This window comes from Rhinoderma darwinii, chromosome 11 (assembly GCF_050947455.1).
Source record: "Rhinoderma darwinii isolate aRhiDar2 chromosome 11, aRhiDar2.hap1, whole genome shotgun sequence".
NCBI classification, from domain to species: domain Eukaryota; kingdom Metazoa; phylum Chordata; class Amphibia; order Anura; family Rhinodermatidae; genus Rhinoderma; species Rhinoderma darwinii.
Window position 1 is genome coordinate 82431171 of NC_134697.1, and position 72089 is coordinate 82503259.

A 72089-nucleotide genomic window follows, 5' to 3' on the forward strand; every position below is an offset into this window, starting at 1 on the left:
GCCTCACTTTAGTTGGGGGCCTCTATAAATGAACTGCTCCATACAATAAGAACCCTTTATTTGGCCCTGGGCAACACAGAAGTTTGCACCAATCTGCTTTTAGATTCATTAAAGTTTATTAAAGGAGTTCTCCACTTTGAACAATCCTTACTTGTTGGAAGGCTCCCTTGACAATAAGCTGATCACACATTGTCTCACTGCTGGGACCCCCAGCAATCAGCTGTAGTTTATGGGGAAACCTAAAAGTAAGTGTTCAATTTCCCTGCAGCGCCACCACAGGGGAAATTAAGTGTTACACACTGCCCATTTAAATCAATGGGTTGTCTGTGTATTCAAGGACAGGACAAATCCTCCAGAGTGAGAGACACTCTTTGTAAAAATGGGTTTTCTACTGGATATCCCCTTTAAACTAAATCATCAGATACACGATTAAATTACAAAGTGAACACAAGAGCTTAGTGCACGTAAGCTTTACCTCTCAACGCCGGTAGACCACCTTTAAAGCATTGAGGCAAACAAAAGTATGCTATGTATAAAATAAAACAATGAACCTTTTATTACATTCTTGTGCTTATGCTTCCTTTATTAATGCTGTTTATTTTATTTAATTTTTATCTGTTTTATGTTCTCATTCACCTCCACTCAGTAACATCTCCTTGGCTATGGAGTTTGGAGAAACAAGGTTGTTTGAGAAAGGGTTTCTCATTGCAAAAGCCATAACATTTTTCAGCTTGTTTAGTTTACTCTTATCCATCTGGTGCTTTGCCAGACAAGGACTACACAGATCCTTCTCATTTACAAGATAAAGGGATTTAACTCGTTGGATGGTTTCCTGCTGCTCTTCCTCTGTTTTCTCTTCTGGACTCTCGATAGGGTTTCTCTTGGTATTAAGCTTCTTCAGTTTAGGCAGCTTTAGTATGCTGGGGGGCACCGACGTAAATTGATTATCAAATAGGCTCACTTCCTTAAGCTCTTTTAGATTCCCTATTGTAGTTGGCAGCACGTGAATGCTGTTAAGTCCTAAGTTGAGTTGACGCAAGTTCTTGAGGTGGCTCAATTCCATGGGGACACCATTTGCTGTCAATTTGTTGTTGCAAACATTTAGATGTAGGAGGTTTTGTAACTGGCCTATGGACTCTGGAAGTTTTTCTATCTGATTGCTGTGTAGGTCAAGCCATCGTAGATTCTGAAAACGCTGTATCCAATCAGGGATCTTGTGTATAAAATTTCTACTAAGGTCCAACTCTTCTATATCGCATAGTTTCAACAAGCATTTGGGCATAGCAGCAATTCCCATCTTAGAAAGATCCAGTCTTCGTTTCCCATCAAAAGTGATGCGGATGGAATTCTTGGCTGCTTTTAGGGTTAGTTTCTTACCCTTTTGATTTCCTTTGCGCTTTGGCATTTTTCTGAAATTATAGTTAAAAACGAAGTTAGAAAATCAACATCACATATAATGCAAAAGTACAATCATTCGATTTTTTAATGGAGTTATATGGAGAGCTAAAAAAATCCCCCAAAAATATTGAAATGTATGAAAGAGGAACTAAACTTTCAAAAAAAACTTCTCACATGTTATAGTGACAATGTCAGAAGTTTTAGTCCGTGGGGGTCCGAGCACTGAGACCCCCACCAATCACTAAAACATAGCTGCAGAATTGCTTGGGTGAGCACGGAGCTGCATCGTTTCTGATCGACTTTTCTCGAAAAGCCGAGCAGTTGGTGCACGGACCCATAGACTTTCTATTGAGAACGTACAACCATTGCTTGGGTTTCTGAAAAAAGCCGATTGGAAACCAAGCGGCTCAGAGCTCACCCGAACACTTCTGCGGCTTTGTTTTAGGGATCGGTGGGGGTTTCATAAGTTTTGATCGGTGGGGGTTCGAGCACTGACATGTCAGATTTTTTTTTAAAGTTTAGTTACCCTTTAATGTGATCCAGGGGAAGAAGATTTTGGTGTCTTGTCTGTAATACAGGTGATGTAGACTGTAGTGTAGTGTTGTGTAGTGGGGCCATGCATTGGCAATGTCAATCTCCGTGTCCAGGACAGCACAAACTGTAAGTACAACTCAGGCTGTATTGAAGATTTTCTGACAAAAACAATCATTTGCGAAATTAAAATAAATATATAAATATGTGTGTGTGTATATATATATATTACAGTCATGAAATGGCTATAATAATAATAATAGAGACTATATGATCAATAGATCTAATGCCTATGACGGTGTTCAAGCTGAAACAAAGCTGTGGGGCATTCTCAGAGGGAAAGGAGATGGCAACAACCCAGGCTAGTGCACCCTTCTGTACTAGATTGATAGCACCTACAGTCACAATGGTTACTTCTATGCCTTATAGAGGCTCTGTCACCAGATTTTGCAACCCCTATCTGCTATTGCAGCAGATCGGCGCTGCAATGTAGATTACAGTAACGTTTTTATTTTTTTTAAAACGAGCATTTTTGGCCAAGTTATGACCATTTTTGTAGTTATGCAAATGAGGCTTGCAAAAGTCCAAGTGGGTGTGTTTAAAGTAAAAGTACAACTGGGCGTGTATTATGTGCGTACATCTGGGCGTTTTTAATACTTTTACTAGCTGGGCGCTCTGACGAGAAGTATCATCCACTTCTCTTCAGAACGCCCAGCTTCTGCCAGATCACGCTGTGACGTCACTCACAGGTCCTGCATCATGTCAGATGAGCGAGGACACATCGGCACCAGAGGCTTCACTTGATTCTGCAGCAGCATCGGCGTTAGCAGGTAAGTCGATGTAGCTACTTACCTGCAAACGCTGATGCTGCTGCAGAATCAACTGTAGCCTCTGGTGCCGATGTGTCCTCGCTCGTCTGACACGATGCAGGACCTGTGAGTGACGTCACAGCGTGATCTGGCAGAAGATGGGCGTTCTGAAGAGAAGTGGATGATACTTCTCATCAGAACGCCCAGCTAGTAAAAGTATTAAAAACGCCCCGATGTACGCACATAATACACGCCCACTTGGACTTTTACTTTTAAACACACCCACTTGGACTTTTGCAAGCCTCATTTGCATAACTACAAAAATGGTCATAACTTGGCTAAAAATGCTCGTTTTTTAAAAATAAAAACGTTACTGTAATCTACATTGCAGCGCCTATCTGCTGCAATAGCAGATAGGGGTTGCAAAATCTGGTGACAGAGCCTCTTTAATGCCTAAAATTAGTATTGTATGTGAAATCATTTAGTAATTTTACTGCTCGAGAATACTGCCCTCAAACTACAGTAACTTTTGTAAAAATTGTTTCTCCTGCATAAAAATGGCAAACAAAATAAAGGGATATTGCTATAGAAACCAATCAGAATTAGAAATAATAATTTATTTTTCCAATCTACTCTATAAAAATTTGAATTATAATTAAATTACTCACTTTGCGCCTAAGCACTGTTTTTACTGAAAGAGTATATATACTTTTTGCAACCAATTATCTTTTTATTATCATTACTCTAATGCATCTAAAATAAAAAGCAAAGTGATTTTGCAAATAGTTTTGATTAAAAAAAAATCTATCATTTGTGTCTATAGCTCTTGTAGAAACAAACCTATTTGTCTCCATGGTTACAGACTACAAACAAACCCTGTGTAGTCATACTCCCATCAGATCCCTATTTCTTGTTGACACACATTCAGTCATGTTAATTTTTTTTCAAGTTGATCATGGTTGTGCAAAGGCAAATTAGTTAGGTGTGCTCCAGGGTAGAAGGGTTGATGCTTTTCAGCCAGTGCAGTACAACACAGCAAATCATTTAGGGTATGTGCACACACAAAATAAAAAACGCCCCGTCAAAACAGAACGCCGTTTTTCCCATTGAAATCAATGGGCAGATGTTTGGAGGCGTTCTGCTTCCGATTCTTCAGCCGTTTTTCGGAACGTTTACGGCCCGAAAAACGGCTGAAAACACTCTGTGTGGACATACCCTTAGCCCTTAACCCTTAGCCTCATCCCCTGAATATATGGATAAAGCATGTAGGCAACAGAACCGAGTCTAGTGCATAGATATGGTAATAGATGAAAGACTTATCTATAGACACGAAAGAAGTACCAAGCTTACTGCAAAGGTATGATAAAGGAACCAAAGTTACCATATTTGTGCAGTAAAAGGACCAAGCTTAGGGACCTCCGCTGCAGATCTAGCCGAGATTGCCGGAGAAAATAGCGCAGCATACTGCACTATTGCTGCACTCCAGTAAAACAACAAACATCCCGACAGAAAGCCGACGGAACCCATTAAAGTCAATCGGTTTCGTCGGCCGCCGGTGGTGTCCATCGTGCAATGGAACTGTTGCTTCTGTTATTCTCTTGTTCTGCTCCTCTGTCAGAGCAGAACAACGGTACACGCCAACGCTGGTGTGAACATAGACTTAGATGCAGAAAGAATACAGTAAATACACAACAAAGCCCACTGCAACAAAACTAAACCTGTGTCTTCACTGTGGCAGCTAGGGAAGCTATTATCTAGTTAAGGGGTAAGCAAACTTTTTTATACGTGTGCCAATTTAAAAAGAAATAAAAAATCAAAGATGAAGTACTCAGTGTGCCATGTAGTACATGAAAGTCATATAACACAAGCTGATTACTTTAGTAAAATCTCACACAAGCGCTGTGCGTTCCCTGGCTCTGAAGAACCAGTAACAGCGCACGCTAGAGTCGGGCTAGGTTTAGGATGAAGAGCACTTGTGGGGCTTAGGACTCAGCATGCCAAGCAAACACGTCCCGCAAGCCGGCTGTGGCACACAAGCCATCGGTTGCTGACCCCTGGTCTAGTTAGTACCTAGACAACTAGGATTTTTTGTTTTATTATTTTGTTGGACCTGTAGCGGCAGAACGGGCTTCTCCATCATCACATGTTGCGTGATATTCCCATTTTGTGCATCTCCACACTCTCCATAATCATGAAGTGGATGCTTTAGGTTTCGCCAGCATTTCTACCATGATATTACAAGAACAGTACTAACCTTATATTACTTAGAATACAGTAGCGGTAACACTAGTAGATCCCATACAATTGTGCCAGTCTTATATCAAAGCTCTATTAAATGTGGCAACCCTTGCAATGCCATAAAAAATATGACAACAATATTCTTGTGCAGGTCTGGACAAATCCCACTCTTCCCAGTTTGAAAAAGTTAGGAGCCAGCAAGCAAATGATCAGCTGCAGATTGTTTGGGGTCGTTCACATCTGTGTTGGAGGATCTGTTAGGGGCTTCCGTCGCAGATCCGACAGAAATTACCGGAAATAATAGCGCAGCATGCTGTGCTATTGTTTCTGTTAAAACCACGGACACCTCAACCTCAACCCCATTGAACACATTTGGGATGAACTAGACCGGAGATTGCGAGCCAGGCCTCTCATCCAACATCAGTGTCTGACCTTACAAACGCTCTTCCAGATGAATAGCAAAAATTCCCACAGACACACTCCAAAATCTTGTAGAAAGTCTTCCCAGAGGAGTAGAAGCTGTTTTAGCTGCAAAGAGGGGGTGACCAACTCCATATTAATGACAATGGATTTAGAATGGGGTGTCATAAAAGCTCCTGTAGGTGTAATGTGTAGGTGTCCCAATACTTTTGTCCATATAGTGTGTGGGTGTGTATACTGTATGTAGATAAATAGATAGATAGATAGATAGACAGACAGACAGACAGACAGACAGACAGACAGATAGATGATAGATAGATAGATAGATAGATAGATAGATAGATAGATAGATAGATAGATAGATAGATAGATAGATAGATAGATAGATAGATAGATAGATAGATAGATAGATAGATAGATAGATACTATATGGCCTAAAGTATTGGGACCTGCTGGGCTTCGTACGTAGCCCCCATCGGACAATTAAATAAATATGAAACAAAAAAAGAATGCTCCCCTCACCGGTCAGCCCCTCACCGCTCATCTTCTCCCCTCTGGCTCCCTCAGCATGCTGTGACTCATAAAAAGCACTCACACAATGCACTGATGACATTGAGTGCTGCTTCGCATATAGGGCTCTGTTGCTGCTTGGCGTCAGGACTTTGTATGAGCCGGGGGGACCCGGAAAGGAGAAGAGGAGCGGTGAGTATACTTATTTTTTATTTTATGGCCGATGGGAACAGGGGGAATTTGTTACCTCTTAGCGTATGTTCACACGCAAACGCAAAATACGTCTGAAATTACGGAGCTGTTTTCAGGCGAGAACAGCTCCTGAATTTCAGACGTAATTGCAAGTACTCGCGTTTTTCGCGGTGTCCATTACGGATGTTTTTGGAGCTGTTTTTCAATAGAGTCAATGAAAAACGGCTCCAAAAACGTCCAAAGTAGTGACATGCACTTCTTTGACGCGGGCGTATTTTTACGTGCCATCTTTTGACAGCGACGCGTAAAATTACACCTCGTCTGAACAGAACATTGTAAGACCCATTGCAAGCAATGGGCAGATGTTTGCGTAAAACGCCTGAATTACGTCTGATACGTCTGAAAATAGGTCGTGTGAACATACCCTTACTCCAACTTTCTTTCTATTAAGACTAGCGGATGACATGCCAATCTTAATAAATTCCCCCATCATGTACAACACAGGTGGCACCTGTCCTGCCTGATCAGTGACAGTACTAGTGACAGCAAAGTATCCCCATATGAGAACCACCGACCCGCCAAGCTGTGACTGCTAGAGTCTCCATAACAGGGACAGCCAAGTGCAAGCGTGCCTGAAAACCCTGACAACCACAGACCGGCATAACAGTAATAGCCAGTGTACATTATAACAGGGACCCCATAAAAGTGACAGTGTCAGAGTGCTGCCATAACAAGCAGTCATTCACAAGTCACTTATTCTTTCAGTGCTGATCTCTGGTGCAATGACATCCGCAGGTGACAAGTTGGACAGTTATATTCTGATTATATCATGCGCATTATTTCCCAAATATCTGTGTCCATGCGAAAACACAGATACCACGTTCCATGAGTCCATAAAGCCCACCTTGTTGTTATGCTTCTGAATGGAAAAACACTAGGGTTCCTTTCTACTTGTGTTGTCATACGTCTGATGCAACTGTCCACTTTGCCGTCATCCATAGCAACAGATTATTGATTGTTACTCAGCGTTTGGTGATGTACAGTATGAAAACTGCGCAATTCTTCAAAATATTATAGCAGAAAATTATGCTGTTTTATTCTGCAGGACAACTGGCAAAGCCGCAATATCTGGTCAGGTCAGAAAATTTTAGAAACAGGATTGGAAGAATAACAAATGATTTTTACAAATCAATTGTCATTTACGACTCCTTCACACAGGTTATTACATACCGATAAAAAAAACCACCAAAAAGTACTGAAAAAAAGGAAAAATTAAAAATTTAAGCAAAAACTACAAAAGCAACAGTTATTTTATTAATTCCATTATGGGCAAAATGGGGAAGGGGGTGTAAAAAAATAAATAAATACCTAGAACATATTGGGGCAGATTTAGTTATGTGTCTGCAGCTCGAAAATGTTGTAAATTGTGCCACAAATTGACATTGTTTATTTCTTCTTAAACCAGACGTTTGCGCCTGACTGACACTTTATAAAAGTGTTCCGGAAAAGGGGGCATGGCTTTAAGATGCGCAATCGGGCACCAAAAAAACTGGCACCAAATTCTGTCGTAAACAAGGTGAAATTAAAAGTGGTATAAGAAAGAGAAAAAGGTCTATCAGGTCAAGTAAGATGCGGCAAAATTTATCATACAGCATTCTCCTCTGTGATGAATTTGATGCGTCTTCTGTCTGCCTTCTCTACGTTTACACTGTCTTAATCTTAGACTGCATTAGTACATCTACAACATAGTGATTTGGGGGGAAAAACACCACCAGGATCAAAACTGCATGAGAAATGGCGCAAGCAAATTGGGGAAAAAACATTTTTTTTCCTAATTCGTCAGCAAATATTGGTCTCTGTATTAAAAAAGCCACAAAAATGTAACAAAAATGGTGTGAAAATATTTAGGGTATGTTCACATGTGGCAAAATTGTTGCGGAAACTTCTTGATTGAGAAATACACTCCATACATCTGCATGAGGTTGTTTCTTCAAGCCCCATGTTTCTTCAAGCCCCATGTAATGACGGGGTAGGGAGACAGACAGATGAGCCCTAATCTACCCGCCACTCAGTCCCTGCCTACTTGCACGGCCCGTCCTAGGCGACGGCGTACAACTGGGCGATGGTCCCTACGCTCAATAAGTGCAACACCGTGAGCAACAAGAGTACTGAACGAGCCAAGTCAAACCAGGAGTGTACGAGGTACCAAACGCAGAGCAGGAGAGTAGTCAGTAAAGCCAGGGTCAATTTGAAGCAGAGGTCAATAGTATTTGCAGGAGCAGCAGAGCCAGGAAACCAGACAGAATCACAGGCAAAGGAGGAGCAGGAATTGAAGGTATAAATAGACAGAGGGCGGGAGCTAGCACCGTCTGGCCAGGCTGTGATAGGTTCTCCCACTCCTCAGCCTCCCAGCCTGAGTGGTAGCAGATCGAGTCACTCTAACAGACCTAGGCACAGATGCAGGCTGATTAACCACGGGCGTCGACAAAGAAGCTGTGTCAGGCAAATCCATTACAGTACCCCCCCTTTTATGAGGGGCCACTGGACCCTTCCTAGGTGGACCTGGCTTGTTGGGGAACCGAAGATGGAACTTCCGGAGCAATAACCCGGCGTGAACATCCCGGGCGGGTACCCAAGTCCTCTCCTCAGGCCCGTAACCTCTCCAATGGACCAGGTACTGGAGGGAGTCCTGGACCATCCTGCTGTCCACAATCTTGGCCACCTCGAATTCTACCCCTTCAGGAGTGAGAACATGGACCGGAGGTTTCCTCGGGGTAGCCAAGGACGGGGAGCATCTTTTCAGGAGGGAGGCATGGAACACGTTGTGTATCTGAAAGGACGGGGTAACTCCAGCCGGAAGGAGACAGGGTTAAGGACCTCAATGATCTTGTACGGCCCTATATACCGGGGAGCAAATTTTTGGGACGGGACTTTAAGGCGCAAATTTTTTGAGGACAGCCACACCAGATCCCCGACCACAAACAAGGGGTTAGTGGAACGTCTCTTATCTGCCTCAGTTTTTTGGATGCTCTGGAACGCCTCAAGGTTCTTCTGAACCTGGGCCCAGACTGTGCACAGTTCCCAATGAACGAAATCTACCTCGGGATTGTTGGAACCACCAGGTGAAACGGAGGAGAACCGTGGATTAAACCCAAAATTACAGAAAAAGGGGGAGACCCCCGACGAGTTACTGACCCGGTTATTAAGGGAAAATTCGGATTTTCTGATTCTGATTAGTCCTCTCAGTTTGGCCATTAGTTTCAGGATGGAAGGCCGAGGAGAAGGACAGATCAATCTCCAACTTCTTACAGAAGGCTCTCCAAAACAATGAAACAAATTGTACCCCTCTGTCAGAAACAATATTGACAGGAACCCCATGGAGACACAGGATGTGTTTGACAAACAAGGTAGCTAACGTCTTGGCATTGGGTAGTTTGTTGAGGGGTACAAAGTGGGACATCTTGCTGAAGCGGTCTACTACAACCCACACCATCGACTTGCCTTGGGATGGAGGCAGATCGGTGATAAAATCCATGGAGATATGGGTCCAAGGTCTCTGGGGAATGGGCAAAGAAAATAGTAAGCCCGCTGGTCGGGACCTGGGAGTCTTGGACCTAGCACAAGTTTCACAATAAACGATGTAGGCCTTAACGTCTTTAGGCAACCCAGGCCACCAATAGGTTCTAGAAATGAAGTGTTTGGTACCCAGGATGCCTGGATGGCCAGATAGTGCAGAGTCATGATTCTCCCTGAGTACCCTTAGCCGGAATGGCAGGGGAAAAAACAACTTGTTCTCAGGAAGGTTCTCGGGAGCTGAACCTTGATCAGCCGCAATTTCGAGGGCTAAGTCAGAATCAACAGAGGATATGATTATACCTGGGGGCAAAACACAAGCAGGATCCTCCTCAGGAGGCGGGCTGGCCATGAAGCTACGCAACAGTGCATCAGCTTTAATATTTTTAGACCCAGCCCTATGACCACACAGTTGAATCTAGTAAAAAACAACGCCCATCGAGCTTGTCTTGGGTTTAGCCTCCGGGCAGATTCTAGGAAAACCAGATTCTTGTGGTCGGTAAGGACCGTTACCTGGTGCCTAGCCCCATCCAGGAAGTGGCGCCACTCTTCAAATGCCCATTTAATGGCTAAGAGTTCGCGGTTGCCAACGTCATAGTTACTCTCAGTGGGGGAGAATTCCTGGAGAAGTAGGCACAGGGACGGAGATGGGTAAGACCCCTGGTACCCTGGGACAAGACAGCACCCACTCCCACCTCGGAGGCGTCAACCTCCACGATGAAAGGCTCCATTTGGTTAGGCTGAATCAGCACTGGGGCAGAGACAAAGCACCTCTTAACCCCTTAAGGACGCAGCCTAGTTTGGGCCTTAAGGCTCAGAGCCCATTTTTCAAATCTGACATATTTCACTTTATGTGGAAATAACGTCGGAATGCTTAAACCTATCCAAGCGATTCTGAGATTGTTTTCTCGTGACACTCTGGGCTTCATGTTCGTGGTAAAATTTGGTCGATATATTCAGTCTTTATTTGTGAAAAATTGCAAAATTTAGAGAAAATTTACAAAAAATAGCATTTTTCAGAATTTAAATGTATCTGCTTGAAAAACAGACGGTTATACCACCCAAAATAGTTACTAGTTCATATTTCCCATATGTCTACTTTAGATTGGCATCGTTTTTTGAACATTATTTTATTTTTCTTGGACGTTGCAAGGCTTAGAACATAAACAGCAATTTCTCATATTCTTAAGAAAATGTCAAAAGCCTTTTTTTGAAGGTACCAGTTCAGTTCTGAAGTGGATTTGAGGGGCCTATGTATTAGAAACCCCCATAAAACACCCTATTTTAAAAACTAGACCCCTCAAAGTATTCAAAACAGCATATAGAAAGTTTTTTAACCCTTCAGGCATTTCAAAGGAATTAAAGCAAAGTGGAAATGAAATTTGCAAATTTCATTTTTTCTGCTGAATTTCAATTTTATTAAAAATTTTTGTGTAACAGAGAAGGTTTTACCAGAGAAATACTACTAAATATGTATTGTCCAGATTCTGCAGTTTTTAGAAATGTCCCACATGTGGCTCTACTGCGCTCGTGGACTAAAACACAAGCCCCAGAAGCAAAGAAGCACCTAGTGCATTTTGAGGCCTCTTTTTTATTAGAATATATTTTAGGCAGCATGCCAGGTTTGAAGAGGTGTTGAGGTATCAAAACAATGGAAACCCACCAGAAGTGACCCCATTTTGGAAATTACACCCCTCAAGGAATTCATTTATGGTTTTTGTTATCATTTTGACCGCACAGTTTTTTCACAGCACCTATTTGAATTGGGCTGTGAAATGAAAAAAATGATATTTTTTCCAATAAGATGTCATTTTTGATCAAAATTTCTTATTTTCACAGGGAAAACAACATACCCCATTTTGTTGCCCAATTTGTCCTTAGTGCGGCAATACCCCATTTGTGGTGATAAACTGCCGTTTGAGCCCATTGGAGGGCTCAGAAGGAAAGGAGCGCTATGTGTTTGTTGGAGTCCAGATTATGCTGGATTGGTTTTCGGTGCCATGTCGCATTTGCAGAGCCCCAGAGGTATCAAAGCAATGGAAACCCACCAGAAGTGACCCCATTTTGGAAACTACACCCCTCAAGGAATTCATTTATGGTTTTTGTTATCATTTTGACCACACAGTTTTTTCACAGCACCTATTTGAATTGGGCTGTGAAATGAAACAAATTATATTTTTTCCAATAAGATGTCATTTTTGATCAAAATTTCTTATTTTCACAAGGAACAACATACCCCATTTTGTTGCCCGATTTGTCCTTTGTGCGGCAATACCCCATTTGTGGTGATAAACTGCCGTTTGGGCCCATGGGAGGGCTCAGAAGGAAAGGACCACCATTTGGCCTACTGGAGCTTTTCTGGTGCTAAGTCATGTATGCAGAAGCCCCTGAGGTACCAGTAGAGTTGAAACCCCCGAGAAGTGACCCCATTTTAAAAACTACACCCCTTAAGACATTCATCTAGAGGTGTAGTGAGCATTTTGACCCCACAGGTACTGTGTAAAAAATAATGCGCAGCAGATGGTGCAGAGTGAGATTTGCAATTTTATATATATATATGGCATGTCAGTGTCCGATGTAGTGTGCCCAGCATGCGCCACCGGAGATATACACCCCTTAAATTGTAATGTGCGTTCTCCTGGGTACGGCAATACCCTACATGTGGCTGTTATCAGCTGCCTGGGCATACGGCAGGGCTCAGAAGGGAAAGATGAGGGGGGTAAGCTGTGCGGAGTGCATCAGGGTAAATTAAAAATCAAGGAATGTATGATACATTTTAAAACAATCTTTTATACAGAGCCCTGTTTTTTTGGGACACGTGTCACATTGGTATATTGTGTCCTTCCTTATCCCCCTCTTATAGCAGACTCTGCACCTCTTTTGACTCTTTCCCTTTCCACCGGTTTGGGGAACTTCTCCTGGAAAGTGTTGCCCTGGTACGATGCGTGTGGCCTCGCTTCCAGAAGTACTGGGTGCCCCCCCTTCCTGGTCCCTAAAGATTAGATCTTGAAATTCCAGGAAAGTTCCCCTCTGGCCTGCACATCGACGTAGCATGTACGCATTGTACAAAGCCATCTGTATGATGTGCCCGGCCAGCTTCTTATACCACACCGCATGGCGCTGTAGGGCTTCAGGACTTGATTTGACAAGTCCACCCCTCCCATGTACCTATTGTAGTCCAGGATGCAGTCTGGTTTGGGGGTGGCCTTTCCTTCATATATCCTAAATCTGTAGGTATACCCTGATGCACTCTCGCACAGCTTATACATCTTAACGCCATACCTTGCCCTCTTACCCGGCAGGTACTGGCGGAATTGAACCCTCCCTTTAAAATGTACCAGGGACTCATCAATAGAAATACACTTCTCGGGGGTGAATGCTTGGGAAAACCGGGCACTGAAACGGTCTAATAGGGGTCTCCGTTTATACAAACGGTCAAAACTTGGGTCATCTCGGGGTGGGCACGGCTCATTATCAGTATAATGTGAGAAGCGAAGTATTGCCTCATTTATTTCTTTTTTTAGGTTCCAGTTACATAGTTACATAGTTACATAGTTAGTACGGCTGAAAAAAGACACATGTCCATCAAGTTCAACCAAGGGAAGGGAAAAGGGAAGGAAAAATTTCTACACATAGGAGCTAATAATTTTTTGTTCTAGGAAATTATCTAACCCTTTTTTAAAGCCATCTACTGTCCCTGCTGTGACCAGCTCCTGCGGTAGGCTATTCCATAAATTCACAGTTCTCACTGTAAAGAAGCCTTGTCGCCTCTGCAGCTTGAACCTTTTTTTCTCCAGACGGAGGGAGTGCCCCCTTGTTTTTTGAGGGGGTTTTACAAGGAACAGGATTTCACCATATTTTTTGTATGTGCCATTAATATATTTATATAAGTTAATCATGTCCCCCCTTAGTCTTCTTTTTTCAAGGCTAAATAGGTTTAATTCTTTCAATCTTTCCTCATAACTTAAATTCTCCATGCCCCTTATTAGCTTTGTTGCTCTTCTTTGTATTTTTTCCAACTCCAGGGCATCCTTTCTATGAACTGGAGCCCAGAACTGAACTGCATATTCTAGATGAGGCCTCACTAATGCTTTGTAAAGTGGCATTATTACATCCCTGTCCCGCGAGTCCATGCCTCTTTTAATACACGACAATATCCTGCTGGCCTTTGAAGCAGCTGATTGACACTGCATGCTGTTATTGAGTTTATGATTTACAAGTACACCCAGATCCTTCTCAACAAGTGAATCCGCCAGTGTAGCGCCCCCTAGGACATATGATGCATGCAGGTTGTTGGTACCAAGATGCATAACTTTACATTTATCTACATTAAACTTCATTTGCCAAGTGGACGCCCAAACACTTAGTTTGTTTAAATCTGCCTGTAATTCATGAACATCTTCCATAGTCTGAACTATATTACATAGCTTGGTGTCATCTGCAAAAATAGAAATAGTGCTATTAATCCCTTCCTCTATATCATTAATAAATAAGTTGAATAATAGTGGTCCCAGCACTGAACCCTGGGGTACACCACTTATAACCGGGGACCATTCAGAGAAGGAATCATTGACCACAACCCTCTGGATACGGTCCTTGAGCCAATTCTCAATCCAATTACAAACTATATTTTCTAAACCTATAGTCCTTAATTTACCCATTAGGCGTCTATGGGGGACAGTGTCAAATGCCTTTGCAAAGTCCAAAAACACTAAATCCACAGCGGCCCCTCTGTCTAGACTTCTGCTCACCTCTTCATAAAAACAGATTAGGTTAGTTTGACAACTTCTGTCCTTAGTAAAACCGTGCTGGCTGTCACTTATAATGCTATTTATTGTCACATAATCCTGTATATAGTCCCTCAATAGCCCCTCAAACATTTTCCCCACGATGGATGTTAAGCTTACTGGTCTATAATTACCCGGGGAAGACCTAGAGCCCTTTTTGAAAATAGGCACCACATTTGCCCTGCGCCAGTCCCTTGGCACTATACCAGTCACTAGAGATTCTCTGAATATTATGAAAAGGGGGACAGAAATAACTGAACTAAGCTCTTTAAGAATTCTAGGGTGTAACCCATCTGGTCCCGGAGCCTTGTGCACATTTATTTTATTTTATTTAGCTTGGACCATCTCTACATTCATCCAATTCAGTATATCAACTGATATATTAACAGCACTGGCACCGGCTACATCAGCTGCTCTTTCTTCTGTTGTATATACAGAACTAAAGAACCCATTTAGTAACTCTGCCTTCTCTTGATCCCCTGTGATCAACTCCCCATTACCATTATCTAGGGGTCCTACATGTTCAGACCTTGGCTTTTTTGCATTTATATGCTTGAAGAATTTTTTAGGATTTGTTTTACTATCCTTGGCCACCTGCCTTTCATTTTGTATTTTTGCTAATTTTATTACATTTTTACAGATTTTATTAAGCTCTTTATATTTTACAAAGGCTACAGCTGTACCCTCAGATTTGTATTTTTTAAATGCCCTTTTTTTGTCATGTATTGCCCCTTTCACAGAAGGTGTAAGCCATGTGGGGTTTAATTTGAGTCGTATATACTTATTACCTGTAGGAATAAATTTTGCACTATAATAACTCAAAGTAGATTTGAAAATCTCCCATTTATCATTTGTTCCATTATTTGACATTAGTTCTTCCCAGTCTATATCCTGAATTGCAGCCCTCATCCTGGGGAAATTGGCTTTCTTAAAATTAAATGTTTTTGCCCTCCCAGCCTGCGTTTGTTTTTTACAGTATAGGTAAAATTTAACTATATTATGATCACTGTTACCGAGGTTTTCACGAACATTGACATTCCCAACAAGATCTGCATTATTAGAAATGACCAGATCCAACAGAGCTTCACCTCTAGTCGGGTCTTCCACAAACTGGCCCATAAAATTTTCCTGCAACAGGTTGAGGAAATGTCTCCCCTTTGCAGTTGAAGCCGAACCATGACACCAATTAATATCCCGGAAATTAAAATCTCCCATTATCACTACAGTACCCGCCTGTGCAGCCCGCTCCATCTGTTTATATATCTGACCTTCCATCTCCTCAGTTATATTGGGGGGTCTATAGATTACACCAAAAGTAATTTTTTCAGTGTTTACCTCCCTTTCTAGTTCCACCCACAAGGTTTCAACCTCCTCACAGTCTTCACCCACTATTGTCTCTTTCACACTCGCCTTCATATCACTTCTCACATACAGACATACACCACCACCTTTCCTATTTGTCCTGTCTTTACGAAAAAGTGTAAAACCCTGTAGATTTACAGCCCAGTCATGTGAAGAGTCCAGCCATGTTTCAGCAACACCAACTATATCTATATTTTCTTCCAGTATCAAGGCCTCCAGCTCCCCCATTTTGCTTGCTAGACTTCTGGCATTTGTGAACATACACTTTAACTTGCCTGTCAGTTTTTCACTTTTATTATCAGAAATGTGATTTGACATTAATCGGGCCTTTTTATTTACACTCATGTTTTGTAACGAAAGGATCTCCTTATCTTGTTGTCTAGTCCTCTCCCCACATTCTGTTTCTCCCCCCACCAATATAGTCTGACCCCTCTCTAACCTGGCTACCCCTTTTTTTTCTACATTGACCTCCCTCCTCAGCCCTAGTTTAAATACTCTGCCACCCCAGCTAGAATTCTCTCCCCCAGCACAGCGGACCCCCTTCCATTTAGGTGCAAATCATCTGCAGAATACAGTTTGTACCCCAATGAAAAGTCAGCCCAGTGCTCTAGGAACCCAAATCCTTCTCCTCAACACCAAGACTTCAGCCATGCATTTAACTCCCTAAGATCCCCAGCTGTCTTTCCTGTGATGCGCATGGCACAGGCAGTATTCCTGAGAATACAACCTTGGAGGTCCTTCCCTTCAGCTTGTAGCCTAGTTCTTTAAAATTATTCTTAAGGCTCATCTAGTTCAGTTCTGAAGTTGCTTTAAGGGGCCCATATATTAGAAACGCCTATCAAACACCCCATTTTAGAAACTAGACCCCTCAAAGTATTCACAACAGCATTTAGAAAGTTTTTGAAGCCTTTAGGTGTTTCACAGAAATTTAGAGCAAAGTAGAGGTGAAATGTACATTTTTTTTTTTGTCAGAAAATCCTCTTTATACCATTTTTTTTATAACACAAAAGGATTTATCAGAGAAACGCAACTCAATACGTATTGCCCAGATTCTGCAGTTTTGAGAAATATCCCACATGTGGCCCTAGTGCGGTAATGGACTGAAGCGCCGGCCTCCGAAGCAAAGGAGCACCTAGTGGATTTTGAGGCCTCTTTTTTATTAGGCACCATGTCCGGTTTGAAGAGGTCTTGTGGTGCCAAAACATTGGAAACCCCCCAAAAGTGACCCCAATTTGGAAACTAGACCCCTTGAGGAATCCATTGCAGTTTTCATGGGGTGCATGCGGCTGTTTGATCAGTTTTTATTCTATTTTTAGGTGGCGCGGTGACTAAAAAACAGCAATTCTACTATTGTTTTTTTATTCTATTTTTTTTACAGCGTTCACCGTGCGCTATAAATGACATATTCACTTTATTCTGCGGGGCGATACGATTACGGCGATACCAGATGTTTATAGTTTTTTTTTATGTCTTATGGCGTTTGCACAATAAAATACGTTTTGTAAACAATCATTCACTTTTTGTGTTACCTTATTCTAAGAGCCAGAACGTTTTTATTTTTCAATCAATAAAGCCGTGCGAGGACTTATTTTTTGCGTAACGAACTGTAGTTTCCATCAGTACCATTTTTAGGTACATGCGACTTTTTGATCTCTTTTTATTCCATTTTTTGGGAGGTGAAGTGACCAAACAATTGTTATTGTGGTACGGTTTATTATTATTTTTTTTTACGGCGTTCACCGTGCGGGATAAATAACAAAATAATTTTGTAGTTCAGGCCGTTACGGACGCGGCGATACCAATTATGTATAGTTTATTTGTTTGTTTATATATTTTTATTAATAATAAATGACTGATAAGGGAAAAAGGGGGATTTTTACTTTTAATACTTTTAAAACTTTTATTTTCTTATTTTTACACAACTTTTTTTAACTTTTTTTTAACTTTATTACTTTGTCCCACTAGGGGATTGAGGGCAGGAGGCCCTGATCGCTATTCTAATACACTGAACTACATGCGTAGTGCAGTGTATTAGAACTGTCAGCTACTCACTGACAGCAAGCATAGTGGGTCCTGACGTTGTCAGGACCCACTAGGTTTCCGTCTATGGCATAGCCGGACGCCATTGTTTGGTGTCCGGTTGCCATAGTCACCATCGCCGGCCGCTATCGTGTAGCAGGCCGGCGATGGCGGATTAACCCCTAAGAAGCAGCGATCGCTATTGAACGCGGCTTCTGAGGGGTTAATCGGCGGGGGAGCTCCGCGATCGGTCCCGGCACATTGAGCAGTGATAGTCTGCTGTCGGAAACAGCAGCTATCACAGCTCATGAACGCGCGCCGCGCGAACGGCGCCGTGTTTACTCCATGACATACTATTATGTCATGGAGCGCGAACGATGCACTTACCATGACATAATAGTATGTCCTGGAGCGTTAAGGGGTTAAGGACCTCAAAAGCCTGAACCACCTCCGGAAGCCAGTGGAGGAGATCAGCACCTTTGCGAGTAAGGTCCGTAAGAGGCTTAGCGATGACCGAGAAGTTAGCAATAAATCTCCTGTAATAATTAGCAAACCCCAGGAAGCACTGTAAAGCCTTCAGGGAGGCAGGTTGGACCCATTCCGCCACAGCCTGGACCTTGGCAGGGTCCATGCGGAATTCATGAGGAGTGAGGATTTGACCCAAAAATGGTATCTCCTGTACCCCAAACACACACACACATTTTTCAGTTTTAGCAAAAAGTTTGTTTTCCCTAAGGGTTTGGAGCACCTTCCTGACATGCTCAATGTGGGAGGACCAGTCCTTGGAAAACACAAGTATATCATCAAGGTACACTACAAGAAATACCCCCAGGTAGTCTCTTAAAACCTCATTTATGAAATTCTGGAAGACCGCGGGAGCATTACACAACCCAAAGGGCATGACGAGGTATTCTAAAGGACCTTCGGGCATGTTAAACGCAGTCTTCCACTCATCCCCTTCCCTGATTCGGATAAGGTTATAAGCCCCCCGAAGATCAAACTTAGAGAACCATTGGGCTCAGGGGGAACCTCATTGAAGAGATCAGGAATCAAAGGAAGGGGATATTGGTTCCTTACAGTGACCTTATTCAAGTTCTGGCAATCGATGCATGGCCTAAGACCACCATCCTTATTCCCTACGAAGAAGAAGCCAGCACCTACCGGAGATGTAGAGGGGCGGATGTAACCCTTGGCCAGGTTTTCCTGGATATATTCTCTCATGGCTTCACATTCAGGACAAGAGAGAATAAATATCCTACCTTTAGGGAGCTTAGCTCCTGGTACCAAATCGATTGTGCAATTGTACTCTCTATGAGGAGGTAACTCTTCGAAGGCTTTTTTAGAAAAAACATCAGCGAAGTCCTGAATAAACTCAGGTAGAGTGTTCACCTCCTCAGCGAGAGAAACCAAATTAATAGAAAAACAGGAAGTCATGCATTCATTAACCCATTTAGTAAGATCCCCAGTATTCCAGTTAAATGTGGGATTATGCATCTGCAACCAAGGGAGGCCTAAAACAAAATCGGACGATAATCCCTGCATCACCAACACAGGACACTGCTCCAAATGCATGGAGCCAACCATGAGTTCAAATACAGGGGTATGCTGCGTAAAATAACCATTTAACAAGTGGAGTGGAGTTGATACCCACTACTGGGGCAGGTTTAGGCAAATCAATCAAAGGCATAGCTAGAGACATAGCAAATTCCACAGAAATAATATTAGCAGAAGACCCTGAGTCCACGAAGGCACTGCCGGTGGCAGATCTACCACCGAGACCTGAAAGGGAAGCAAGATTTTATTAGGCTTCATATTTACAGGAAATACCTGTGCACCCAAGCGACCTCCCCGATGGTCACTTAGGCGCGGAAGTTTTACGGCTGCTTATTCTTTCGCCTAGGACAGTCGTTCACTTGATGCTTGTCATCCCCACAGTAGAAGCAGAGACCATTCTTCCTGCGGAACTCTCTACGTTATTGGGGAGACACGGAGGCCCCGAGTTGCATAGGTTCATCCGAGTTTTGCGTGGAAGAACGAAGTAACGGAACCTCTGGAGCCATCAGAGGAAAAGGCACATAAACGTTTGAGTCGTCGTTCCCTGAGACGTCGGTCAAGACGTACCGCTAAAGCCATAACCTGATCTAAAGAGTCCGAAGAGGGATAACTAACTAACAGGTCTTTCAGGGCGTTCGACAGACACAATCTAAACTGACACCTCAGGGCAGGGTCATTCCACCGAGAAGCTACACACCACTTCCTAAAGTCAGAATAGTACTCCTCAACGGGTCTCTTACCCTGACGTAAGGTCACCAGCTGACTCTCGGCAAAGGCAGTCTTGTCAGTCCCGTCATAGATGCCCGAGAGCGGAAAAAAAAATCAACAGACGAAAGTTCAGGGGCGTCAGGAGCCAAGTACAAGGCCCATTCCTGGGGGCCCTTCCTGGAGACGGGACATAATTATACCCACTCGCTGGTTCTCAGAACCTGAGGAGTGGGGCCTTAAACGGAAATAGAGCCTACAACTCTCCCGGAAGGAGAAAAAAGTCTTCCGGTCCCCTGAGAACCGGTCAGGCAACTTGAGGTGGGTTTCTAGAGGTGAGGTGAGGGGCACTACCAGGGTAGCATCACGCTGGTTGCACCTCTGAGCCAGGTCCAGGACCTGTAGGGAAAGACCCTGTATTTGCTGAGCCAGGGCCTCGAGGGGGTCCATAGTGTGTCAGGGACCAGGGTAGAAAAGGTATATGGGCCTGTGATTATGTAATGACGGGGTAGGGAGACAGACAGGTTAGCCCTAATCTACCCGCCACTCAGTCCCTGCCTACTTGCACGGCCTGTCCTAGGCGACGGCGTACAACTGGGCGACGGTCCCTACGCTCAATAAGTGCATGACAGACCAAGAAACAAGGGTATACAGAAGCTAAGGGAAATGGGGCAGTTGCCCACGGCAACACCGTGAGCAAAAAGAGTAGTGAACGAGCCGAGTCAAGCCAGGAGTGTACGAGGTACCAAACGCAGAGCAGGAGAGTAGTCAGTAAAGCCAGGGTCAATTTGAAGCAGAGGTCAATAGTATTTGCAGGAGCAGCAGAGCCAGGAAACCAGACAGAATCACAGGCAAAGGAGGAGCAGGAAATGAAGGTATAAATAGACAGAGGGCGGGAGCTAGCTCCGTCTGGCCAGGCTGTGATAGGTTCTCCCACTCCTCAGCCTCCCAGCCTGAGTGGTAGCAGATCGAGTCACTCTAACAGACCTAGGCACAGATGCAGGCTGATTAACCACGGGCGTCGACAAAGAAGCTGTGTCAGGCAAATCCATTACACCCCATTTATATGAATGGGACAGAAAATTCTGTAACAAATCTCCCACGTGTGAATATAATCTAAGGCCGGGTTCCCACGGGTCGGATACGCTGCGTAAAAATCATGCAGCGTGTCCGACCTGGAACCTGCAGTTCATTCCGCCCTGGCTGCAGCGGTGACTGGCTGCAGCGGTCACAAGGGATGAAACGTCATCAGGAGGCCGGACTACGCACAGAGAAGACGGAGGGGGTAAGTATGAGCGCTTTCTTCCGCAGCAGAAATTCGTTTGAGAAAACGCACCACAATGCGGTGCTATCTTTGGGACGGAATGAACTGCAGGTTCCAGGTCGGACTGCAGGAAGAAGGGCGTTCTGGGTAAGTATGTTTTTTGAGGTTTTCTGAAGTTGCGATTACGCCGCAAAAGTCACAGCACTGTTGCAGGTTTTGAACTTTCTGTTGCAGGTTTTACATCCCCTATGAATTTAATGGGGATAACCCGCAACAGAAAATCAACAAAAATGCAACTTAAATTGACATGAATTAAATTCCGCTGCAGGTAAATTTATTAACGTTTATGCTGCGGTTTGTTTCCACAGCGTGGGCATGAGATTTTCTAAATCTCATCCTCTTTGCTGCTACTGTTCCAGCTGCTTGCTGCACACAATTCCATTGCGGAAATTCCGCAGCATTTACGCTACGTGGGAACCCGGCCTTATGCGTCTGCTAAAACCAAACAAACATTACAATGGCCTTAGGTTACAACATTTTTAACTTACAATGGCTTTCCTTGGCCTTTATAACTTCAAACTTACAATGCCACAGGCAGCTCCAATCTCCGGTGCATGTAATTGGTTAGAAGATCCAACCAATCGGAGTGCGCATTTCACTGGTAAAAAGTTTATGAACTATGGGGTAAATTGAGCCAATGAAAGGGTGCTTATTACCCAAGTTTATGCACTGTTTGGCTGTCTAGTAGCGCCTCTCTGAGGTACAGAATAGAAATACATGTACTATACTACTATTTACTTGTGCTAGAATGAGCTGCTCCTTCAGACGCCAAGAAAAGAGTGAACATAGCAAAGAATTAGCGGAGCAAAACATGACAGGGGTGGTGTACAAGGCTAGGTAAGGGTTAATTTAAGGGGTGGTACTTACCAGTTAATTGTTGAGGTGGAGCTAGGGTTACGGGTGATTTAAAGCCAGGTTCTCTTTTCCCGTATGGAGCCTTAGGAGTAAGTTTTAAGTGTTACAGCAGCATTTTGCATGAGTCATGTTGAGAGATGACGAAAGAAAAAGAGGGAACGTGATTCACATAATGGTGGATTTGGATTCTCTAGGGTGAGCTCAGAGTATAGTGAAATTTAAATACGGGTCAGACCCATGGTGTTTGGGTGCCCTCGTGGCAGTGATTGAGGCTAAGGGTAAAAAGTTTGGGCTGAATGTGGTATTATTTGGCACCCTCACAATGACTACACCTCTCCTTTAAATTGTAATTTATGTAAATGTTACATTTATATGTTGTTAATAAAGGGCTGTAAGGATTACGGCCGGGGTAAGTATAAAATCTTTTTTTTTTTCCTGCAGGATTTCTGAAGCGCACATGCCACCCGGAAACCCGCACCACAATTTTCGGCGGGTTTTCCTGCGGCTTCTAGGAGAGATACGCTGTGTACTTTATGCAGCGTATCCGCCCTGTGTGTTCGTACCTTAAAGAAGCTCCTGTCCTTTACATAGTCTCTTTCTGACTGGGACTTGCTTTATCTTTATGAGGCTATGTTCACACCGCATTCAGTATGTATGTTCTACGTACGCGTTGGGAAATGCAATAAAGGGGGGGCTGGGAGTCTGATCCTTGCCAATCCAATATTGATGGCCTAGTGCAAAGGATACACCAGCAATATTAGAGTCCCAAAAAAAAACTTTAATAAACATTACGTTTTAAAAAAATGTTTACTCCTCCGATTCCGAAGTAGAAGACGCTCAGGTCGTGACAAAATGTTTTTTATCTACGGTCACGGATTGTAAATGTTTTAAGCTAAAAAGAAAAACAATGGGGAAAATTCAAAATGTACCTGAATTCTATTGCAAATTGTGTAAAAAAATGTTTTACCAAATTTATTATGCTACTTAGACAATTTTATACATTCCTGTAAAGTTTAGAAAGTAGCAAAGAGTTGTCACACATCGCATACTAATTATGCTATGGAACCGGCCTAAAAATCTGTTGTTGGTACCAAATTTTGCGGCGGATATCACTAGACAGATAGGGCATGAAAATCCTCAGCATGCCTACAATCTGCGGCGGATTTTTAATGCTATACATGACTTGGTTGGGGAATTGTGTGAATCCACCCTAATGCACCCAGTTTAAGATGTGAACCATTTTTAGTATATCGTCATCTGCCATGAAGAAAGGATCATGTCATGTAATAAATTTGGTCCAATATTCACCATCTTTGCTGACTCTTAAATACATACAACCTAAGACACAATGTTCCAGAACTTCCGTAGACCTTATAGAAGCCTCTTCCTGTCCCACCCCACCCTAAGGGTATAGCGACACGTGGCAGATTTGTCCCATTCACCTGAATGGGTTTGTTAAAATCACATACACACATGCTGAAGAAACGGCACCATTGAGATGTATGGAACAGATTTTCCATCACAAAAATTTAGGCAACAAATCTGCCGTGTGTGAATATTTTAGGTGGTTTTGGCTAAATCACAATATAAATGTACCCTTGATCTCCCCCTTTTTAGATAATACCTTACAGAAGGATGCATATGGTTCTCTCGACGCTTTCTTTATGTTCCCTTGGACACTTTATCTGGCGTCTTAGCTCTTTCTGCTCCTCCGTTGCTATAAACATTGTTGTTAAGAAGCTGCTGCAATAAAGGTAACTCACACAGCGTGAATGTAAACACACTTCAAGTGAAATCCCCAAGCCATGTGAATAGTAGCTGTGACAGTCCTTACAATTTCTTCCTGTTATTTAAAGTTTTTTTTTGTTTTTTACTTGCTGTTGTACATTTTTATATATGCTAAAATTATGATAGAAGAAAGGGTCTTCTGAGCCCAAGTGGTCTGTCTGCTGCAGGATAATTCTGGAGAAAGCAACCAGCTACACGCAGAAGAAATACAAACTTAGGGTCAGTTCACACAGAGTTCTTTGGCGATGATTTTGACGTTGAACCCGCTTCGGAATCAGTGCCAAAAGACGGCCAAAAATTTATTTGAATGGGAGGCAAAGGAGCTTTTTTTCCCAGGCAACTTTTGGGGGAAAAAAAGCGGCATGTCCTTTCTTCTGTAGTTTCCGAGGGTTTTTCGCTACGTTTTTTGCCCGCGGACCTTGCATTAGCTTCAATAGCCGCGGGCGAATAATGCCGCGAAAACCACAGAAAAAAAGCGCAGGCAGTTTCAAATCTGCCTCAAATTTCCTGAAGGAATTGAAGCAGATTTTTTCTGCCTGCAAAAAACTCTGTGTGAACAGGGCCTTCAAAAGTGATGTGTACAGAAAGAAAATTCAATAAAAGGCCGTAAAAACATAGTAAGGCCAGGATCACATACAGAGTTTTGATGCAGTTTTTGGCTCAGGTTTTTGAGCCAAACACAGGAGTGGATACAAAAGAAAGGAGATGCATCCGTCTTTTCTTCATACATTTTGTTCCATATGGATCCACTGCTGTCTATGGCTCAAAATACTGAGACAAAAACGGCATCAAAACTGTGTGTGTGATCCTGCACCTTCCGTCCGAAAAAAAAGCACCACATTGTGGAGCGGTTTTTCAAACTGCGTTTCCGCTGCGAGAAAAAAAACTTTCATACTTAACCCCCTCCCTCTTATCTGCGCATAGTCCAGCCTCCTAAGATGACGTTGCAGGCCATGTGACGATGCAGCCTGTGATTGGCTGCAGCAGTCACATGGGATGCAACATCATCTCAGGGGGCCGGACTGCAGGAAGAAGTATTTTCTGTAATTCCCCCGCAAAAGTCGCAGCCTTTGGCTTTCTGTTGCAGTTTTGCATCCCTATTGAATTCAATGGGGAAAACCTGCAACAAAAAACTCAGCATAAATTGACATGCTGTGGATTTAACTTCCGCACCGCAGGTCAATTTATTAGCGTATACGCCCCTAAGGCCCCATGCACACGACCGTGTTCGGTCCGTGATATACGGTCCGCATGTCGGCCGCATGTCCCGGACCGAGCACACTGCAGGGAGCCGGGCTCCTAGCATCATACTTATCTATGACGCTAGATGTCACTGCCTGTCCACAGAACTACTGTCCCGTACTGAAAACATGATTACAGTACGAGACAGTTTTCCCGCAACGAGGCAGTGACACCTAGCGTCATAGATAACTATGATGCTAGGAGCCCGGCTCCTTGCACTGTGTTCGGTCCGGTACATACGGCCGACATGCGGACCGTACATTACGGACCGAACACGGTTGTGTGCATGGGGCCTAAGGGTATGTTCACACGCAAAATCAAAAACGGCTGAAAATGGCAGAGCTGTTTTCAAGGGAAAACAGCTTCTGATTTTCAGCCGTTTTTGTAGCTGAAAAAGTTTTTGGAGGCGATTTTTTGGAGCTGTTTTTCCATTGACACAATGAAAAACAGCTACTAAAACGGCTCAAGAAGTGACATGCTCCTTTTTACGAGGCGTTTTTTTTAATTCAGCAGCGTAAAAATAAGCCTCAGGTAAACAGCACTGTGTATTTCCAATTTAAATCAATAGGAAACTGTTTGCAGGCGTATTTCAAGTGTATTTTGGAGCGGAAAACGAGGCTTTTCTGCTCCAAATTCAGCCTGTATACAAGCCACGTGAACATACCCTAAGGCATACCTCCCAACTTTTGAATTCGGAAAAGAGGGACATTTTATGCCACGTCCCCTAACCACGCCCAATATCCGGCATCAACACATCAAATCGCGGCCAGATCCTTCTGCAAATAACGCGCGCTCATTCTCACTGCGGATCTTTAGACTGTCTGGGTATCACAGATATTATGGATCCGGTTATGTCGTCTTTATGTTACTTTTCCTATCTTGGGTAGAACATTTGCTCATCACGGCGGCAGCAGCAGCTGCAGGACAAACCTAAAGGCTGCGAACAATGAAAGTCAAGAGAGAGACCCTGTGGTGGATGACTTTTCAATTGACAGGTAGCAGAGTTGCATGATGGGGATTTTTTTTTCCAGTTGTGTAACTCTGGTACCGGTCAATGGAAAAATCATCCACCAGAGCCAAGATCGCTCCACACACAGCCCCCCTATACATAGCTCCACACACACAGCCTCCCTATACATAGCTCCACACACACAGCCCCCCTATACATAGCTCCACACATACAGCCCCCCTGTAGATTGCTCCACACAGCCCCCTGTACATAGCGCCATATACAGCCCCCCTGTAGATAGCTCCACACACAGCCCCCCTGTAGATAGCTCCACACACAGCCCCCCTGTACATAGTGCCACACACAGCCCCCCTGTAGATAGCTCCAGATACAGCCCCGTGTACATAGCGCCAGATACAGCCCCCCTGTACATAGCGCAACACACAGCCCCCCTGTATATTGCTCCACACACAGCCCCCCTGTACATAGCGCCAGACACAGCCGCCCTGTAGATAGTTCCAGATACAGCCCCCTGTAGATCGCTCCAGACACAGCCCCCCTGTAGATAGCTCCAGACACAGCTCCCCTGTAGGTAGCGCAACACACAGCCCCTTAGGCCTTATTCACACAACAGGGTCCGAGTGTCGGACGATAAAAACGGTCGTTTTGCATCCGTTCCGATTCCGTTCCGGGCCGTGTTGCCGTTTTGTAACGGCCTATTTTGACCCGTTTTGCATGCGTTTTTTTCCCTGTCCGTTTTAAAATCGGATGAATTTCATTTCAATTTGTTGCCACACACAGCCCTCTGTACATAATGCCACAGCCCCCCTGGTAGGGAATGCCACCCAGCCCCCTGTAGGTAATGCCACCCAACCCCCTGTAGGTAATGCCACCCAGCCCCCTGAAGGTAATGCCACCCAGCCCCATGTATGTAATGCCACCCAGCCCCCTGCAGGTAATGCCACCCAGCCCCCTGTATGTAATGCCAGCCTGCCCTCTGCAGGTATTGCCACCCAGCCCCTGGCAGGTAATGCCACCCAGCCCCCTGTATGTAATGCCACCCAGCCCTCTGCAGGTAATGCCACCCAGCCCCCGGCAGGTAATGCCACCCAGCCCCCTGTATGTAATGCCACCCAGCCCCCTGAAGGTAATGCCACCCAGCCCCCTGAAGGTAATGCAACCCAGCCCCCTGTATGTAATGCCACCCAGCCCCCTGCAGTTAATGCCACCCAGCCCCCTGTAGGTAATGCCACCCAGCTCCCTGTATGTAATGCCACCAAGTCCCCTGTAGGTAATGCCACACAGCCCCCTGTAAGTTGCACCCATCCCCCCCCCCCTTTCAAGGAGAAGTCACTGACTTCAATGTCCATATATGGACAGTGTAGTCACTGACTTCTCCTGGGGAGGAATTCCCGGCCACAGGGTCGGGGATTCCGCTTCAGAAGTGAGTGACGTCACTGTATCCATATATGGACAGTGTAGTCACTCACTTCTCCTGTAGCGGAGTCCCCGGCCATAGGGTCGGGGATTCCGCCTCAGAAGTGAGTGACGTCGCTGTGTCTATATATGGATAGTGTAGCCACTCACTTCTCCTGTAGCGGAATCCCAGGCCATAGGGTCGGGGATTCCGCTTCAGAAGTGAGTGACGTCACTGTATCCATATATGGACAGTGTAGTCACTCACTTCTCCTGTAGCGGAATCCCCGGCCATAGGGTCGGGGATTCCGCCTCAGAAGTGAGTGACGTCGCTGTGTCTATATATGGATAGTGTAGCCACTCACTTCTCCTGTAGCGGAATCCCCGGCCATAGGGTCGGGGATTCCGCTTCAGAAGTGAGTGACGTCGCTGTGTCCATATATGGACAGTGTAGTCACTCACTTCTCCTGTAGCGGAATCCCCGGCCATAGGGTCGGGGATTCCGCCTCAGAAGTGAGTGACGTCGCTGTGTCTATATATAGATAGTGTAGCCACTCACTTCTCCTGTAGCGGAATCCCCGGCCATAGGGTCGGGGATTCCGCTTCAGAAGTGAGTGACGTCGCTGTGTCCATATATGGACAGTGTAGTCACTCACTTCTCCTGTAGCGGAATCCCCAATCCCCGGCCGGGGATTGGGGATTCCGACTCCTACAGGGAGCAAAAAAAGACCCTCCTCCTCACATGCACTCTGCTTTCACTCCCCGTCAGAAGAAGGCAGGAGTCTTGCAGCGGCGTTCTCACTGGTGTCGATGCCAGCCCGGGAGTGGATCAGTCCAGTCACCTGACCGGTGAGCTCAGATGACAGGTCAGGTGACTGGACTGGTCCACTCCCGGGCCGGCATTGATCCCAGTGAGAACACCGCCGCAAGACTCCTGCCTTCTTCTGATCGCTGCTGCAGTCAGCAGCGATCAGCTGTTTTGATGCAGCGCCCAGCGGGACATTTTGAAGACCGGGCGGGGCGGCGGGACAGCGGTGAGAAACCGGGACTGTCCCGCCGGAATCGGGACGGTTGGGAGGTATGCCTAAGGGTCTGTTCACACAGCTTATTTTCAGCCGTTTTTCAGCTGAAATTACAGAAGCTGAACGCCTCCAAACATCTGCCCATTGATTTCAATGGGAAAAACTGTTTCGTTCCAACGGGGCGTTTTATTACGTGTCCGTTTGAGAAGTGCATGTCACTTCTTGAGCCGTTTTTCATTGGGTCAGTAGGCTCAAAAAACGCATCAAAAAACATTTGATGCTTAAAAAACATTTGAAAATCAGAGGCTGTTTTCCCTTGAAAACAGCTCCGTATTTTACAGCCGTTTTTTGTTTAGTGTGTGAACATACACTAACTGTTTTGTGGGAAATGTGGGTGACATACAACAGGGCATTATTAGAGCTCCAACTTAACCCAAGTTTCCTAGGATTCTGAATTACAAATTTGTCTAGTTATAAAATATCCACTCCCCCGTCATCTACAGACCTACAGTGGCGCTTATCCTGCATATGGTCTCCCCCCCTCCCCCCACTTTAGCCATGTTGATGAAGACGTGGTGTGAACAGTGCCCTACTTTTCAATAGAGAAAGATTTCACATTGCTGGGGAAGATGGAGTTTCCCTCACGTACCACCATCAGCACAATAATGTACTAGTAGGCCAGATGGAATTTTTAATTTAATCAAATTAAACACTAATTAACTAGAGCCCCTCCCTACAAAAGGACGTCTGGCTCACATATAGTGACATAGTGCCCACCTTGTGTTTTCTGTCCTGTGTGGACTTGGATGTTTGCTCTGCTTGTTTGCTCTGCATTGTTTCTGTTTTCATGTGTTGTGCTGGACTTCCTAGATTGAACTGGGAGGTGTACAAAGGGTATTTCTTAACGCTATGCAATGTGTTTTAGCTTGTTGTTGTACTAATACACATGAACGTTTTGAGATTTTGCCCAAAACTAAATCTAGATTTTTTTCAACACTTTGGGCAATTTTCTATTTGAATCTCGATTTTCTTATTTATTTCCGTTTTTTTTCCACTAGCGCCGAGCGGGCACTCTGGAGCGAGATTACATTATAGTGCATGAAGTGTGAGCAGGACCCTGTGCAGTACCAGCCCCACCATAGGGTTTTAATACATGACATTAAGGCCGGATTCACATGACCGTGATTGGACTGTGAAAAACGGTCTGTGTGTCCGCCGGATTTCCCAGCCCAATCACGGTATATGTGAACGGGATTCCTGGCATCATAGACATTAAGGACGGATTCACACGACAGTGAAAAAATAATAATAATGGCCATTAAAACTGATAAAATATCAGTTTTTCATGTGCATTTTGCATCAGTGTCTCCAAATTCCCATCCATTTCCAGTCCTACTGTCTGTTTTTTATGTCCGTTAAAAAAAATAAAAAATGATTTCATTTGTCAGGGTTTTGTATTAATCCCCTGAAAACAGCAGTGCCCATGTAGGTAGTGACTGCCACAATGTCCCTGTAGAAAGTGCCCACATAGTGCCACAGTTCCCACATAAAGTGACATAGTGCCACAGTGCCCACATATAGTGACATAGTGCCACAGCTCCCAAATATAGTGACATAGGGCCCACATACAGTGACATAGTACCCACAGAGTGCCACAGTGCCCACATATAGTGAAATAGTGCCACAATGCATACATATAGTGAAACCCCCCCATAATAGTGCCACAGTGCCCATGTAGATCGTGCCACAAACCCTTACAGATAGCACCTTTCCTCCCTTGTAGAAGGCAACCCCACATGTAGGTCTCACCCCACCACCCTTGTTGATCGCAGCACAATCCCCACTCCCTTGTAGATCGCACCCTGACATGTAGATCGCACCCCCCCCCCCTTCTTCCTTGTAGATGTCGCCACTGTAGCTGCCACTAGGAGCTGAATCCCTGGCCACAGGTTGCCAACGCTTTGGCCGGGGATTCAGCTCCTAGTGGGAGCTACTGTGGTGCAATCTACAAGGGGGGTGTGATGTCATCGTAAAGGGGGGGTAGTGGTTCGATCTGCAAGGGGGGGTGTGATGCGATCTACAAGGGGAAGTGGTGATGCGACCGTCAAGGGGGAGTGGTTGTGCTATCTACAAGGGGGGGTAATGCGATCTACAAGGGGGGGTATAATGCGATCGGTAAGTGGGGCTGGTGGTGCTATCTACAGCGGGGCGGTATCGCTATATGCGAGGAGTCCCTGCTTCCCTGTGGAAATGCTGTTTCGCACTGTACCACTTTGTTCAGTACAGAACAGCAGTTCCGTGGGGAAGCAGAGACAGAACGGGGCGGACCAGGCAGAGACGAGGCGGAGTGGGGCGGAGCTTCCTCCTGCAGCACAACAGGAAGAATCGATTTAACAATTCTGTTAAAAAACAGAATCGTGAGAGTCCTTAAGGGCGAATTAATCTAATTAATTCGATTAATTGCCCAGCACTTGGGACATTTCATGTGTTGGGGCGGAGGCACCCTGAGTTTTCAGCGTTTCTCAGATAAGAGCTTTCCGGAGAAAACTAGTGTTTGTACGAAGGGGAAGCATCTTTTTTTGTTTTATGACTGCATCCTATTCTTTCAAATATTTTCTCTTTGGGAACTAGGTTCCTTTGTTTGGGGGTGCAGTAGGTGATGTTTCGCCTCTCTTTTGCGTCAGTTTCCACTATTTAAACTGGGCATAGTGCTGCACTGCCTAAATCAGTTGGTTTTATACAAACTTTCTGTGAATCCAGATATGTATTTTTTTTTTTCTTGGTATAACCTTTCCAGGGGTTGAAGATCATGCAGTCCGGCTAATCAATAGATTTTCATTCGCTTCCTATGGGAAGATTTCTCATACTGCTCCTTTATATCAGCTCACCCTGTATGTCTCCTCTCCAGAAAGTAAGATCCTAGAGGAGGACCCTACTCCTGGGAAAGGAACTGGAGTGTATTCTCCTGTAATCCTGTCTCCTATGCCTTCAGGCAAATAAAGGAAATTTATCGACCTCAGCTTCTTCAGGAAGAAGAAATTCAAATACGAGACAATCAGATCTATGAATAGGAGATTTCACGGCCCTCCAATGAATTTATGAAGACCTTCTCACAGTCCAGGTCTGAATCTACCAAGAAGGCTTACACAATGGTCGAATGGATCTTTTCAACTTGGTAGTCCACTCAAGGAGTGAATAGTTCCAACCCGCAGATTAACAACATCCTACACTTCTTGCAGGAAGGATTCATAAAAAGACAGTCTATCGACCTGAAAGGTCCAAATTTAGTCCAGTCTGCCTTTTTGGGTAAGATTCTTGTCACAGAAGCCCTTAGTGAAAAGGTTCCTGAAATGGTCTGCTAGAATGAGACCTACCATACTAAGACCTGTGGCAAAATGGGACTATGCTTTAGTCCTAAGAGGTTTATGCTCATCTACCTCTGAAGAGGTCTCACATAATTACCTATCCTAAAAGATTACTTCCTCCTGGTCATAATCAGGGGAGGACACAGACGGTGGAGAGCCCCCGTGCAAGAGATATATATAGGCCTCAATGCCCTCCAATAGTTTATCATGGCACACCACGTTGTGTCTCTCCAACAATACACCCATAACTGTGAGTCACTGTCTCAGTCCCTTACATGCAATGTACTAGTCCCCTGTGCGGCTACACGGTTTGCACATGTGGTGTGTCTGCCCCAGCCAGAACATCTGTCAATAGAATAGGGGAGCTTCAAGCCTAGTCATCAGTGGATCTGTACATCAGATTCCTCCATGACATGGTCTTGTTAAAGAGGCTCTGTCACCAGATTTTGCAACCCCTATCTGCTATTGCAGCAGATAGGCGCTGCAATGTAGATTACAGTAACGTTTTTATTTTTAAAAAACGAGCATTTTTGGCCAAGTTATGACCATTTTCGTATTTATGCAAATGAGGCTTGCAAAAGTCCAAGTGGGTGTGTTGAAAAGTAAAAGTACAACTGGGCGTGTATTATGTGTTACATCGGGGCGTGTTTACTACTTTTACTAGCTGGGCGTTGTGTATAGAAGTATCATCCACTTCTCTTCAGAACGCCCAGCTTCTGGCAGTGCAGACACAGCCGTGTTCTCCAGAGATCACGCTGTGTCGTCACTCACAGGTCCTGCATCGTGTCAGACGAGCGAGGACACCGGCACCAGAGGCTACAGATGATTCTGCAGCAGCATCAGCGTTTGCAGGTAAGTCGATGTAGCTACTTACCTGCAAATGCTGATGCTGCTGCAGAATCAACTGTAGCCTCTGGTGCCGACACGATGCAGGACCTGTGAGTGACGTCACAGATCTGCACTGCCAGAAGCTGGGCGTTCTGAAGAGAAGTGGATGATACTTCTCATCAGAACGCCCAGCTAGTAAAAGTAGTAAACACGCCCCGATGTACGCACATAATACACGCCCAGTTGTACTTTTACTTTTCAACAAGCCCAGTTGTACTTTTGCAAGCCTCATTTGCATAAATACGAAAATGGTCATAACTTGGCCAAAAATGCTCGTTTTTTAAAAATAAAAACGTTACTGTAATCTACATTGCAGCGCCTATCTGCTGCAATAGCAGATAGGGGCTGCAAAATCTGGTGACAGAGCCTCTTTAAGGCTACTGCCAAACTTCACTCCCAAAGTTCCCTCATTTGTAACCTGTAATCAGGTCAGCTTCCTTTCAGTGTTCTGGCACGAGTCTTCCTTCCTAGATCTGAAGAATGTAATCTCCATTCCTAGATCTGTCCTGTTGTCTTGACACCTATTTGGCTTGAAGTAAGAAATCAGGAAGGTTGAGAATTTATTTATTGTTTCCTGAAAGAAACAAATGGTTTAAAATCCACCAAACCTACACTGGGTTGAAGGAGTCTGGTTTACATTATTAGAATTCTGATCCACCTCATTTTTCTAGAGCCCACTCTATAAGAGCAGTGTCCACCTCTTGGGCTGAAAAAGTCTGATCCAGCTGGATCAGATATGCTGTGCAGTCTGGAGCACGCACTTAATATTTATCAATCCTAATAGGCAGAATTTTTGTTTATCCATGGCGATGGCTTTTGAGCGGTCAATTTTGAGTTCCACCAGACAAGAGGGCCCTCCCTATTGGGTTACTTCTTGGTAAATCCCCATTATTGTGCTGCTGGTAGGACATAAGGGAAGTGTAGATTTCTGATGTTAATCTGTTTTCCCTTAGTCCTAAAAGCAGCACAAGCTTCCCGCCCTGATTAACGCTACTACTTTATAATAAACACAAGGTGGAAGGGGCTAGACGTTCTTATGTAGGGAGGGGCTCTAAGTTAATCAGTGTTTACTTTGATTAAATTAAAAATTACATTTGTCCTAATAGTACACAGGGGCAGAAATACCCCATTATTGTGTTGTGGTTAAGACTAAGGGAAAACAGATTAACATTATAAATCTACACTTGTAGTCTCTGCGACAATGCAGTTTGTAGTGATGAGGCTGATCACACAGCAGGAGGGACGGGTGCGGCGCATCAGGACCAAGGATGGCGGTGCCCGGAGCTGAAGAGAAGCCCTGAGGGTAAATATATACAGGGATCTGGTCTGGGGTCTAAATATAAATATATTTCTCTAGTCTAAGGTCTGATTATTTAGGGGTCTGGTCCAGGGGCTGATAAATGTAGGAGTATGGTCTGGGGTCTGATTATTTCAGGAGTCTGGACTTGGTTCTGAATTAATTTAGGGGTCTGGACTCGGTTCTGATGAATTTAAGGGGTCTTGTCTGAGATTTGATAAATTTAGGGTTCTAGTCTGGGGTCTGATTATTTAAAGGTTCTGGGGACTTAAAATGGTTGTCCAGTCATTAGAAAATGATGGACTATCCTTAGCAGTTTTGAAAGGGCTGTGGTGCTCGTTTAAGTGAATGGTAGAAGGCTGTGATACTGTGAACTGCCGCTACAAGTGTGTAAGCGATTCACAGTAGGAGAAATGACAGTAAAGGTGAAGCAGCTATCGCATGAGCGCTGTGGCCCCTTCAAAACAACTTATCAGTGGGAGTGCCAGTAGTTGGAACCCCACTAATCAGAAATTGATGGCCTATCCTGAGAATAGGCCAACAATTAATTTAGAGGTCTGGTCTGAGGTCTGAATTTATATAGGTGTTTACACTCCTTAAAAATGTAAATTGCAATACAAAGAAGGGCAAGCCATAAGGTTATGCAAATTTAAGAAGTAACAGGTGTCGCTAAGATCCGCAAATTAGAACATTTTCAAGCCCCTAGCTCAAATCTGTGCCATGTGGGAGGGGCATAAAAGCCAGATTGAAAGCAAAGTTTTTTAGCCAGATGAAACCTCAAAAATTGGATCAAGTTGGTGTGGGATGATTGTGCGATGCCTCATTACTGTCCACATGCCAGTTATCACCACTGCTCGCAAGCTGAGAGGAACAGAATCCTTGAACTGAGAGACCTATATCGCCACGCACCTAGGCCAAGATGTCAGCACTGTTCAATGTTGCGTGTCCCGGAGGATAGGAGAACAACAATGATCCGGAATGACAGCTAGAGGTGTGCGAAGGCAAACCTCTGCACGGACGGATCATCTGATTGGAAGAATGGCGTGTACTGCAAGTGAAATTGGACATCACATCCCAAGGGCGGCAACCAGTTTCGACACAAAACATTAGAAGGTGTTTGCATGACATTGGGCTATGAGCCAGATGTCCAGCTACAGGTGTTCAATTGACCACAGGCCACCACTCCCAAACGGTATCATGGTGCACAGCAAGACAGCAATGGAGGCTGGAATGGAGGTCTATCCTCATCAGCGATGAGTACCGCTTTTGTCTCGGACACTATGATAGCTGGAGATTAGTCTGGAGACCACGTGGGCAACGCCATGAAGAGGCCTTCACAAGGGAACGTCACGCTGGTCCTACTCCCGGGATTATGGTGTAGGGTAGCATAATGTATGGTAGCCAGAACCCTCTAGTCTTCATTTCAGGTACACTGTCAGTTCAGCGTTAAATTGATTTGGTCGTGGGACTAGTAGTACGGCCATTTCTCCAAAGTGTCCCAGAAGCTGTTTTATCACTCCGGCAGATCGCTACGCGCCTAGGCCGAGGTGTCAGCACTGTTCAATGTTAAAACGTGCTACCTAAACATGCTACCATGGTCTGCAGCATCACCGGACTTGTCTCCCATCGAGCACATCTGGGACGTCACTGGTCGGCAGTTGCATATAGAGCTGCCATCAGCCAATCTTGATTATTTGTGTGCCCAAATGCATTCAGCGTGGCATAACATTCCTCGGACAACCATTAATAACCTCATTAATAGCTGCCAAGGCGTGTAAGTGGGTGTATTTCTGATTGTGGCGTTCATGCTCGATACTAAATAAATCAAGATGTTTGGAATATTTTGTTTCCATTTTTTTAACATTTGCATATCATTAACATGTCTATTGATCCTGTGATTTCTACAATTCCCAAACTTTTCCTTCTTGGTGTTACAATTTCAATGTTGAGGAATTTGCAATGTTAAATACTTTTGTGTAAAAAAAGACAAAAGTATAGTAGGTATGATACCTTTATTGGCTAACCATAAAATGTATAAATGCAAGCTTTCAGAGCACGCAGGCTCCTTCTTCAAGCAAGTTTACAAATGAATGACTTAGAATAGAGCACAACATTTAAGATTGGAAACTTGCCTGTGAGACGGAGCCTGTGTGCTCTGAAAGCTTGCATACATAACTTTATTGGCTAACCATAAAAATTATCATACCTACAATACTTTTGCCTTTTTTGACACAAAAGTATATAAAGTGGTGGTCCACTACCGGACAACTGATGACCTAGCCACTGGATAGGTCATCAGTACATGCTCTTTGGGGGTCCGAGACAAGGACCCCACACCATTAAGCCGCTCCGGCTGCCTCCGGGCACTGGACGTCCATGAGCTGCAGTTCAGCAGCACGGCCACTATGCATTGTATGGAGCCAACTGCTTCCGGCTCCGTACATTGCATAATGTGCCATAACATCCGGTGCCCACAGGCTACCAAGCAGCTGATCAGTGCGGGGTTCGGGTGTCGTACCCGCACCGATGATATACTGATGACCTATCCGGTGGATAGGTCATCAGTTGTCCGGTAGTGGACAGCCCCTTTAACATTGCATATTGTTTCTGGCTAACACGGTACTACACTATTTTTTACTGTACTTCGTGAAAATGTTGAGGAGTGTATTTGTGATAAAGTATCCGTACCCAATTTCCCCAGTGTTTTTGGTGTACCCTCTTCAAACTATTGTATAACCTTGCTTAAACCCTTCCTATGCCACTATTTAACATCTTTAGTGTTTCCTATTTCTCCAAAATAAGGGTTAAAAGACAGGGGTGTAGAATTAAGCGATCCTGTTTCTTGCCATATCTTCCTATCCTCACTCCAAGCTAGTGTCAATAATTATTGGTGCTTTTTTCCCCTTGTCACACCATAAGGGTATATCCACCTGTAGCGTAAATACTGAGGATTTTTACAACGTATTTGATGATTTGGGGTAATTATAGGATTTTTTATTACCACTGTTTTCCAAAGCAGACGTTCTGACCGAAAAACTGCCCCACAATTTGGTGCGGTTTTTCGGCTGGAATTCTCTGCGAGCTCTAGGCAGGTATATTTAGACAGTTTATTTTTAAGAAATATTATATAATAAAATAAATATAATAAATGGGACACTCAGACTCTCAAGCTTTCCATTTTTTAAAGTGCTGTTGACCATTGGGTTGGTCTCACCCATCTCCAAGTCCTCTGCAGTGAAAAGGGAAAGCAGCAGGTTGGAAACGGCAGTAGAAATTAGCGCTGCCTATTACCGGATACCCTGGAGAAAAGTTGTTCCCAAGTGAGGCTGCGTTGGTTCTAAGGAGCCGTTAGATGGTTATCCCTTGGCTCCTAGTCATCACCCTGCCGTAGGGCTAATCCAGTTCTGAGGCTACATAGGTGAGAACCAAAGGCCGCAACATGTCTGAGTGCAGAGCTCTTATCAGCTGTTGCGCTAGTAGGAGCCGCGTGAAAGTTGGAAGCCTCGCCTCACCAAGAGGGGAGACGAGAAGCTGGCATCAACATCAGCATCAGCTGTTCCCATCTGTCATTACTAGTTTCTGCCTTCCGCGCCCTCCACGTGACACGCTGGAGTCGCTAGAGGCTGATCAGCAGAGGCGCAGAGGAAATAGAGCAGCGTGGTGTGGCGTCCTACGTCAACCGGCTACGCCATCACACTCCACCTTCCGCAGATGTTCCATGAGCTGTCTAGGCTGATGAAGACTCTTAGTAAAGTGTCCATTTTTTTTTTTTTAATCTAAAACCGACCTTGTTTCTTTATTAATTTAGAAAACATTCATTCTGCTGCAGTACCAGAAGTAAAGTTGTTGCCTTGGATTTAAATATAATCAGTGCAATATATGCATTATATTTATATTTTGGTCTTGTATTCAAATAGGTTTCCTCAATTTACTCAATTTATATCGCACACTCCAAAAATACAGCAATAACTAAATTCCCATAAAATTGTCCCACTAGTGCATTTATGGTAGGCAAATGAGATTGTAAACTCCACTGGGGCAAGGGGAAGTGTGAATGAGTAGATTCTTGCGATGTGCTGCAGAGTACAACATTGCTATATAAACGAGTGGACAAATGAAATCATCCCTAGTTGTATACCGCAATATTAGGCAATGGTTCGAGCAATATCTGGTTATAGTTACAAACATAATCGGTTTTCAGCTATATGAATATTTACTCTACAAACTAGAGTTTGCATAACTGCCCTCTTTTTAATAGTACATCTTTATACTATATACCTGGCTTTGTTACGACGCACCCCCATCCTCCTGCCTCTAAAAATACACCCTCCAATTTTATTTTACAATAAACTAAAAATTTATAAAGTCAACGTGACTAAAATAAATATAAAAAAATAATTTATATATATATATATATATATATATATATATATATATATATATATATATATATTTATATATATATTTATATGCATCCTTCCTTCCTATAAACATGCTAATAAACGTATTAATATAAAATAGTAGGTGGCAAATCATTTATTGTTGTCTGAATAATCTAAGCTTAAGTTTTAAAGCTGCATCTAATTTATTAAGAAACTCACATACATATTTAAAAAGGACATAAAACAATAAAGATATTACTTTCCCCAAACTGCATTATAGAGGGAGCGAGAGTCTCTGGCCTCCGCCTGCTAATATCAGCAACGCGATTTGTGAGCATAACGGCTCTGGCTGTGTATATATTACTTGTGTTTAATACAGATAATCTCTTTATAGCAATCTGATTGGGTCTCTAGAGATTAGAAGCAAAACTCATAAAGCAAAGTGGGAAGGAATGGATACCCACAAAGATAGAAAGACTCGCATACATGAAAATACTCACCTAAAAAATATGCACATGAAGGCAAACGCAATACAACAAATAATACAATACACACAAAAAGTATGTACTCATCAAATCAGGAGAATATAAAAAGCTGTATACTTTCATTTAAAAAATAAGCACAAAAAAATTATGAGACTAAAAAAAAAAAGGGTTACTTTTTAACCCCTTAAAGGGAATGTATCCTCAGAAAATCTTATTGTTTAAAGAGGTATTCCAATCTCAGATATTTACGGCATTTCCATAGAATATGCCATCAATGCCTAATAGATGCGGGTCCCAGCTCTAGGACTTGCATATATCTTGAGATCTGGGGTCCCTTGACACTGTCCCCACCTAGTGAGATGGCCGCTGACTGCGACATCCAATCGGAGGCTCAGTGGCAAGGTGACCTGGGATTAAAGAAAAAGTTAAGCTCGTTGAGCTACGCTGTTTCCGTAACTTCCACAGAAGTGAATGGATATTACTTTATGATGAAAATGAGCGATGTGGGGCCTGGAACCCATATCCATAGATGCATCAGCCCTGCCCCTAAATAATGTGCCTCATCATAAACACTAATGTACATATATAATGTTAGGGATCTGCCAGGTACTTCATCTAGCTATACTCCTGGGATTAATCAATCCACACCTGAGGCCAGACCTGCTCGACTGACACCATCTCCCACCAACCAGGGTGGCAGGCTCAGGAGTGGGAGAGCCTATCGCGGCCTGGTCTCTCGGAGTTAGCTCCGCCCCCTGCCCTTTATTACCTGCCCTGTGCTCTCCCTCAGTGCTTGTAATTCTTTTGGATTCCTGGCCTCTGCTGCTTGCTCCAGCCTGCTTCTGCCGTGCTTCTGCCTTGCTGCAGTTCTGCTTGACCTGCTTGCTTGCCCTGGCTTGCTTCTGTCTCTGTGCCTGCTCGGGTGTACTCACTTCGTCCTGGTCCTGACTGTTCGTTCGCCGCCCCGTTTCCTCGTGGCGTTCCGTGGCTACTGCCCCTTCCCTTGCGTGTTCCCTGTTTGTCTTCCTGTGCACTTAGCCAGCGTAGGGACCGCCGCCCAGTTGTACCTCGTCGCCTAGGGCGGGTCGTTGCAAGTAGGCAGGGACAGGGCGGTGGGTAGATTAGGGCTCACTTTCCCTTCACCTCCTTCCTGCCATTACATAATTACAAGCCAATTACAAGCCCTTACCTAGTCTACCATTTCTCCTACGCTGACGCTATCATGGACCCCCTTGAGACCCTGACCCAGCAGATGCAGGGCCTCTCCCTACAGGTCCAGGCCCTGGCCCAAAGGGTCAATCAGGGTGACGCTGCTTTAGTAGTACCCCTCACCTCACCTCTAGAACCCGACCTCAAGTTACCTGACCGGTTTTCAGGGGACCGTAAGACGTTTCTCTCCTTCCGGGAGAGTTGCAGACTGTATTTCCGCCTAAAGCCCCACTCCTCAGGTTCCGAGAACCAGCGGGTGGGTATCATCATATCCCGACTCCAGGAAGGGCCCCAAGAGTGGGCCTTCTCCTTGGCTCCTGACGCCCCTGAACTTTCCTCTGTTGATCGTTTTTTCTCTGCCCTCGGACTCATTTACGACGAGACTGACAGGACTGCTTTAGCCGAGAGTCAGCTGGTGACCTTACGTCAGGGTAGGAGACCGGTTGAGGAATACTGTTCTGATTTTAGGAAGTGGTGCGTAGCTTCTCAGTGGAACGATCCGGCCCTAAGGTGCCAGTTTAGGTTAGGATTATCTGACGCCCTGAAGGATCTGCTGGTTAGCTACCCCTCGCCTGACTCCCTTGACCAGGTTATGGCCCTAGCAGTACGACTTGACCGACGTCTCAGGGAACGTCAGCTTGAACGCTTCAGTGTGCTCCCCTCTGACTTTTCTGTGATTCCCCCCGAGGTCCCGTCTCCTCGCCCCTCCACGGAGGACTCGGAGGTACCTATGCAACTCGGGGCCTCCATGTCCCCTCGACAACGTAGAGAGTTTCGCAGAATGAATGGTCTCTGCTTCTACTGTGGGGACGACAAGCATCTACTGAACACCTGCCCCAGGCGCAAGAATAAGAAGCCGGAAAACTTCCGCGCCTAAGTGATCATCGGGGAGGTCACTTGGGCGCACAGGTATTTCCCGTTAATGTGAAACGCAATAAAATTTTGCTTCCCTTTCAGGTCTCGTTTGCTGGCCGGTCTGCCACGGGCAGTGCTTTCGTGGATTCTGGCTCATCTGCTAATATCATGTCTGTGGATTTTGCTATGTCTCTAAAGATGCCTTGTATTGATTTACCTTATCCTATCCCTGTAGTAGGAATCGACTCCACTCCTCTTGCTAATGGTTATTTTACTCAGCATACTCCTGTTTTTGAACTCCTGGTTGGCTCCATGCATTTGGAGCAGTGCTCTGTACTGGTGATGCAGGGATTATCGTCTGATCTGGTATTAGGTCTTCCCTGGTTGCAGTTGCATAATCCCACATTTGATTGGAATACTGGGGATCTCACCAAATGGGGTAATGAATGTCTTATGTCATGTCTTTCTGTTAACACTATTTCTCCCCGGGAGGAGGTAAACACGCTTCCTGAGTTTGTTCAGGACTTCGCCGATGTGTTTTCTAAGGAGGCCTCCGAGGTGTTGCCCCCCCATAGAGATTACGATTGCGCTATCGATTTGGTGCCTGGTGCCAAGCTTCCTAAGGGTAGGATATTTAATCTTTCATGTCCTGAACGTGAAGCGATGAGGGTGTATATCCAAGAATGCCTGGCCAAGGGTTTCATTCGCCCCTCGACTTCTCCTGTAGGTGCTGGCTTCTTCTTCGTGGGGAAGAAGGATGGTGGTCTTAGGCCGTGCATTGATTATCGTAACCTGAATAAGGTCACCGTAAGGAACCAGTACCCACTTCCTTTGATTCCGGATCTTTTTAATCAGGTTCAGGGAGCCCAATGGTTTTCTAAGTTCGATCTACGGGGGGCATATAACCTTATCCGCATCAAAGAGGGGGATGAGTGGAAAACTGCGTTCAACACACCCGAGGGTCATTTCGAATACCTGGTCATGCCCTTTGGGTTGTGTAATGCCCCTGCTGTCTTCCAGAATTTTATTAATGAAATCCTGAGAGAGTACCTGGGTAATTTTCTTGTTGTGTACCTTGATGACATACTGGTGTTTTCCAAGGACTGGTCCTCCCACGTGGAGCATGTCAGGAAGGTGCTCCAGGTCCTTCGGGAGAATAATCTGTTTGCTAAGACTGAAAAATGTGTCTTTGGGGTACAGGAGATACCATTTTTAGGGCAAATCCTCACTCCTCATGAATTCCGCATGGACCCTGCCAAGGTTCAAGCTGTGGCGGAATGGGTCCAACCTGCCTCCCTTAAGGCGTTACAGTGTTTTTTAGGGTTCGCCAACTATTACAGGAGATTTATTGCCAACTTCTCGGTCGTCGCTAAGCCTCTTACGGACCTTACCCGCAAGGGTGCCGATGTCCTCCATTGGCCCCCTGAGGCCGTCCAGGCCTTTGAGACTCTCAAGAAGTGCTTTATCTCGGCCCCCGTGCTGATTCAGCCCAACCAAGAGGAGCCATTTATTGTGGAGGTTGACGCTTCCGAGGTGGGAGTAGGGGCCGTCTTGTCCCAGGGTACCAGCTCCCTCACCCATCTCCGCCCCTGTGCTTACTTCTCTAGGAAGTTTTCGCCCACGGAGAGTAACTATGATATTGGTAACCGCGAACTTCTAGCCATTAAATGGGCTTTTGAGGAGTGGCGGCACTTCCTGGAGGGGGCCAGACACCAGGTAACGGTCCTTACGGATCACAAGAATCTGGTTTTCCTAGAATCGGCCCGGAGGCTTAATCCTAGACAAGCTCGGTGGGCACTATTCTTTACCAGATTTAATTTCTTGGTTACCTATAGGGCTGGGTCCAAGAATATTAAGGCTGACGCTCTGTCACGTAGTTTCATGGCCAATCCTCCTTCCGAGAAGGATCCCGCTTGTATTTTACCCCCTGGTATAATCGTCTCTGCCACGGATTCTGATTTAGCTTCTGATATCGCGGCTGATCAGGGTGCAGCTCCCGGGAACGCCCCTGGGGACAAACTGTTTGTTCCCCTGCAATACCGGCTGAGGGTACTCAGGGAAAACCATGACTCCGCTCTATCTGGTCATCCTGGCATCTTGGGCACCAAACACCTCATTACCAGAAACTATTGGTGGCCTGGGTTGCCTAAAGATGTTAGGGCTTACGTCGCCGCTTGTGAGGTTTGCGCTAGGTCCAAAACCCCTAGGTCCCGACCTGCGGGCCTACTACGTTCCTTGCCCATTCCCCAGAGACCTTGGACCCATATCTCCATGGATTTTATCACCGATTTGCCTCCATCTCAGGGCAAGTCGGTGGTGTGGGTGGTAGTCGACCGCTTCAGCAAGATGTGCCACTTTGTGCCCCTTAAGAAGCTACCTAACGCCAAGACGTTAGCTTCTTTGTTTGTGAAACACATCCTGCGTCTCCATGGGGCCCCAGTCAATATCGTTTCTGACAGAGGGGTACAATTTGTTTCCTTATTTTGGAGAGCTTTTTGTAAAAAGTTGGAGATTGATCTGTCCTTCTCCTCCGCCTTCCATCCCGAAACTAATGGCCAAACGGAAAGGACCAACCAATCCCTGGAACAATATTTAAGGTGTTTCATCTCTGACTGTCAATTCGATTGGGTCTCATTCCTTCCCCTTGCTGAATTTTCCCTGAATAACCGGGTCAGTAACTCGTCAGGTGTCTCCCCGTTTTTCTGTAATTTCGGGTTTAACCCAAGGTTCTCCTCCGTCTCCCCTGGTTGTTCCAATAATCCTGAGGTAGAGGAGGTTCATCGGGAACTGTGCACTGTCTGGGCCCAGGTTCAGAAGAACCTAGAGGCGTCCCAGAGCGCACAAAAGATTCAGGCGGATAGTAGACGTTCTGCTAACCCCCGGTTTGTCGTCGGGGATTTGGTCTGGTTGTCGTCCAGGAACTTGCGCCTTAAGGTCCCGTCCAGGAAGTTTGCTCCCCGATTTATTGGACCTTATAAGATCATTGAAGTCCTCAACCCTGTATCCTTCCGTCTGGAGCTCCCCCCATCCTTTCGCATACATGACGTCTTCCATGCCTCCCTCCTTAAACGCTGCTCCCCGTCCTGGTCCCCCTCGAGGATACCTCCTGTTCCCGTTCTCACCCCTGAGGGGGTGGAATTCGAGGTGGCCAAGATTATGGACAGTAGGATGGTCCAGGGCTCCCTCCAGTACCTGGTCCATTGGAGAGGATACGGGCCGGAGGAGAGGACTTGGGTACCTGCCCGTGATGTTCAGGCTGGGGTATTGATCAGGAGGTTCCACCTCCTCTTCCCCACTAAACCGGGTCCCCTTAGTAAGGGTCCGGTGGCCCCTCATAAAAGGGGGAGTACTGTTAGGGATCTGCCAGGTACTTCATCTAGCTATACTCCTGGGATTAATCAATCCACACCTGAGGCCAGACCTGCTCGACTGACACCATCTCCCACCAACCAGGGTGGCAGGCTCAGGAGTGGGAGAGCCTATCGCGGCCTGGTCTCTCGGAGTTAGCTCCGCCCCCTGCCCTTTATTACCTGCCCTGTGCTCTCCCTCAGTGCTTGTAATTCTTTTGGATTCCTGGCCTCTGCTGCTTGCTCCAGCCTGCTTCTGCCGTGCTTCTGCCTTGCTGCAGTTCTGCTTGACCTGCTTGCTTGCCCTGGCTTGCTTCTGTCTCTGTGCCTGCTCGGGTGTACTCACTTCGTCCTGGTCCTGACTGTTCGTTCGCCGCCCCGTTTCCTCGTGGCGTTCCGTGGCTACTGCCCCTTCCCTTGCGTGTTCCCTGTTTGTCTTCCTGTGCACTTAGCCAGCGTAGGGACCGCCGCCCAGTTGTACCTCGTCGCCTAGGGCGGGTCGTTGCAAGTAGGCAGGGACAGGGCGGTGGGTAGATTAGGGCTCACTTTCCCTTCACCTCCTTCCTGCCATTACATATAATGTGTATATATAATAGCATAACTGAACAATAGTCACCAAATAACTCCACACCAGGACATATAACTATCATAAATATGAATAAAATCACACACATTGACCATATAATGGTAGATACCGTTCTTGTAATGACGGGGGTGGGGAGACAGACAAGTGAGCCCTAATCTACCCACCACTCAGTCCCTGCCTACTTGCAACGACCCGCCCTAGGCGACGGGGTACAACTGGGCGACGGTCCCTACGCTCAATAAGTGCACGACAGACAAACAGACAAGGGTACACAGAGCTAGGGGAGAAAGGGGCAGTTGCCCACGGCAAAACCGTGAGCAACAGGAGAAGTGAACAAGCCAAGTCAAACCAGAAGAGTACGAGGTGCCAAACGCAGAGCAAAAGAGTAGTAAACAAGCCGAGTCAAACCAGCAGTGTACGAGGTACCAAACGCAGAGCAGGAGAGTAGTCAGCAAGCCGGGGTCAATATGAAGCAAGGACAATGGTACAAGAAGCTGCAGCAGGGCCAGGAAACCAAACAAGAAGAATCACAAGCAAAGGAGGAACAGGAAAGGCAGGTATAAATAGACAGAGGGCGGGAGCTAGCTCCGTCTGGCCAGGCTGTGATAGGTTCTCCCACTCCTAAGCCTGCCACCCTGAGTGGTGGAAGATGGAGTCAGTCTCACAGACATAGAAGTAGGTGCCGACTGATTATCTATGGGCGTTAACTCCAAAGCTGTGCCTGGCAGATCCTTTACAGTACCCCCCCTTTTATGAGGGGCCACCGGACCCTTTCTAAGTGGACCTGGTTTACTGGGGAAACGAAGGTGAAACCTCCTCAGGCCCGTATCCTCTCCAATGGACCAGGTACTGGAGGGAGCCTTTGACCATCCTGCTGTCCACAATCTTGGCCACCTCGAATTCTGCCCCCTCAGGGGTGAGAACAGGGACTGGAGGTTTCCTCGAGGGAGCCAAGGATGGGGAGCAGCGTTTAAGGAGGGAGGCATGGAACAAGTCATGTACTCGAAAAGATGGGGGCAACTCCAGTCAGAAGGAGACAGGATTGAGGACTTCAATGACCTTGTACGGCCCTATAAACCGGGGAGCAAACTTCTTGGACGGGACCTTAAGGCGCAAATTTTTAGACAATAGCCACACCAGATCCCCGACCATAAACAAGGGGTTAGCAGAACGTTTTCTATCTGCCTGAGTTTTTTGTATGCTCTGGGACGCCTCTAGGTTCTTCTGAACATGAGCCCAGACTGTGCACAGTTCTCGATGAACGACCTCTACCTCGGGATTGTTGGAACTACCAGGTGAAACGGAAGAGAACCGTGGATTAAACTCAAAATTACAGAAAAAGAGGGAGACCCCTGACGAGTTACTGACCCGGTTATTAAGGGAAAATTCGGCGAGGGGAATGAATGAGACCCAATCATATTGACAGTCAGAGATAAAACACCTTAAATATTGTTCTAGAGACTGATTAGTCCTCTCAGTTTGGCCATTAGTTTCAGGATGGAAGGCAGAGGAGAAGGACAGATCAATCTCCAACTTTTTACAGAAGGCTCTCCAAAACAATGAAACAAATTGTACCCCTCTATCAGAAACAATATTGACAGGGACCCCATGGAGACGCAGGATGTGTCGACAAACAAGGTAGCTAACGTCTTAGCATTGGGTAGTTTTTTGAGGGGCACAAAGTGGCACATCTTACTGAAGCGGTCTACTACAACCCACACCACCGACTTGCCTTGAGATGGAGGCAAATCGGTTATAAAATCCATGGAGATATGGGTCCAAGGTCTCTGGGGAATGGGCAAAGAACATAGTAAGCCTGCTGGTCGGGACCTGGGAGTCTTGGACCTAGCACAAACTTCACAAGCGGCGACGTAGGCCTTAACGTCTTTAGGCAACCCAGGCCACCAATAGTTTCTGGCAATGAGGTGCTTGGTACCCAGGATGCCTGGATGGCCAGATAGTGCAGAGTCATGATTTTCCCTAAGTACCCTTAGCCGGAATTGCAGGGGAACAAACAGCTTGTTCTCAGGAAGGCTCCCGGGAGCTGAACCTTGATCAGCCGCAATTTCAGAGACTAAATCAGAATCAATAGCGGAAATGATTATACCTGGAGGCAAAATACAAGCAGGATCTTCCTCCGAAGGAGGGCTGGCCATGAAGCTACGTGACAGTGCATCAGCCTTAACATTTTTAGACCCAGCCCTATAGGTAACCACAAAGTTGAATCTGGTAAAAAATAACGCCCAACGAGCTTGTCTCGGGTTTAGCCTCCGGGCAGATTCTAGGAAAACCAGATTCTTGTTGTCGGTAAGGACCGTTACCTGGTGCCTAGCCCCCTCCAGGAAGTGGCGCCACTCTTCAAATGCCCATTTAATGGCTAAGAGTTCGCGGTTGCCAATATCATAGTTACTCTCAGTGGGTGAAAACTTCCTGGAGAAGTAGGCACAGGGACGGATATGGGTGAGGGACCTGGTACCCTGGGACAAGACAGCCCCCACTCCCACCTCGGACGCGTCAACCTCCACGATAAATGGCTCCATTTGGTTGGGCTGAACCAGCACCGGGGCCGAGATAAAGCACTTCTTAAGGACCTCAAAAGCCTGGACAGCCTCAGGAGGCCAGTGGAGGAGATCAGCACCTTTGCGAGTGATATCCGTAAGAGGCTTAGCGATGACCGAGAAGTTAGCAATAAACCTCCTGTAATAATTAGCGAACCCCAGGAAGCACTGTAACGCCTTCAGGGAGGCAGGTTGCACCCATTCCGCCACAGCCTGGAACTTGGCGGGGTTCATGCGGAATTCATGAGGAGTGAGGATTTGGCCCAAAAATGGTATCTCCTGCACCCCAAACACACATTTTTCGGTCTTAGCAAACAGTTTGTTTTCTCGAAGGACCTGGAGCACCTTCCTGACATGCTCAATGTGGGAGGACCAGTCCTTGGAAAACACAAGTATGTCATCAAGGTACACTACAAGAAATAACCCCAGGTAGTCTCTTAAAATCTCATTTATGAAATTCTGGAAGACCGCGGGAGCATTACACAACCCAAAGGGCATGACGAGGTATTCGAAATGACCTTCGGGCGTGTTAAACGCAGTCTTCCACTCATCCCCCTCTTTGATGCGGATAAGGTTATACGCCCCCCGTAGATCAAACTTAGAGAACCATTGGGCCCCCTGAACCTGATTAAAGAGATCAGGAATCAGAGGAAGGGGATACTGGTTCCTTACAGTGACCTTATTCAAGCTTCGGTAGTCAATGCATGGCCTTAGACCACCATCCTTCGTCCCTACGAAGAAGAAGCCAGCACCTACCGGAGAATTAGAGGGGCGAATGTAACCCTTGGCCAGGCATTCCTGGATATACTCTCTCATGGCTTTACGTTCGGGACAAGAGAGATTAAATATCCTACCCTTAGGGAGCTTAGCTCCTGGTACCAAATTGATTGCGCAATCATATTCTCTATGAGGAGGTAACACTTCGGAGGCCTCCTTAGAGAAAACATCGGCGAAGTCCTGAACAAACTCAGGTAGCATGTTCACCACCTCAGGGGGAGAAATAGAATTAACAGAAAAACATGATGTCAAGCATTCATTACCCCACTTGGTAAAGTCCCCAAAATTCCAGCCAAACGTGGGATTATGCAACTGCAACCAGGGTAGGCCTAAAACCAAATCAGACGATAATCCCTGCATTAACAGTACAGAGCACTGCTCCAAATGCATGGAGCCAACAAGGAGTTCAAAAACAGGGGTATGCTGTGTAAAATAACCATTAGCAAGAGGAGTGGAGTCGATACCCACTACCGGGACAGGTTTAGGCAAATCAATCAAAGGCATAGCTAGAGACATAGCAAATTCCACAGACATGATATTAGCAGAAGACCCTGAATCCACGAAGGCACTGCCGGTAGCAGACCTACCCCCAAAAGAGACCTGAAAGGGAAGCAAGATTTTATTACGTTTCATATTTACGGGAAATACCTGTGCGCCCAAGTAACCTCCCTGATGATCACTTAAGCGTGGAAGTTCTCCGGCTGCATTCTTACGCTTAGGACAGTTGTTCACTTGATGCTTGTCATCCCCACAGTAGAAGCAGAGACCATTCTTCCTGCGGAAATCTCTACGTTGTTGGGGGGACACGGAGGCCCCGAGTTGCATAGGTACCTCCGAGTCTTCCGGGGAGAAACGAAGCAACGGAACCTCGGGAGGCATCATGGGGGAGTCCGAGGAGAAAACATCAAGACGTTCAAGTCGTCGTTCCCTCAGACGTCGGTCAAGTCGTACCGCTAAAGCCATAACCTGGTCTAGGGAGTCAGAAGAGGGATAACTAACTAGCAGATCTTTCAGGGCGTTCGACAGACCCAACCTAAACTGGCACCTTAAGGCAGGGTCATTCCACCGAGAAGCTATGCACCACTTCCTAAAGTCAGAGCAATACTCCTCAACAGGTCTCTTACCCTGACGTAAGGTCACCAGCTGACTCTCGGCAAAAGCAGTCTTGTCAGTTTCGTCATAGATGAGTCCGAGAGCAGAAAAGAAATGATCAACGGAGGAAAGTTCAGGGGCGTCAGGAGCCAAGGAAAAGGCCCATTCTTGGGGCCCTTCCTGGAGCCAGGACATAATTATACCCACCCGCTGGCTCTCAGAACCTGAGGAGTGGGGCTTTAAACGAAAATAGAGCCTACAACTCTCCCGAAAGGAGAGAAAAGTCTTCCGGTCCCCTGAGAACCGGTCAGGCAACTTGAGGTGGGGTTCAAGAGGTGAGGTGAGGGGCACTACCATGGTAGCATCAGGCTGGTTGACCCTCTGAGCCAGGGCCTGGACCTGTAGGGAGAGAACCTGCATTTGCTGAGCCAGGGTCTCAAGGGGGTCCATAGTAGTGTGAAGGACCAGGGTAGACTAGGTATATGGCTTGTGATTATGTAATGAAGGGGGTAAGGAAACAGACAAGTGAGCCCTAATCTACCTGCCACTCAGTCCCAGACTACTTGCAACGACCCGCCCTAGGCGACGGGGTACAACTGGGCGACGGTCCCTACGCTCAATGAGTGCACGACAGACAAACAGACAAGGGTACACAGAAGCAAGGGAAAAGGGGCAGTTGCCCACGGCAACACCATGAGCAACAAGAGTGGTGAACGAGCCGAGTCAAACCAGGAGTGTACGAGGTACCAAACGCAGAGCAGGAGAGTAGTGAACAAGCCGAGGTCAATATGAAGCAGGGTCAAATACTTCAAGAAGCTGCAGCAGGGCCAGGAAACCAAACGAGAAGAATCACAAGCAAGGAGGAACAGGAAAGGCAGGTATAAATAGACAGAGGGCGGGAGCTAGCTCCGTCTGGCCAGGCTGTGATAGGCTCTCCCACTCCTAAGCCTGCCATCCTGAGTGGTGGAAGATGGAGTCAGTCTCACAGACATGGAAGCAGGTGCAGACTGATTACCTATGGGCGTAGACACAGAAGCTGTGCCTGGCAGATCCTTAACACAGTGCCTCACTCAGTGCTCCCCTAAGTGCCCCCTTAGTGCCCTACATATTTATAGTACCCGCACACAGTAATAGTGTCTGTCTTTTTGCCGCACACTGTAATAGTGCCCCTTTAGTACCTCTTCACACAGTAAAAGTCCCCTCCTTTGTGCCCAATACAAAAATAGTGCCCCCCAAATGACCGCACACTGTAATAGTGCCCCCTAAATTCCCCACATAGTAAGTGCCCCCTTTGTGCCCCTAACACAGTAATGATGTCCCCTTAGTGCCCCCCAACATTATTGGTGCCTCCTTAGTACCCTTCACAGTATTGTGGCCCTTAAAATAATAATAATAATAATAATAATAATGCGACTCGGAGCAGATAGGCATAATGATATCCTCTTATTTTGCCGGCCTACGTTGGCGTCCTGTCCCGGCATGTTGTTGGCTGCAAGCCAATTTAGGCCTGCAGCCTTTAAGACAACGGAACGGGACCCCAGCTGATGATCATTGCACCTGCTTGCGCCAAGCCGCCCACAGCAGAGTTAATGGTAGAGCAGGGAGCATAGTATTCAACTGTATCTGCTTCATGAAGAGGCAGGTAAAGTTGACAGGGAATCTGGGTCAATTGGCCCAAAATTCGGGGCTTATTCCCTGGATGCCTGCTGCTAGCGACGCTCCTGAGGCTGACACATCCGGTTTTGTAAGATTACGTGTCAACAATCATCCCCTCATCAAGACAGGATTACAATGAAAGGTAACACCTCCACTATATAAAAAAATTCAGCCACAAAATTCTGTCTGTTTGACGCGTTTTTCGCCCGCGGCCATTGAGCGCCGCCGGCAAAAACGCTGCGAAAAATGCTTTCTCTGCCTCCCATTGATGTCAATGGGAGGTCAAAGACGTAAATGCCCGAAGATACTGTATGTCGCTTCGTTCTCCCGCGAGCTGTTTTCACCGCTTGCGGGGAAAAAAAGCCTCCGCCTCCCATTGAAATCAATGGAAGGCATTTTCAGCCGTTTTTTGGCACATTTTCCAATGTTTTTTCCGCGTCAAAAAACACGTGTAAAAAAACTCTGTGTGAACAGGGCCTTTAGCTGAATTGAGAGACACAGCTGACCTCCTCCCCCTCCATATACAGTGACCTATGCACACAAAACTCTCCCATAGAAGTTAGTGAGTCATCTCCAGACACACGTTTATGTCCATGTGGCTGCGGTACAGCAAATCTCTAAACTGCTATTTACAGAGCAGAGCAGCAGCTCAGGCAAGATTGCTGCCCCCATAATCTTGTACAGGATATATAATAAAAGAAAATGAGTAATGAGAGAAAATAGAAACAGACTAGAAAATAAACATATATTCCAGTATTTGATTTTAATTATAAAATATAGGTGATGCATTTCCTTTAAGGCTTAAAGGGATTGTCCGGGACTATATATATTTTTTTTAGATAGCCTTATTAAATAAGAATATGAGGGCCTTTGAAACTAATATGTGTAAAAAAAATAAAATCCCTCCCTCCGTGCGACATCTAAGAGAGCTGAGCGCTGCTGCATGTTATCAGTCCATACGTCGCCTTCCTCCCAGATTGTGCGGAGCTTGCCAGCTGGGACCGTGTCACATACTGACATAAGAACAGTAGGGAAACGTACTATCTACACACAATACTGGCAAAAAAAATTGAAATGTGAAAAATACTATTACGCAGAGAGAACAGACGTATAGTGTGCATGGTAGATTGTGAAAGCCAGACGGAGAATAGATATACTACTACTGTAATTCCTAACTGACCCTCACACAGCTCACAAGAGAATACAAATAGCTACAATAAGCCCTTGGACCGGGTTCCCACGGGCGGATACGCTGCGTAAAACTCACGCAGCATGTCCGTCCTGGAACCCGCAGGACATTCCGTTCGAGAAACTGCACCACTTTGTGGTGCGGTTTTTCGAACGGAATATCCACTGCCGAAGAAAGCCGTTCATACTTACCCCCTCCCTCCTTTGATGTCTGCTCAGGTGAAGTTTCAGGCCATGTGACGTCGCAGCCTGTGATTGGCTGCAGTGGTAAAGTGGGATGAAACGTCATCCCAGTAGGCCGGACAGCAGTAAAAAGGAGGGCGTTCTGGGTAAGTATGATATTTTTTTTTCCGTAGTTGCGATTTTTGCAGCGTAATTGCTGCGAACACGCATTAAAAGTCGCAACACTTGGCTTTCTGTTGCGGGTTTTGCATCCCCATTAAATACAATGGGGAAAACCCGCAACGGAAAATCAATAAAAACTTTATTTAATTACCGCACCGCAGGTAAATTTATTAACTTTTACGCTGCGGGTTTTTTCCGCTGCATGGGCATGAGATTTTCTAAATCTCATCCACTTTGCTGCTACTGTAAATGCTGCGAAATTTCTGCACACAATTCCTTTGCGGAAATTCCGCAGCGTTTAAGCTAAGTGGGAACTCGGCCTTAAAGAGGCTCTGTCACAAGATTATAAGTGCCCTATCTCCTACATAATCTGATCGGCGCTGTAATGTAGATAACAGCAGTGGTTTTTAATGTGAAAAAGGATCATTTTTGAGCAAGTTATGAACAATTTTAGATTTATGCTAATTAGTTTCTTAATGACCAACTGGGCATGTTTTTACTTTTGACCAAGTAGGCGTTGTACAGAGGAGTGTATGACGTTGACCAATCAGTGACCAATCAGCGTCATACACTTCTCATTGTTCCAGCCCAGCTTCTTTCACTGCACAATCACGCTGTAACAATGGGCTGGAACAATGAGAAGTGTATGACGCTGATTGGTCACTGATTGGTCAGCGTCATACACTTCTCTGTACAACGCCCACTTGGTCAAAAGTAAAAACACGCCCTGTTGGTCTTTAAGAAACTAATTAGCATAAATCTAAAATTGCTCATAACTTGCTCAAAAATGATCGTTTTTCACATTAAAAACCACTGCTGTAATCTACATTACAGCGCTGATCAGATTATGTAGGAGATAGAGCACTTATAATCTGGTGACAGAGCCTCTTTAAGGTGCTAAAGAATCACATTCGTAGATCCACTGTGAATCTTGGAAATTCTGTGTACATGGTTGCCCCTTCCCCAGTCCCCTTTTCCAATATCAATCCTCATAAATGTCAGGCCACTTGGGCCTTGATGATATACTCTTTAACACATCCATCAAACGCACTTTCAGATGTTTTAAAACAATTGTAATGTCATTGGAATGACAATGTTCTGAACCTAAGTACTCTGTTCGAGCACAAAACACACAATTCTGAAATTTTTGCAAATTAAAATCAACATTCTTTAAGAAGAGTTCTCTGTTTCTTACTTGTAGGGGCAGCGCCGACAAATAATCCAGTTCTTCTGCACATCGTTCTAGTATTAGTTTGGCAAGTCCTACAAGACACACATGTGCCACCTCATAAAAAACCTGGTAAAGTACTTAAAGTAGATTCTCACTTTTCTGGCTCTATAAAACTCCAGATTAGGGGTATGGGTATCTATAAATCTAGGTTTATCTGGGAGATGTTCTGCCAAACTGTTATCTTCCTTAAATATTCCATGATCTCTTAATTGCCACATACCAAAGAGGACCGGTAAAACATATATCAAGGACATTAAAGTTGGTTTAAGATATGATGTATTTTTTGCCACCAGGTTAGCGCTGTCATCTGCACTGTTTCCCTCCTCCGCTCTTGTCCTTGTATTTGACCAGTAACAAATTGAAGACCTATTACATATATACCTGTCCAGGAATTTGTCTCTCTGTCAACTGCTTTGGTTCTCTGTCAACCTATTACTGCAGAAAAGTCGGGTTTTTCTTTCTCTTCCTGTGGTCTGTTGCTGTGCAACGGAATGCTTACTGCTGTGCTGCTTCTGATGATGTCATCGGGGCCTTTTATTTAAAGTCAGCCAGCTCTGTCATTCATTACCTGATTATTAGTTTCTATACAGACAATTCTTCTAGCCCTTCATATACCTATATTGACTGCCTGTGTTTGACCCTGCTCTTCCCTGGATTTTGCCTATTGCCTTGCTTTTTTGATTTCCTTTCTTCCGTGTATATCCTGGTTTTGACTCCTGGTTTGAACTCTGATCCTGCCTTTGTTTGCACCTTCTGGATTGTCGCACCCGATTGATCTTCCGGTTCTGTCCCATGGCTCCATCTAACTACTCTTCAGTTCTGTCGTCGCTGCTGTTTGTCGCTGCCAATTGGTGACTACTCTGAGGACCGCGACCTGGGGAACACAACTGGTTAAGTCCAAACTTTCATGCAGGGATCACTCGTAAAGAACAGGGGGATCCCTTAAATTCTGCACCTCACTTTGGTTAGAGCCAGACTGGTTATAGCCTCAAGGTTCCACTATTGAAGTACGTTGGCCTACCAATATACTCGGGCTACGGAAAACAACTACGCTGCTCAAGCAACTGCACTGCAAACGGATGTTTACGACTTCGCTGATCAAGTCCTGCAACAAGGTAAGTGTTAGCATGAGACTTTCCAGTTCGTTCTGAGAATCTCCTGCCATCTAGATGCACTCCAGATTACACCTGATTCTCTTTTTACAGTATTCGCACCGGCTCTAGCAGCTACTCAATCTACTGCTACGGGACATATCCCATACTTTCCAGCTCCTTAGCGAAATGCTGGCAATCCCAATACAGCGGTCCCTCAAGTTACAATATTAATTGGTTCTGGGGCGACGATTGTAAATTGAAAATATTGTAACTTGAGACCATAACTCTTTAGAAAACTAGGAATTGGTTCCAAAGCCCCCCAAATGTCAACCACAGATAAGAAAAAAAGATGATTGAGCAGATAACTATTACAGATAAAGCAAGTACTCACATATAAAAGTCAGAAATACTGTAGCTGCTGGAAGGTGTAAATCTCTTTCTACAATGAGGACAGGAGCTTCTTTAGGAGTCTGTATGTGTAAAGTGTACCTGAAATATAACATGGAGCTCATCTGGTGTCTAAAGTAGCAACTCATTCTGGCGCAGGTAAAGATCAGTACAGGACATTCAGTACTGTACTGTAGAGAGGCGCTACTAGACATGTGCCCATACTTATTGGTTGGATCTTCCAATCACACAAGCCCGAGATCCAGACATTTTGCGACATTGTATGTTGAATGAAATTTCAAGTTACAATGGCCCAGGAAATACTATTGCATGTTGAAAATATTGTAACCTGAAGCCATTGCAACTTGAGGGACCAAGTTATATATCCCCCCCCCCCCCCCCCCATGCCTTTAAAAGCATATTTACATCATGTAATGCCGTGGCATATTGCCCAGAAATTGTTTTGTCGGGGCTTTTTTTATCCACTGTACTATCAATTTTGAACTTTGTGCTGCACAATTTCCCTCCAATCAGGAAAAAGTTGCCTATATTATTTCTCTGCTATTTGGAGAAGCCCTGGCTCAGGTGTCATCCTTTCTGGTAACTTAATCTCCCTGCCATCTCTTCACTGCAACTTTTCCTGGTGAAGTTCCATAGGATCTTTGAGGAACCTGGATGCACATCCACTGCTACTTATGCGATGTTCTGCCTTAGGTCTCATGCACACTGCTGTGCCCGTAATCACAGTCCGTGATTACGGGCATGGCTGGCCGCTAGCAGCTGCGGACAGCCACCTGCATTTTCGACCCATGCTCCCATATAAAGTATGGGAGCACGGTTTGTAAAAAGAAAAAGATAGGACCTATCTTTTGCAGTGGCTTTCTATGGCCCGGACACCTTCCCGCAAATATACGGGAAGGTGTCCGTGGTCAATAGAAATGAATGGGTCCGTAAATTGCAGACCGTAATTACAATCCGCAATTACGGATGAAGTCTATGGTTGTGTGCATGGAATCATCTTCGATTGGGTAACATGCCATCAAATTCCGCACCATGGCTTTGGACTTATCCTGGAACAGCGAAGCTTTGGTGGCTGCTTTCTGAAAGGGGTTGGCAGGCATCAAAGATGACTAGCTCGACAAAAGATGTCCTCTTCCCTGGATTACATTATCACTCTAGCCACTTGAATTGGCATCCGCTTCAGAAAGAGGGCTCTGAAGTAACGTCCCTTTCCACTTCTATCTCCTGGCTTCAATAATCCACCAGTGCCTTCTGCATCCACAGTGCCACCTGATGCGGATGAGCCTACGCAAGTGGGCCACACTGCTTTGTTGTCAGAGGGGAGGTACAGGAGATTGTCTCAGGGCTTGCGCCTTTTATGCAGTAAGAAAGGTCATCAACGCCAGAATTGCACGATCCGTACTCTCATACAGAGAGAACTCCCTGGTTAATGTTTTACAGGGAATATCACCTTGGACCTAACTTAATAGTCCTCCAAGTAAAGAATTCTTCTTCCTTGGAGCCTTAAAGCTTCTGGAATCTCCACTAACTCTGAAGCTTTCATTGACCCAGGAGCTACAGGGAACTTCCTGGACTATGATTTGGCAAAAGTTGAAGATCTTTTGGTTACTTATGGATGGACCACTTCATCTAACGTCTTTGTATAGCTCCTCCATTCAAGAAGTTCTAGCATAGTATTGAACCTCACTTGGTAGTTGCAGGTTGGTCTGTTACATCATAAGAAGCTTACCTTTCTGGATCTACCATCTGCAACCCATTTCGTCTAGTTGGGCTTGCCTTGGCTGCGTCTACATTCCGAATAACTGGTCATGCCCATCAGGCTTGGTAATGCTTTGGCCATCTTACAACATTTTATCAATGAGACCTTTGTGAGAATGTGCTCTATGCAAATCTGGAGCTTATTTTGAAAGATCTCAGCTTCCCTTCATTGAGTACATCATCTCCACCTAGGGTTTGAAGATGGACCCATATAGGGTGTTTGCCATCCTTTGCTGGCCTTGTCCTATAGGTTTGAAAGCGTTGCAATGCTTTCTGGGATGTGCCAACTATTACTGAAAATGTATTCACAACTTCTCTTCTCTAAGAGCTACTCTTATCACACTCACATTTAAAAGATGCATTTGTCACGCTTGGCCTAAAGCAGCAGTAAACGCCTTCGATCAAGCTCAAAGCCTGCTTTGTGGCTGCTCCAATTATTTTTCACCCGGGTAATCTAAGGCCTTGCTTTGTCGAGGTGGATGCTTTTTCAGTGGGTGTAGGAGCCATGTTGTCTCATAAGCCATCTAAAAGGGATAGTCCACTGATGTGTCTTCTGCCTTCGTCTCCAAAAAGTTATCTCCAGTAGAATTGAAATATTCCACTGAAGACAGTGAACTGCTGGAAGTGAAATCAGCTCTGGAGGAAAAGCAATAACAGCTGGAAGGTTCCAAACATCCTATAACCATCTATACGGTTCATAAAAACCTGGAGTACCCTTAAGCTACCCGGAGACTAAATCCTCCACAAGTTCGCTGCTCTTCACACGGTTCTACTTTATCCTCAAGTACAGACCAGGTTGTCACGTAGGGTTCGTGGACTCACTGGGCCATACCGCCTTGGCAGTATGGCAGCTGGCCAACATGGCGCAGGTCAGAGTCTATAGTTTTTTATAGGGTACCTGTGGCAGCTCAGACAGTAGCAAGGCAGGCTTGGCAGGAACTAGGCAGCAGGTAGACATCAGGCGTGGGAAGCAGGACAGGCGTGGTATACAGCACAGCACGGCTACAGCTAAGCACGGCACTAGATCAGGATACAGGTTACAGGAACCGAAAACACTAGGAGCAGGAAACACTAGGGGACCATTTACAAGACATACTAGGAATACAACAAAGCTCAGGCGTGGGAGGATGGGTCTGGGACCTTCTTATAGCCCAGGGTGCTCTGGACCAATTAGCTCAATCACTAACATGCTTGCGCTCTGGCTTCTCAAGTCTGGACTGAGCTCGTGAGCACACCCTGGTGGTCACTGTGGAGCAGGACGGCCGTATGTGCAGACATCTCTTGAGAGAAGGGCGTCGACTGGATGGAAGGAGTTTGTGGTCAGCGACCACGGACGTTACACAGGTGACAAAAAACATAGGGCTAATACTTTATCCCATTCATGTGATGCATCTGACTCCTGCTCTGAAGATCCTGCACACATTGTGGGTGAAAATTTCTTACTGCCGTCCTCCTAATGAACTAACCTTCATACCACCTGTGCTGCGACTCGGGTTCTTCGCTGTGCACTTTCTTCTAAGTGTTCAGCGAATTTTCCTCATTTTAGGGAAAAATTCCTTCTTGACTTCAATATGGCAATCAGATTAAATCCTGCATCAAAGACCAATCTACAGTAATCTAGTAAACATAACTTGTTATATTATTACACATCCAGGCCTCTTTTGTACTCTTTTAGTTATTTCACCATAACAATTTCCTCAGGCAGAGAGTTCCATAGTCTCACTGCTCTTCTATGTCTGTGTAGAAAACTTCTTTCCTCTAGACATAGAAGATACAACTTGTTAAAGTTACAGTCCTGGGTATAAATAGATCATAAGATAGATCTCTGTATTGACCTTTGATGTATTTATACATAGTTAGGCCCCATACACACGACCGTGCCCGGAATCATGGCCCGCGATTGCGGGCACGGCCGGCCGCCGACTGACAGACGCATTTTCGGGCCGTGCTCCCATACAAAGTATGGGAGCACGGCCCGCAAAATGCAAAAGAACAGACATGTTCCATAATTCCCGGAAAATTTTCACGGCACGGACACACTTCCGTAGTGCTACGGAAAGGTGTCCGCGTTCAATGAAAGTGAATGGGTCCGTTTTTGCGGACCGCATTTGCGGTCCGCAAAAACGGAGGTTTTTTACGGTCTTGTGCATGGGGCCTTATTCATTCACCCATCAGCCGTCTTTTTTCTAAACTAAATACCTCTAATTTTGATCATCTTTTTGGGTGCTGTAGTCCACCCATTTCATCATTTGCCACTTGTCTTCCCAAGCCTCCAACTACTCCAGATCCATTTGTAACAAAATACTGTCCTTTTTTGTATTAATTACTTGATACAGTTTAGTATCCTCTGCAAAAATTTTAATTTTACTGTGCAATCCCTCTACAAGGTTATTAATATATTAAACAGCATAGGGCCCAATACAGACCCCTGTGGTACCCAAACATTTTTCCCAAATCCTAGCAAGTTAATTTTATGCACCAACATTTTACGTTGCACAGTATCAAATGCTTTGGTAAAATCAAGATATAAGAATAGAATAGCATCTCTTAGAAAAGCTTCATGTAAAGGATCTGCCAGACACAGCTTCTGTGTCGACGCCCGTGGGTAATCAGTCTGCACCTGCTCCTATGTCTGTGAGACTGACTCCATCTTCCACCACTCAGGATGGCAGGCTTAGGAGTGGGAGAGCCTATCACAGCCTGGCCAGATGGAGCTAGCTCCCGCCCACTGTCTATTTATACCTGCCTTTCCTGTTCCTCCTTTGCCTGTGATTCTGCTCTGCTTGTTTCCTGGCTCTGCTGCTGAGGCTGCTGCTGCTTGAACTACTGATCCTCTGCTTGTTATTGACCATGGCTTACTGACCACTCTCCTGCTCAGCGTTTTGTACCTCGTGCACTCCTGGTTTGACTCGGCTCGTTCACTACTCTCGTTGCTCACGGTGTCTCCGTGGGCAGCTGCCCCGTTTCCCTAGCTTCTGTGTACCCTTGTCTGTTTGTCTGTCGTGCACTTACTGAGCGTAGGGACCGTCACCCAGTTGTACCCCATTCGCCTAGGATGGGTCGTTGCAAGTAGGCAGGGACTGAGTGGCGGGTAGATTAGGGCTCACCTGTCTGTCTCCCTACCCCGTCATTACACTTCAAACAAATAGAAGTTTAACTTACAGGCCTATAATTTTTGGGCTCACTTTTTTACCCCTTTTTGAATATTTGCACGACATTTCATATGCCCTGTCATGATAGACAAACTAGAAAATAAAAAACAAAACACGGCGCCGCGTAGTGCAGATTACCCAAGGAGCGATGAGTCAAGACAGGAGAGAACAGTAAGGGTATGTTCACACGCAGAGTCAAAAACATCTCAAAATACGGAGCTGTTTTCAAGAGAAAACAGCTCCTGATTTTTAGACATTTTTTTGTGCCACTCGCGATTTTCACGGCCGTTTTTGGAGCTTTTTTCAATAAAGTCTATGGAAAACGGCTCCAAAAACGTCCTAAGAAATGTCCTGCACTTATTTTTCATGGCCGAATTTTTACGCGTAAAAAAACACCGCGAAAAACGCTCTGTCGGAACAGAACGCCATTTTCCCATTGAAATCAATGGGCAGCTGATTGGAGGCGTTCTGCTTCTGATTTTTCGGCCATTTTTCGGGCGTTTACGGCCGAAAATAGGCCGGGTGAACATACCCTAATTGTGCTCACACCTTGTGAAGTTGTACAGGCAGGTACAACTCTGGGAATTGCATAAACAATTAGGTCAAGGATAATGCTGCAGCCAGGTCCAAATGAACGCAACATGGATTATTGCCAAAGTTCGATTTTAGTCTATAAGTACGATTCATTCTATTACTAATGTTTCGTTATATTTTATACTATACATTTTATCATCATTTTCTTGATTCAGATTTTTAAGTGTTTTCTATTGTGAAATAACAAAAAAGAAAAATAATAGATATGTATGTCTTTCTATGGATACACCTTGTTGTTTTTTGGCTACACATCTGACCTTATTTGTGATGACCTTTTTGTGACGTCATATATGATCTTTGACTTTTTTCAGCTTTTTTCTTTTTTGTGTGCATCATTTATTTTGTATTTAAGCTGTCCCTTTTCTTTATAATTATATTGGCCTGATGAAGAAGCCTGTTCGGCGTCGAAACGTGTAGCCCTCTGTATTATCAATTATTTATTACATTTATGAACATTGTTCACTTTACAATAACTGTTTGGATTAGCAGAAACTTTAAATATTAGAAATAATGGTCTGTCTATCACGATACTTAATTCCCAAGGAACTCAGACGTATATACCACCTGGACCCGAGATTTATCAATTTTATTATTTTTAAGGCGGCTCCGTCACTTCTTCTTGAGTTAGACGGGTGATATTTAATGGAGAATTTACATTATTCCTCTGCACTTCACCTGACATTAAATACCTCTCTGCGAACACAGTGGAGAAAAAAAATGTTTAATAAATTAGTGACTTCCTCATGAACCTCTACAATTTCTCCCTCATTACCTTTAAAAGGGCCAACACTTTAAATGTTAGCCTTTTTATTATTTGTATCATTGAAGAACATTTTAGAGTTAGTTTTACTGTCTTTGGCAATGAGTCCCTTTCTCTCCTGCCTTGATGTCTTTACCTGTTTTTTTTTTACATAATAACATAATAATTTTTTTTCTTATAGCTCTATAGCGCTTCTTCACTGCCTTCCTGTTTTAGTAGTTTAATCCCTTGACGCGTTATCACGTACATGTATACAATAAGTGTCATAGGGTAGTATGGAGGGCGCTCATGGGCCAAGTGCCCTCCATACACCTGCGTGTGTCAGCTGTGTTTTACAGCTGACAGCCCAGACTAATGGTCAGGAACAGCGATCGTGCTGTTCCTGGCCGTTTAACCCCCAAATGCTGTGGTCAATCGCGACCGCAGCATCTGAGGCGTTATAGAGAGAGGGGCGCTCCCCTCCGACAGCTCATTGGTGCCCCCACTCCGCGATCTCGGGGTGGGGGCGCCGGTGGTTGTGATGGCGGACCGAGGGCCAAATGAAGGTCCCCAGGTCTGTCATTTGTCTGCCTCTGTTAAGCCGTGTCTCTGGCACGGCTTAACAGAAGCCTGTGAAAATGACGATATACTTCAATGCATTAGTATTGCAGTAGATTGCTGGTTCAAGTCCTCTAGGCGTACTAGTAAATGGTGTAAAAAAAAAAGAGGTTTAATAAAGTTATTAGTAGTGAAAGAATAATAATTATTAAAAGTAAAAAAAACAACCTTTTCCCATTTTTCCTCTAAAGCAATGTAAAAAATAAACAAAATTGGCATCACTGCGTCCGTAAAAGTCTGTACTATTATAATATACCATTATTTAACTCGCACATTGAACGCCGTAAAAAACAAAAAATTTAAACCGCCAAAATCCCTGTTTTTTTGGTCACCTTAGTTCGCAAAAAAAATGTAATAAAAAGTGATCAAAAAGTTGTACGTACCAAAAAAAATGGTACCAATAAAAACTACAGCTCGACCTGCAAAAAATAAGCCCTCACACCGATTAATCCACGGAAAAATAAAAAAAATAAAAACGTTATGGCTCTCAGAATGTTGTGAAACGAAACAATTTTTTTTTAACAAAAAGTTTTTTTTCTTTTTAAAAGTAGTAATATATAAAAAAAAACCTATATAAATTTAGTATCACCGTAATCGTATTGTGCAGTAGAATAAAGTTAAGTTGTTGCTTTTACTGCACGATGAAAGCCATAAAAATGAAAACCAAAAAACCAATGTAGGAATCGCAGTTTTTTTCCAATTCTAGCCCACAAATAATTTTTTTTCATTGTGATTTGATGCCTTATGTATTTTCCTTACCAGAAGATTTTGTAACAGTATTTTATTATGCGTTTTCCCTCCATATATTTCTACCCATAGAGACTCCACGTGATCATTTCCCCCACATATATTGTCCCGTAGTGTGGACTTTCGGCAGGACTTTACATAAAGGCAAACGCCTTCCCCTTTTCATTTTTTATGATCCTTTCTGAAGAAACTGTTCCTCTGACATTATTAATTCCAGTTCATCAATTTTATTTGTCAGGATTCTAGCGTTAGTTATCATACAGTTCAGTGAGTTTAAGTAATTTTTTTTAATTTAGACTTATCCTTAATAACTTTTCTAACTCTTTCAACCCCAGTTTCATTAATAAATCCCAGTTCTCCATATACCCTATCTTCCCCAACTATACAGTAATTGCCTTACCCCCCTGATCCAAAGTTTAAACACTCCTCGAACCTCCTAGCCATCTTCTCCCCAAGCACAGCTTCCCATTCAGATGCTGTCCATACCATACCTACCGAAGAGCCTGTAGCCAACAGAGAAGTTCTCCACGTCAAACCCCTCCTTCCTACACCAGTTCCTTTTGGCAACATTGTCCATACCTATCAAATGGGATCAGGGTCAATACAAAGGTGGGGGGCAGACCGGCGCATGTTTTTGAGGCATTTTTTTAGGATAGACATATACCATATTGATCTCTGTGCTTATGTGCTGTTGTTTTTAACTATACCTGTGCTGTGGCATTACTTCTGATATAATGTTACATTGCAGATGTTATACAGCTTCAGGTCTCACAAATGGGAGACTGAATGGGAACCCCCAAACTGTATCAGGATGTCTTTTTTTTTTTTTCTGTTAAATAGGGTGCGCACTGACACGTGTCCTCATTATGCACCTGAGAATCTCCTATCTCACTTTTTCAAAAAACACTGCCCTTTCCTTCACATGTGAGATGCCAACCTCAGCGCCGTAAAGCTACTATCGGCAGCAGTAACAGAGGATGCTCTTGTCTATTGGTATCACAATGAACCACGTAGAAAGAGAAGTATGGACTTCTTTATGATTAATTGCTTCCTCTGCTTTGCTTGGTGGTTACATTTATTACACAGTCTATACCGTGATTTGCTATACGTTGTATATACCGCTTCATTTGGATGTGGTAAATCCTCTGCTTTGTATGACAGTACCCTTGATATAGGGTTTATAAAGCGGGGATAGTACTTTGGCATATGCCTTTAGGTCGCTAATTACAACTGAAATACAGGCGGTTAAGCACACATGCTAATATTTGTGTCAAACACATCAATCAGTTCTTATTGGTTTGTGTCTTTATGTTTAGTTGTATTTTTCCTATATGGATTCAACTCTGGTCTAATATTTTAGTATATTATTATTAAAAACTATATTTTAGGTTTGACATATTCAGTGATACTTTAAGTACTTGCAGACCATATTTATCTATTTTCAGTAAATTAGCGCATCGGTGTGTGGACCCACTGGGCCGTACCGCCGTAGCGGGATAGCAGCTGGCCAAACAGGATACCAAAGCAAAGTCAATAGTTCGAATAAGGGTACCTGTGGCAATACAGACAATAGCGATGGCAGGCTCGGATGGGACCTTGGCAGCAGGAAGACACCAGGCGCGTGAAATACAGCAGGCGTAGTATACGACACAACATGACTCCAAATCTCTACGGCACAGGAACAAGGTAGCACGGGATAAAGGTAGCAGGAACGGGAACACTGGGAACTGGAAAACACTAAGGAACCATTTGCAAAGACTAACACGGGTAAACACAACAATGCTCAGTCAATGAAGGAAGGGGCAGGGCCCTTCCTATAGTCCAGGGTGATCATGGGAGCAATCAGTCAATCTAAAACATGTGTGAGCTCGAGTGAGCACGCTAGTGGTCACTGCAGGACAGGACGGCCGCATGTGCTGGCATCTCTGGGGAGGAAGACATCTGCAAGATGATAGGAGTCTGCAGTCTGCGACCGCAGACATTACAGTATCCCCCCTCTTACGCCCCCTCTTCTTGGGGCCAGAACAAGAGCGGAACTTCTTAATGATGGAAGGAGACTTGACGTTCTCCTCTGGCTCCCAGGACCTCTCTTCTGGACCAAACCCCTTCCAATCCACCAAGTAAAAGGCTTTTCCTCTTATCCTCTTCAAGTCTAAGATCTCCTTGACCTCGAGTACATCGGCAGAACCGCTGGGGGCAACTGCAGGGTCTTAGAGTAGCGGTTCAGGACCACAGTCTTCAGAAGAGACACAGGAAAGGAGTTGGGGATTCTGAGGGTTGCGGGCAGCCGAAGATTATAAGAGACTGGGTTGATCTGCTGGAGGCTCTCAAAGGGTCCGAGGAACTTGGGAGCGAATTTGCATGATGGCACCCTCAGCCGGATATTCCTTGAGGACAGCCAGACCTTGGTACCTGGAAGAAACTGGGGAGACTCTCTTCTTCTTGTGTCTGCCTCTTGCTTCATGCTGTCGACCGCCAGTAGAATAGAGGATCGGGTTTGCTGGCAGATCTGTAGTTAGTCCCTGAATGCAGAGTCAGCAGCAGGCACTTGGGACGTAGCACACACAGGGAGAGAAATTTGTGGATGTTGGCTGTAACAATAAAGAATGGTGTAAAAGCAGTGGATTCACTTGTGTTGTTATAGTAGAACTAGGCCCAAGGAAGAAGCTGCACCCAGTCATCATGCTGCCTGGAGATGAAGTGTCGTAGATAGTTCTCCATGATTTGGTTGATCCTCTCGACTTAGCCATTGGACTGGGGATGGTAGGCTGAGGAAAATTCCAACATTACATCAAGGAGTTTGCAGAGGGCTCTCGAAAATCTAGAGGTGAACTGAACACGCCAATCCGACAAGATATGCAGAGGTAAGCCCTTCAGGCGTAAGATGTGTTGGATGAAAAGGTCGGCCAGTCGAGAAGCAGAAGGTAGATCAGTCAGCGGAACAAAATGAGCCATCTTCGAGAATCGGTCCACCACCACCCAGACTGCATCCAGCAGAGGGAGGCAGGTCTGTGACAAAGTCCATTGCTATATGCTGCCAGGGAGCATTGGGAACAGGCAGTGGCTGGAGCAGGCCAGAAGGCTTGGAGTGAGCAACCTTGACAGCAGGCAGACACCAGGTCCGGGGAAATACAGCAGGCGTAGTATACGACACAACACGACTCCAACTGTCTACGGCACAGGCATCTCTGGGAGGAAGACGTCTGCAGGATGATAGGAGTCTGCGGTCTGCGACCGTGGACATTACACTTGTTTGAACTCTAAATTGGTTTATCCCTTCTGTTCTTTATTTCCAGCTTTGATACATCATTGTTACTCACCTTTGGCTCATTTTACTACCCTTCTGAACAACCCGATACAGTACTGTCTACCCAGCTCCTCTACATTAAGGTTAACAACTCTATCGACATTTACATTTTATCCCGGGTACTGTATCTGTCTTGTTTGATTTCCATTGATGACTTCTGTACTGCCTGACATTCTTCTTTTTTTATAAATTCTTTTATTTTCATTTTGTTATTTTGTATCACAAAGCGTTCAAAGTATACACAACACAGTTCAAAAATGGCAGTGCAGAACATTCAACAGGCCACAGGTCAGCTATCAGCATCACATAAGTGCATGGGGTCACCTGAGAGTACCATGCCGCTTGAAACAAATATTTAAGGAATCTCCGATATGCACCCTGAACCCGTAGCCGTGCATGGTATTCCAGAAGCAAGCATGTTAACAGTAAAAGGAGAAAAGAAAAGCAGAGACAGTAAGAGGGAGAGAAAAAAACGGGGAGGAGGGGGGGAGCTGACCTGACACACCGGGTCTAGGTGTGAATTCACGAGGCCATGATGGTCTTATATTCCGCGGTTGTTTGAAATCGGATCTATTCACGCCATGTTTTTAGGAAGGAGGCATGGGTCCCTTCATTGATGCCGTGAGGTCCTCCATTCTCATGATCTCCTGAATCTTGCCGAACCACATGCCCACTGTCGGGGGACAGGACTGTCTCCACAGTGCAGGAACACACGCCATAGCCGCGTTCACCAGATGGCAAACTACTAAGCGTCTATACGAAGACAGGGGGACCTCACACAAATGGAGCAGGAAGAGGCCCGGGGATCGTGGGAGGGGGAAATCCGTAAATTTTGAGCAAATGCACCACACCTCGGACCAGAACCCAGTCAGGAGTGGGCAGTCCCAGAAAATATGCATGATTGTACCCACTTGGTCACCACATCTCCATCATAAGGGCGAGGCCGCCGGGATCATTGCATGCAATCTGGAAGGCACCCTATACCAACGGGACAGAATCTTGAACCCTGCCTCCTGAAATCTACTGGCCATAGAGGACTTATGCGTAATGGTGAACAGGCGGTCCTTTTGTTCAGGGGTGAATATCTCGCCCAAGTCCCTCTCCCAGCTAAGCAGGTAAGGGGGTGGAGGCAAATTGGAGGGTGAGACCAAGAGCGTATAGAGTCTGGACAACGAGTGACGGATCGTGCCCGTGCCTGTACATAGGAGTTCAAACGCGGAGCAGTCTCGTAGTTGCGCTCCAGGATAATCTAATGACGCCAGGAAATGTCGCAACTGGGTAACCTGCCACGCCGAGAAAGGGACCGGATCCGACAGAGACCGTAGTTGAGCGCTCGACATCCACCTGTCCCTTACCCGCCCTCAACCATACTTGAAATGGGCCACTATCCAGTCCCGGTGGAAAGGCAGGATTGCCTAAGATCGGAAATAGCGGAGAGAGGGAAGGCGAGAACTCCGCCCGAGGGAACACCCATGCCGCGACTGCAAGGGTGGGACCTATTGTCGGGTGTGTCCGTGCGACCAGGGGAACATGTCTGCCCAACCAAGGTAGTGCCTGCAAGGGGATTGACATAAAAGCCTGTTCCATAGATACCCATTCTTTTATCCCGCCGTGTCGGAACCAGTCTAAGATTCGTGCCAAGTGGGAGGCGTGATGGTAGGAGACAAAGTCCGGTAGCCCAATGCCCCCCTCCCTCTTTACACGAAAAAGCAAGGATCGGGCGATACGTGCCGGTTTCCCTGCCCATATGAATTTGTGCACAAGGGACAGCAGGGATTGAAAGAACGGGCGCGGGATATGTATCGGGATATGTATCGGTAGGGCCTGTAGGAGATACAGAATCCGTGGTAAAATGTTCATTTTAAAAATCTCACACCTACCAAACCAGGTGAAAGTGCCCGACGTCCAAGAGTCCAGATCCGCCTTTATACGTTGAAGAAGCAAGGGAAAGTTCACCGCATAAAGGCGAGATAGATCACTGGGAAGTCGGACTCCCAGGTATTTAAGTGAGTCCCTTGCCCACTTGAAAGAAAAGGACTCCGATAGGTCAGTAACTAGAGTCTGTGGTAACGAGATGTTCAGAGCCTCTGACTTCTGGTAGTTTATTTTGAAGTTGGATAATCTCGAGTATCTACTCAACTCAGCCATCAGGTTGGGCAAGGAAATTCTAGGGGCCGTGAGGAAGAACAGTAGATCGTCCGCATAGGCGGCAACCTTATGGGAGCTGCCTCCCAGGTCCAAGCCCGTAATATCCGGGTTGGAGCGGATATGACACAACAAGGGTTCCAGGCATAAAATAAAGATCAGTGGAGATAAGGGGCAGCCTTGTCATGTACCGTTGGTGATCCTAAATGAGGATGAGAGGTGCCCATTGACCTTAACCTGAGCTGACGGGGAGGAGTAGAGACCGGAGATCCAGTGTAAAGGATCTGCCAGGCACAACTTCTGTGTATACGCCCATAGGTAATCAGTTTGCACCTGAGTCTATGTCTCCAGCTTCCACCACTCAGGATGGCAGGCTTAGGAGTGAGAGAGCCTATCGCAGCCTGGCCAGACGGAGCTAGCTCCCGCCCTCTGTCTATTTATACCTGCCTTTCCTGTTCCTCCTTTGCTTGTGATTCTTCTCGAGTGGTTTCCTGGCCCAGCTACAGCTTCTGACTATTTGATCCTGCTCCATACTGACCCTGGCTTTCTGACTACTCTCCTGCTCTGCGTTTGGTACCTCGTTCACTCCTGGTTTGACTCGGCTCGTTCACCACTCTTGTTGCTCACGGTGTTGCTGTGGGCAACTGCCCCATTTCCCTTTGCTTTGTGTTCCCTTGTCTGTTTGTCTCTTGCACTTACTGAGCGTAGGGACCGCCGCCCAGTTGTACCCCGTCGCCTAGGGCGGGTCGTTGCAAGTAGGCAGGGACAGAGTGTCGGGTAGATTAGGGCTCACTTGTCCGTTTCCCTACCCCCGTCATTACATCCAGGACATCTTATGAGTCCCTATTCCTATATGTCGTAAAGTGGCCAACATAAAGTCCCAGCTGACCCTGTCGAAGGCCTTTTCCGCGTTCGTTGACAAAAAACAAGTGGGAAGTAACGAGACTGCCGCCTGGTACATTAAATTAATTGCCCGCGTGGTGTTATCTCTTGCTTCCCGTAAGGGCATAAAACCCACTTGGTCGGTATGTATCACATTATGGAGGAGCGGAGACAACCGATATGCCAGAATCTTCACAAAGAGTTTCAAATCTACATCCAGTAGAGAAATAGGACGATAACTCTGGCATAGGGATGGGTCCTTCCCCTCCTTGGGTATGACCGTGATGTGCGCCCTCAACGTATCCCCAGGGATGGAGCCCCCCTCGGTGAGCGAATTAAAGGCCCGGATGAAATGGGGTGTGAGCACGTCTGAGTAAGTCTTATAGTATGGCAGGGACAGGCCGTCCGGTCCCGGGCCTGCCCCGTGGGTGAGTCCTTCAGTGCCCATGACAACTCCTCTGGGGAGATGGGGGCCTCTAAGGCCGCAATATAGTCCAGTGGGATGGATTTCATCCCGGAGGATCGAAGATACTCCTCGATCTTCTCCAGCTGGCTACCGCCGTCCTGTGAGGAGGGTGCCTTTGGGAGGTTATAGAGAGAGTGATAATAAGCACGGAAGGTCTCTGAAATGTCGTGTGGGAGTTGCCATCGTTTATTATGTGTACCTAGGATGTGTGGGACGTATGTACGTGAGCGGGTTTTCCGGAGGGCACGGCCCAAGGTCCTACTGGGTTTATTACTGAATTCGTAAAAATGCAGTCTACATTTAACTAGGGTGGCCTTCGCCTTGGCAAGACAGAGTGAACGTACCTGCTCCCTCAATTGCCCCAGTTCTGCCCCTAATAGCCGGTCATGTGATACCTTATGGGACTGTTCCAGTCCATGTATGCAGGACAGTAGGTCTCTAAGGTGGGCTGTCCGCTCCTTCTTAAGTTTGGCTCCAATTCGTATAAGGGACCCGCGCACCACACATTTGTGCGCCTCCCATATACAAAAAGGATCCATCCCCGGTGTGTCGTTTTTGTCAAAGTACTCCACCAGGTCCCTGCGTACATCGGAGACCACTGTCGAATCCTGCAGGAGCGACTCGTTCAGTCGCCACTGGCAAGAGTGAGGGTGGGCCATTGGACGAGCTAAGGTGAGAGTAATAAGGGCATGATCAGATATCGTTATGTCATCTATTGAGGATGATGTAAGGCTAGGGAGATGTGCATGACGCAGGAAAAAGTAATCTAACCTAGAGTAGGAATTGTGTGGTGCCGAGTGGTACGTGTAGTCCTTGACTGAGGGATGCAAAACCCGCCACGCGTCAACAAGTTGGTGTTCATGCAGCAGTCGTCGTATACGACGATGCGCTGCCCTCGGTAGGGAGGAGTGCCCTCGTGATGTGTCTACGACGGGGTCTAGGGTGACATTTAAATTCCCCCCCAGGACTAGGGTGCCTTCCAGAAAGCCATCCAGTGCCCTCAAAACTCTGTCCAGGTAGGCCACCTGACCAGAGTTAGGGAGATAGTATGAGGCCAGTGTGTACAGTGCATTATCCAACTTACCCTTCACGAAAAGGTACCGTCCCACTTCATCTGTGCAGGTGTCCACGTGTTCCCAATGAAGGGAACGGGAGACCAGGATGGAGACTCCCTTGGTCTTGGAGTCAGGGGATGCACAATGATACCCATCGGGGTAGTTAGCATCTGTGAGCTTTGGGATGCAGTCTGCCCGGAAGTGAGTTTCCTGCAGAAAGGCCACGTGCGCTTTTCTTTTCCACAGAAGGCGGAGAATGGAGGACCTCTTTTCCGGAACATTCAAACCCTGTGCATTTAGGGAGACAACGGTAATGTCAGACATGGTAGCAGAGTTTTTAGGGATGGACAGAAGGGGAAGGAGAGGGAGAAGAGAAGAAGAAAAAGAGAAAGAAGAAAAAGAACGAGCTCCTACCCAGGAGCGGCAGAACCGAATGTATCAAAAGCAAGCTCTCTAAAGTCGGAGTACAATACCTCTCCACTACTCAACGTGAGCTGTGTCGCCCGCAGAAGGCCTTCAAACACGACACAGCTACACGGAACCCTAATAGGGAACGAGGAAAGACAGTAGTGCAGTAACAGCGTGTCAGCAATTCAAGTGTCAACTAGGTATTTCAATTAAACTGAAGTGCATTGGAGCCCCGGACTCACCCTATCAACAGTTAACCTTTCCAGCACCCACCTTCCCCTACTTGATGACACAGATTAGGCAGGTGAAACAGAACTGTTAAAACATCCCCCAACAGGTGAGAACCTTCCCTCCCCCCAGACCCGCAGTAGTTCAACTGGCTATATGGCAGTACTAGCAATGTGTTCCTGACAGTCCTCCAAGAACCCTATGGGAAGAAAAAGAAAAAGAAAGGCGAAAAGAAGTACAGGCAAAAGTCCACATAAAAGGTGCCGAAGAACATTCAGTCCCTCCGCGGCGAACGTCGTCCAGGGGGATGGGGGTCAACGGGCCCTGACCCATGGTCTCGGCGTGGAGGACGACGTTTCGAGGGTCGGAGTTCGGGTGGCTCCGCTCCTGGTCGGATCGGAAGATGGGACCCATAATCCGGATACGGGCCTCCTCTGGGAGCGAACGGTGAAGGCGGTTCGGTCCAGTCTGGTAACCGCACTGGTGGGATCTCCAAGAACCGGAATGCCTCCTCCAGGTCGTCAGGGGAGCGG

At 45.6% G+C, this 72089-nt stretch overlaps 1 protein-coding gene across 4 annotated transcripts; it reads right to left on the minus strand.

Annotated features, from left to right (window-relative positions):
- Positions 1-594: 594 nt before the first annotated feature.
- Positions 595-54431, minus strand: LRRC18 (leucine rich repeat containing 18). Of its 4 annotated transcripts, XM_075842845.1 has the most exons (3): positions 54337-54431; positions 53920-53987; positions 595-1409 (listed from the first exon to the last, which is right to left on the minus strand). In XM_075842845.1, the coding sequence occupies exon 3, from the start codon at positions 1403-1405 to the stop codon at positions 629-631; it is 777 nt and encodes a 258-aa protein (XP_075698960.1). In that variant the 5' UTR covers positions 1406-1409; positions 53920-53987; positions 54337-54431; the 3' UTR covers positions 595-628. The 4 variants fall into 4 exon arrangements, with proteins under 4 accessions (XP_075698960.1, XP_075698959.1, XP_075698958.1 ...); XM_075842844.1 differs by lacking the exon at positions 53920-53987; XM_075842843.1 differs by lacking the exons at positions 53920-53987; positions 54337-54431 and adding an exon at positions 23902-24014.
- Between the last annotated feature and the right edge of the window lie 17658 nt (positions 54432-72089).